The sequence below is a fragment of the Lactuca sativa genome, chromosome 4 (assembly GCF_002870075.4).
Source record: "Lactuca sativa cultivar Salinas chromosome 4, Lsat_Salinas_v11, whole genome shotgun sequence".
Taxonomy (NCBI): domain Eukaryota; kingdom Viridiplantae; phylum Streptophyta; class Magnoliopsida; order Asterales; family Asteraceae; genus Lactuca; species Lactuca sativa.
The window spans coordinates 47,550,819-47,622,907 of NC_056626.2; the positions used below are offsets into that span (position 1 = coordinate 47,550,819).

General features: G+C 33.0%; 3 protein-coding genes and 2 long non-coding RNA genes across 5 annotated transcripts; 3 read left to right on the plus strand and 2 right to left on the minus strand.

Moving 5' to 3' along the window:
- Nucleotides 1-13,722: 13,722 nt before the first annotated feature.
- LOC111914619 (basic leucine zipper 24) lies at nucleotides 13,723-14,733 on the plus strand. Its single transcript, XM_042900942.2, has one exon. It carries the CDS (start codon nucleotides 14,148-14,150, stop codon nucleotides 14,589-14,591), a length of 444 nt encoding a protein of 147 aa, XP_042756876.1. The 5' UTR covers nucleotides 13,723-14,147; the 3' UTR covers nucleotides 14,592-14,733.
- A 9,109-nt stretch (nucleotides 14,734-23,842) lies between these two features.
- On the minus strand, nucleotides 23,843-28,864 carry LOC111914742 (uncharacterized). Its single transcript, XR_002857913.3, has 3 exons — nucleotides 28,556-28,864; nucleotides 28,345-28,425; nucleotides 23,843-26,308 (listed from the first exon to the last, which is right to left on the minus strand). It is a non-coding gene; the product is annotated as an uncharacterized LOC111914742 (long non-coding RNA).
- Nucleotides 28,865-40,532: 11,668 nt separating this feature from the next.
- Nucleotides 40,533-41,831, plus strand: LOC111914620 (F-box protein FBW2). The gene is made up of 2 exons (XM_042901592.1): nucleotides 40,533-40,897; nucleotides 41,330-41,831. The coding sequence occupies exons 1-2, from the start codon at nucleotides 40,533-40,535 to the stop codon at nucleotides 41,829-41,831; spliced, it is 867 nt and encodes a 288-aa protein (XP_042757526.1).
- Nucleotides 41,832-42,299: 468 nt separating this feature from the next.
- Nucleotides 42,300-44,679, minus strand: LOC111914743 (protein IQ-DOMAIN 11). The gene is made up of 5 exons (XM_023910458.3): nucleotides 44,304-44,679; nucleotides 43,982-44,218; nucleotides 43,448-43,654; nucleotides 43,062-43,193; nucleotides 42,300-42,975 (listed from the first exon to the last, which is right to left on the minus strand). The coding sequence occupies exons 1-5, from the start codon at nucleotides 44,373-44,375 to the stop codon at nucleotides 42,412-42,414; spliced, it is 1,212 nt and encodes a 403-aa protein (XP_023766226.1). The 5' UTR covers nucleotides 44,376-44,679; the 3' UTR covers nucleotides 42,300-42,411.
- An 823-nt stretch (nucleotides 44,680-45,502) lies between these two features.
- Nucleotides 45,503-46,967, plus strand: LOC111914603 (uncharacterized). Its single transcript, XR_002857864.3, has 3 exons — nucleotides 45,503-45,811; nucleotides 46,033-46,197; nucleotides 46,784-46,967. It is a non-coding gene; the product is annotated as an uncharacterized LOC111914603 (long non-coding RNA).
- The last annotated feature ends 25,122 nt before the right edge of the window (nucleotides 46,968-72,089 follow it).

Sequence of the window (72,089 nt, forward strand, 5' to 3'; positions counted from 1 at the left end):
TCCATTGTCGAGGATTGACGACCTATTCGATCAGTTGCAAGGTTCGAGCTACTTCTCAAAGATCGATCTTACGTCGGGATATCATCAGCTGAAAGTGAGAGAGAAGGATATTGAGAAGACTGCATTCAGGACGAGATATGGACACTACGAGTTCTTGGTTATGTCGTTTGGACTAACCAATGCTCCAGCAGCATTCATGGATTCGATGAATAGGGTTTGTAAACCATTCCTCGATAAATCCGTGATAGTGTTCATCGACGACATTCTGATCTACTCAAAAAGCCAAGAGGAGCATGGCAAGCATCTACGGGAAGTGTTGGAAGTGTTAAAGAAGGAGAAGCTTTACGCTAAGTTCTCCAAATATGATTTTTGGATCCGAGAAGTCCAATTCTTGGGTCATGTGGTTAACCAAGAAGGGATAATGGTTGACCCAGCAAAAATCGAAGCTGTAATGAAGTGGGAACGTACAAAGAGTCCCACGGAGATCCAAAGCTTTCTAGGATTAGCCGGATATTATCGACGATTTATCCTAGAAAGCTTCGAATCTCCGTGGGACTCTTTGGACGTTCCCACTTCATTACAGCCTCGATCTTTGCGAGGTCAACCATTATTCCCTCCTGGTTAACAACATGACCCAAGAATTGGACTTCCCGTATCCAAAAGTCGCATTTGGAGAACTTTGCAAAAAGCTTCTCCTTCTTCAACACTTCTAATACTTCCCGTAGATGCTTGCCATGCTCCTCTTGGCTTTTCGAGTAGATGAGAATGTCGTCGATGAACACTATCACGGATTTATCGAGGAATGGTTTACAAACCCTATTCATCAAATCCATGAATGCTGCGGGAGCATTGGTTAGCCCGAATGACATAACCAAGAACTCGTAGTGTCCATATCTCGTTCTGAATGCAGTCTTCTCAATATCCTGCTTTCTCACCTTTAGCTGATGATATCCTGACCTAAGATCGATCTTTGAGAAGTAGCTCGAACCTTGCAGCTGATCGAATAGGTCATCAATCCTTGGCAATGGATACTTGTTCTTCACCGTTGCCTTATTCAGCTCTCGGTAGTCTATACACATTCTCATACTTCCGTCCTTCTTCTTCACGAATAACACCGGAGCTCCCCAGGGTGATGAGCTAGGTCGAATAAAACCGTTGTCCAACAGCTCCTGAAGTTGCGTCATGAGCTCCTTCATCTCCGTCGGTGCTAATCGGTAAGGTGCCTTTGCTATCGGTGTTGTTCTTGGTAACAAGTCTATACGAAACTCCACTTGCCTATCAGGTGGTAATCCGGGAAGATCTTCGGGAAAGACTTCCGGATAATCACACACAACCGGTATATTCTGCACCTCTTTCTTCTCCTTCTTGGCATCGATTACGAATGCCAAGTATGATGCACATCCTTTGGACAAACATTTCCTGGCTTTCATCAGGGAGATGATTCCAGAATTCACTCTGCGTTTGTCCCCATACACCATAAATGATTCTTTTCCAGGTGGGTTTACCTTTACTATCTTCTTTCGGCATTGAATCTCAGCATCGTTGGCGTTAAGCCAATCCATACCCAAAACGATGTCGAAACCGTTTAACTCTATGGGTAATAGCTCTTCGTGGAATTCGTTTCCGTTTAGGTCAATGACGATGTTCCTAATATGATTACTAACAGGTACGAATTTGCCACTGGCAACTTCTACAATCAGGGCATTATCTAGTTTTTCTACAGGCAATGCTAATTTCCCACCAAATTTATGCGACACAAAGGAGTAGTTGGCTCCGGAATCAAATAGTATATTTGCAGGCAAACCATTTACAAGAAAGGTACCTGAAGCGACGTCTGCTGCCTCCTTTGCAGCCTCGAGCGTCATCTGGAAGGCTCTTGCCTTCGGCTTCGGTGGTATGTTGGGTCTTCCTGTCTCCTTCTTCTTCGGGCAGTCCTTCAAAATGTGCCCTTCTTCATTGCACCCATAACAGGCTTTCTGGTTGAGGGTGCATTCATTGGCATAGTGCCCAGGCTTTCCGCACTTGTAACAAGTGACCCCTCCGTCACACTTCCCAGAGTGCTTCTTCTTGCACTTGTCACAACACTTCGCTTCTGATCCTCCTCCCCTCGAACCAGACTTCGAGAATCTACTCTTCTTGTTGGACTTCGAGGATCCATTGAACTTCCGTTTCTCACCAACCTCAGCCCTCTCCAGACCTCTTTACTTTTGTTGGGTCTCCACGTTCTTAGCTGCTCGAACAGCTGATTTCAGAGTGGTTGCCATCTTGACTGTTGGGCCAAAGTCAGCCGGCAGTCCGTTTGCGAATTTCTCAATTTTGGAAAGTTCGGTTGGCACTAGGTATGGAAACAACTTCATCTTTTCCGTAAATACAGCAACATAGTCATCGATGCTCATTCTCCCCCTCTTCAAATTTTGGAACTCATTGTTCAGATCAATCGGGTCTATCTCTGAACAGTACTGCGCCTTCAGTTGTTCCAAGAACTCATCCATGACATTTTCAGAGCTTCTCCCCGTGGCATTGTATCTGCCAATTGCTTCCACCAGCTCAAGACTCCAGTTTTCAATTGTCTCACAGCGAAGACAGTCTTCTGCTTCTCGCTGCAGTCGCAGCTCTCAAACACCATCTCCATCTCGGAGATCCAGTCCATAATCTCAACAGGCTTTGGGCTTCCTGAGAGACTTGGTGGTTTCGCACCCAAGAAATTTTTGTACATCCGCCCATCCTTGTTGTTTCTCCCTTCTGGGCCATCCTTTTGCTCACCTTGAGTCCTTACTTGACTCACTTGGCGGCTATAGTTCCCTTCCTCAGATGGCTCGGGAACTGGCTCCGTCGGTTCAACATGTATGGTAGGTTCGTCCCTATTTTCATGGAGCATCCGTCTCATTGCTTCCCTTTGTTCAGCTAGCATAGCCTGAATCATGGCTTGAACTCCAGCCATGGTGACTGGCTCAGGTGCAACTTCTTCAACAACAGGTATTTGCTGAACCACTAGGGGTTGGTTCCTACCTCCATTTGCGTTCACGTTTCCGCTACGGGTCCTTGCCATCTTGATCTATACACCGAATAAGGTGAATTTAGATCTTTATTTAGGATAGACGTTTTAAATCGTCCTTATCACTCCGAAACGTTTACATGCTAGTTCTAATATCGTAGTCGTACGTTTAGAATCCTAAACTCATAAGGTTTCCAGATCCGGTCGGCAACAGACCATAGATCCGAACAATTAACAGCATATTATGCACAAAGCATTTAGCACATAAAAGCATTTTAGGCACAATTCCTAAAATAAGCTAGTGCTCACACCTCACAATCATCGCTTAGCATTCTAAGTTTAAGTCTAGAAATCCTACAAATTCCTAGTTCGCTTAAACTAATGCTCTGATACCAACTGTGACATCCCCAAAATCACGGCCAGAAAAGACCGGTTTGTTTATGCTTTGTTTAAAAATCAGAGTTACATTTTAAATGAAAGTGTTGCGGAATTTGTCCCAAAACAAAAATATGATAAAGATTTATCAAAAGCATTTCCATAGAAATGTATTTCATTAAAAAACTCGGGATGTCATGTTCGTACAGATCAAAAGCATAAACAGTACAATATAAGCCTTACTACATTATTTCATATCTACAGGCCTATATCCGTAATCCCTCGTCCAAAACATCACACCTATGCTCATGCGCCACTACCTGTAATACATAAAACTGAGTGGGTCAGGCTTGGGAGCCTGGTGAGCACATAGGGTTTTCAACCCACAATAAATAAGTTTATTAATTTCATCCATCAACAATAACCCGATTACCCGTTCCCGTTATCCTCACTTTACGTCCCTAAACACCTATCATAAGGGACCTAGCCTAAGGATCATCATCGGGACGGACACTACTGCTAAGGGGATTCCTCAGCAATAAATGTCCTAAAGGCAACCATGTGGGGGATGGAGTACACCGGTGAACATATCGTTCACAAACACCTACAGGTTGCGAGCCTGCTAGTGTTCCACTGGACTGTCTAGAAGAGTCCGTGGTCGTCATCCATACTCCGCTAGATGACAGAATCAACAACATCAACATCGAGGCCTCTCATCATTTTATCACACATCACCTATTGCATCTACCCATGTTTTACCCCAACATCTTCGTAGATATAAAATACATATACAGTTTAAATCATTGAAAACATGTATAACAACGTTCATGTAGCATAGATAGCAAGTATTCAGATAATATGCACACATAGCACGTAATTTATATAAAATACTTCATATCTATGTGTAAGTTGAAAGTAACTATGCACTCACTTGTTAAGGTGATGATTCCAAAATCGGGCAGCGCTTGCTTCTAACGATTCTATTTTCCTTCGACGAAACCTAGCATTATTATCGCTAAATTTTAGTCTAATATTTACCGTGACCAACTATTAGTCTTAGTATTATTATTATTATATAAGCGTTAAACAATATTTTCCAACCACTATGTACAGACAGGGGCCAGACATAAAACACCGGAGGGCAGGACCATTTTGGCATATAGCACTTCTGAAATCCAACAACCCTATGCGGCCATTTAAACCAGATTCCCCGTACCGCGAGTAGTTAAAAAAAAAATATTATAACGACACTTATATAAGTTATAATAATAGCTCAAATATTTATTATAAGTTCATAATAACAATACTAATTTTAAATATAAGCTATATTAAAATAAGGTAAGCATAACTTACTTACAAAGGGGTTTTAGTTAGGAGTCGGGCTCTGCAGGGGCAGAACTTCGTCGCTGAATCTTTCTAAGAAAGATTCGTGCAGCGCTTCAGCGCTCACCTTACTATACTAAACTACAGAAAGAGAAGTCGAATCACGAGGGACCGAAATGCTCGGGGGATAAGGAGAGAAAGACTCTTGAATCAAGAGAATGGTGCAAAAATATGAGAGCCCAAGGCTCTTATTTATACTAATTGAATTTTCAAAAACTACCCTCCATAATTACTTAATGACCTTTTAGTTATATAAACAACTAAACACCCCTCTATAATACTATTATAAATGGATTTAATGATATTTGTACTAAACTAATGTCGAAAGAACTCAACATTAGTCTTATAATGACCGCATCGTCGATACCTTTCTAATGATATATACATATGTATATATATATATATATATATATATATATATATATATATATATATATATATATGTGTGTGTGTACGTATACATGATTTATACTTTATTTTAATACGTAAATATGCTATTATTATTTGTAACTCGTTCATACGAACTCCGTTTTTGACGTTCTTTATATCCACGCGTAGGTGAAGACGTACTCTACAACTTTCGTTTAGACTCCGTCGGCTAATTTTGATTTTATTTTTAAAGTTATATTTTTAACAAGCCGGGACAGGATTGGTCTGTTTAAAATCTCATAACTTCTTCATACGAAGTCAGATTTGAGCGTTCTTTTTATCGATGTTCTTAGTTTAACATATTCTACGACTTTCGTTTAGATCACTAAGGCTAAATCTCGCTCTATCGTAAATTCACTATTCACGCTTCCCGGTATCGTGCCGGTTCTGTCGTGAAACTTCGACGGGTCATAACTTCTTCGTTATAACTCGGATTTCGGCGTTCCTTATATGCACGGAAACCTTGAGACATATTCTATAACTTTTTGTAGAGATATCGGGATTATCTCACACTTTAATTTTGACGCTCATTTTTATTCTTTATTAATTATACATTTATAATTAAATAATAAACACATATAATTCACATAATACTCAAATATTTCATCTTTATTACTTCAAAAAGAGTTACAAGAGTTGACCTAGACTATTACATTGACAAAAATGCTTAGCCCTGAAACCCGGACGTTACAATTCTCTCCCCCTTAGGATGATTCTGTCCCGGAATCATGCATCAGCAAACAGATGTGGATAGCGACTCATCATGTCATCCTCTGTTTCCCAAGTGAGATTCGGCCCATTCGAATGTTTCCATCAGACTAGCACCAAGTCGACCATCTTGCGTCGTAACTTCTTAGTCTTACGGTCAACAATTGCCTCAGGCTCTTCGATCAACCTTTTATTTTCATCCATCCTTAACTCTGAGATTGGAATTATGTCGGGAACATCTCCCGTGAATTTCCTCAAATAACACACATGGAAGGTGTTATGAATACCATTGAGTTCTTCGGGCAATTCCAGCTTGTAAGCTTGGTTCCCTATCTTCTGAAGAACTTTGAACGGTCCAATAAACCTTGGACTCAAATTTCCTCGTTTCCCAAATCGTATAAGTCCCTTCCACGGTGAGACTTTAAGCAAAACGGAATCCCCAACTTCGAAAGTTATCGGTCGTCTTTTCTTGTCAGCATAGCTCTTCTGACGATCCTGGGCTGCTAACATCCTTTCCCTAATCACCTTCAACTTCTCAGCAGTCTCATGGACTATCTCGGGGCCCATAAACTTCTTCTCTCCGGCTTCAAGCCAACAAGACGGCGTACGACACTTCTGCCCATACAAGGCTTGATAAGGAGCCATCTTGATGCTCGAGTGAAAACTATTGTTGTAGGAAAATTCTACCAGAGGTAAGTGCTCGTCCCAATTCCCTTGGAATTCGAGGGTACATGCTCTCAGCATATCTTCCAGCGTCTGAATCGTTCTTTCGCTCTGACCATCAGTTTGCGGATGATAAGCAGTACTCAAACACAACTTTGTACCTAACTCCTCTTGTAGACTCCTCCAAAACCTTGACGTGAAACGACTATCACGATCTGATACAATCGTAAGAGGGACACCGTGAAGTCTTACAATTTCCTTCACGTAAGCATTTGCGAGCTTATCCATAGACCACTTCTCGTTGGCTGCTATGAAGTGTGCACTCTTGGTGAAACGATCCACGACTACCCAAATCATGTCGTGACCGTTCTTCGTCCTGGGCAGTTTAGTCACAAAATCCATGGTGATGTCTTCCCATTTACCCATGGGTACAGGTAAAGGTTCCAAACTCCCATACGATTTCTGATGTTGTGCCTTAACCCTCGCACATGTTACGCACTCGGCCACATACTTCGCAACATCGAGCTTCATCGTCGGCCACTAGTAGTAGGGTTTTAAGTCCTTATACATTTTAGTGCTACCGGGATGAATTGAGTACATGGTCTTATGTGCTTCTTCCATCAGAAGATCTCTTATTCCTCCCGTCTTAGGTACCCAAATTTGATTTTGGAATACCTTCAGTCCTCGACTACCCAAGACAAATGCACGTGAATGAAACATTAAATGACAACAACTATCTAGATTGGGTTCAATAAATGGAGAACTTTCTGTTCGCAAAAAACAAGATAGGGTTTGTTGATGGAACCCTTCAAAAGCCAAAGAAAACTCATGCTAACTACATGGCATGGCTTCGATGTGATGCCATGATAAAAGGGTGGTTAACTACAGGCATGGAAAAGGAGATCAGGTCTAGCATCAAGTATGCTATCACAGCCAAAGACATGTGGAACAACCTTCGTGGACGCTTTGGCAAAGAGAGCGCACCTAGGGCGTATGAGTTAAAGTAACTTCTTACTACCACTAAACAAGATGGAATATTCGTCTCTGGATATTATACCAAAATGAGGACACTCTGGGATGAGATAAGCCTCGTCTAGTCCATGGCAAGGTGTTCTTGCACCGGTTATACCTACGAAATCAGCAAGAAACTCACAAAACTGAGAGACAAGGAAAGATTATATAAGTTCTTACTCGGGCTCGACAACAAATTCTCCACAATTAGAACCTAAGTATTGGCAATGAAACATGTCCCTACCTTGGGAGAAGCATACCACCGTGTGGTTGAGGACGGACAACAACGGGCTGTTTCGAGCAGAGAGAAAACCACCAGTGAAACAACAACATTTCAAGCTTACACGAAACACAATGTGAGCAGTTGGTCACAAGCCAAAATAGGTCCTAGAAGCAGCAAGAAAGGAGGAAACGACAAGGTTGAGCACTGTGATATTTGTGGGAAGAACGGGCACAATCGCAACAGATGTTTTAAGTGTGTAGGATACCCATAATGGTGGCTTAGAAAGGGAAAATCATAAAAGGGAAGAACTATAGTTGCATTCGTTGAAACGACACAAGACATGGCTAGTGGCAAGCGCGATGTTGACAAACAAATCCCTATAGATGGTCTAATCAATGAGCAATTTAAACAATTCGCCAACTTGTTTGCTGCGAAAAACTCTCAAAACGATGATGTTGTTCAACCAATGGCAAACATGACAAGTAGATTCAGTGAAGGTAATGAATGGGTTGTGGACTCGGGTTGCACCGAGCACATAACCCACACTCTTATCCATTTTTGCAATAATCTTGACACATCTTGGTTGTTACCTGTGACTATACCAAATGGCGACTCCATTCATTTGAAGGGAAAAGGAACTTGTACCTTACCCAATGAAACTAAAATTAGTGATGGTTTATATGTTCCAAACATCATGTGTAATATTTTATTACTTAGCAGGTTAACGAAGGGCCTTGAATGCGCTATAACATTCTTTCCGGATTTTTTTTGTTATACATGACTTGAGTTCAAAGAGGTTGATTAGAACGGGTAGTTGCAAACAAGGTTTATATCGGATGAATGGTGAGAAGAATGTAAGAAGAGCATTAGCAACCACGGGTGAAGTGTGGCACAAACGTTTGAGACATGCCTCACATGGCAAACTTTCACAATTAGATTTCTTTTCTTCAAAACCAAACAATGTGATTTGTGATTCTTGTGCAAGGGCAAACTTTACTAGACTGCCATTTCCTACTAGTTCAATCAAATCAAATGAATGTTTTGACCTTTTACATTATGATATATGGGGGAAATATCGAACTCCTTCCCTTACTCGAGCTAATTATTTTCCTAAGATTATTGATGATTTTAGTCGTTCTGTATGGGCCTTTCTTTTATGACACAAATCTGAAGCAAGTGATTGCTTGATTAGTTTTTTCAAGATGGTCAAAACTCAATTTAATAAAAATATAAAGCGGATCAGGCGTGACAATGGAGGGGAGTTCACATCAAACCACATGGTAAACTTCTATGCAGATTAGGGAATACTTCTCGAGACCACCTGCCCTCATACCCCTTAACAAAACAAGGTAGTTGAGCGAACACCGACATCTTCTCGAGATGGCAAGAGCTTTACGATTTGAAGCAAAGTTGCCCTCTAATTTTTGGGGTGAATGTATCTTGACAACAACCCACAACATAAATAGTCTCCCTTCTGTAACACCCATAAAAATCATGAAAATTTTAAACTTTTAAAACCAACCCAAAGTCATAAATTGTTTACAACATAGTTTTCAAAACATGTTCCATATCAGAGTTTTCCCAAAACATAAATCAAAACGCGAGGATGTGTACGATCACGCCTTCGCCTTCCCGTGATCGTCTGAAGTACTTGAAACATAACCCAAAACTGTAAGCCCAAAGCTTAGTGAGTTCCCTCAAAGTACCAATACATAAACAAATAACCCATATGCAGTAACAAAATGCAATGAGTCCACAACTAAAAGATTAGATTACCCCTGAGCCCACACTATAAGTCTGGTCTGCCCTCGGGGCCCACAACTTTAGTTTGGCTTGCTCCCCAACTAGATCATCCCTTGGACTCAATACCACCAAGCCCTTAGTACGAGTCTAGCATGCCCTACCTAGCCCTCAACTTGTATCTAGAATGCTCATGAGCCCTTAATATGATTTTGACATACCTACCCGACCCTTAGCTCATATTTGGATTGCTCCAGAGTTTGTTGGCTACCACACGGAACAATACAACCTCAACCCAACCCACACAATATGTCGACATATAACTGATATTAACATGTACAAATAATCATATAGACAGTATCACATGTAGTCTTACCGATTTACCAAACTAGCATATCAAAACTAACATGCATATCTATTCCATACTCAGAATATCAATGAATATAAGGTTATCAAACCAATGAGCTGGCCTTGGTGCCTTCGAACTGTAAATACAGAGACGAAAACTCACCTCACAAACTGAACAATGCTTTCCTACACGGAGAACTTAACGAAGATGTCTACATGAGAGTCCCACACGGTTTTGAGAAAGGAAAAGAGAATAAGGTTTTTCGCCTTAGAAAATCTCTTTACGGTCTCAAACAAGCTTCAAGAAATTGGTATAAAAAATTCACTTATTCCCTATATATGATCGATTTTAAACAATCTCAAGCAGACTACTCCTTGTTCATTTTCAAAACCCAAAAGTCCTTTGTGGTGGCACTTATATACGTGGACGATGTAATACTTGTGGGGAACGATATGAAAAAGATTCAAGAAACGAAAACATTCTTGAATGAATGATTTAGCATTAAGGACATGGGTCCCCTAAAGTACTTCCTTGGCATCGAGGTCACATGTACACAAGACGGTCTTGTTCTTAACCAAAGAAAATACATTCTCGATATCCTCAATGATAGCGGAATGATGGGATGCCGACCTAGCGCATTTCCCATGGAACAAAATACCAAACTTGGGAAAAATGATGAAGATGTATGGATTGATGTCGGTAATATAGAAGACTCATTGGACGATTATTATACTTACAAGCAACCAGGCCCAACATCACCTATTCGGTCAATGTTTTGAGCCATTTTGTGGCAGATCCTCGAGAAAGTCACATGGAAGCTGCCATACGAGTGCTAAGGTATCTAAAGGGTACATCGGGTCAAGGGATACTCCTTCCAAAGAAGGGTGGAGGGAATTTGGTAGCATATACTGATTCAGATTGGCATGGGTGTCCTGACACAAGGAGATCGAGAATTTGCTACTTATTACTTTTGGGAGGTGCCCCGATATCATGGAAGTCGAAGAAGCAATATGTTGTATCTCGCTCCTTCGCAGAAGCCGAATACCGGGCTATGGCTGCTACAGTTAGTGAAGTTATATGGCTACGGTGGCTCCTAAAGGACTTAGACTTTAAACAAGGTGTTCCGACTCTGCTGTTCTGTGATAACTTAGCCGTGAAACACATTGCTAATAATCCAGTTTTCCACGAACGTACCTAACACGTGGAAATAGATTGCTATTTTGTCTGGGAACACGTCGAATCCAAGGAGACGCAGCCTCTTCACATCAACTCTAAATCTCAAGTTGCAAACTTTTTCACCAAAGCTTTGGGAGGAAAACAACCGCAATTGATGCTTGACAAATTCAACATTTGCAACCTTCATGCTCCAACTTGAGGGGAGAGTTTTGGAATGTTTTCATTCACGATCCATTTCTTTTTAGACTCCTTGATTATTTCATTATTTGTTGCATTCCCTTGTTTATAGGTTTAATCACACGATCTCGTTTTGTGCCCCCTGCCTCTTTCTGTATTGTAAGCATGAACGGAAATACATGAAAAATTCCTCCATCCGAATTTTCTGAATCACACCACTAATGAATCATAATGTCGAAACTTGCTCATTTTATCCATTCCTTCTTAAACTGGAGTCATAAGATTTTGCCTCACAACGATTACAAATGATTTGATTGTTCCGTATCTCCCGATCGTTTGTGGCCATGTCAGAATTCATCTTTGGTTTGCCACAACCTGTCGATTTTCACCTTTTTTGTCCCCATATATCCGTGTACATGAAACACAAATACACAATCATTTCATGTGTGAAGTGTATCAATGTGTCAAAGTTCAGACACATGGCATCTTTGGTCCCTTAAGTCTGGTTACAAGTTTGCCATGTTCCAAAAGTTGGTTTTAAAAGAAAATTAATAAAGAAAGGGATTAAATAATAGTTCCAAATGGAGGTGCCAAAGTCAAGTAAATTAGAAGTTAATTGGCCAAACATATCTTTACCACCTAATCTGCTAACATGATTAGATAGTGGTAATCATGACAAAATATTGTAAGATATACATAATAGTGAATTAGTTATATGATATGCATTTGCTTAAAAGCTTGGTTTTGCTGGTTTTTAGTAGATAATTTGAATCATATAATAGTCAAAAAATGATGATAGTTATCAACAATGGTGGGGATTCGACATTGCATCGATTATTGTCACACTATTGGGCTTTTTATGGTTGCAATTGAGCCACAAGAAAGGTCTAATGCCTTTAATCATAGAAGCTTAGTGCTCACAAAAAACCAAATTCGACTCGCATAAATTTTTCAAATTTGAACCCTCACAATTTCTACAAGTATAGAATATTTATGGCATATTTGGTTGTTGTACTTTATTTCTTAAAGTTTTATAAACAAATAAGGATATTTTGAATGTGTTGTAAAGGTTAATCTTTGTAGCGTTTGATTCTAACATCATTTTTTTAGTAAGAGATAAGTGAAAAAGAAATAAAAAAGATATTTTGTTAGGATAAATATAGAATTACGAAAAATAATTTTTGGATGGTTCTAAAAAAGTCTCGAGGCTTTTATTATATAGTTTTCCGTGCTAAAATAAACCTTAATAACAAGTTATATTAAGCATTTATTAATAAATCTAGTTCAATCAAATATAATACTCCTATTTTAGTATTTGTATTATTTTCCAACTTTATTAATACATATTTTGTCAAGTTCTCTTGAATAACAAGATATATTTTTCTAAATTTATATTATCTTTTTAGTTTTCTAATCCAATTATTTTTTAAATTTATATTATTTTTTAGTTTTCTAAATATATCTTGAATAACAAGATATATTTGTATTAGTTGATCTTTTGTTGTTAATAACTTTATTTTATTATTTTTTAGCGGCTAATTTCAATTAAAAGTTAAATTTATCAAATTAGTTAATTTCATTATGTCTAGATGAAAGGTCTAATTAGTGGTTTGGTCTAGGCTTTCCATGTAATAGGTTCTTTTGGTCATTTGATAGCTTGTAGTATTTTGTTTGGAGTTTACGGTCACTGTAATAAGTTTACGGCCGTAAGCTGTTTACGACCGTAAACCCAAGGCCGACCCATCATAGTATATATAGAGGTGTGCTAGGTCTTTTTGTGGTTGTTGATGCCTCAATATTTTCGGCTGCTGTAAACTGCAAGTTGTACCAGACGTGATTCTAATAGAAAAACGTATGCAAGCTTGTTTGTTCTTAATTCTACTTGTTCTTTATTGCTAATTGATTGTATTTACTGTTTGATCACTGATAAGATCCGTTTTATGACCTTACAAGATTTAAACTATTTAAACTAAGGACATGCAATCTAAAAGGCTACCACCTCAACCAAATAGACTAGTCTTGACAACTTTATTTTTTATTTTATATTACTAAGTTTTGACTTTACATTAACTTTTAGTTGGGTATTATTATTTTATTTGTATTAGTAAACCAACTTGTATGTATTTCTTTAACAACTTGTATTTTTAGTTGGGTGTTAGTGTTTTATTTCTTTGTTCCAACCCCACAAATAACCATTTTGATTCTCGCTACAAATATGTCAAAGATTTGGACATAATTAGAATTTTACGGATTATTCGCAACGATAAAATATGACAATTTGTATGTATTTCTTTGTTATTTTAAAAATTATTTCATACACACAAGTTAAGTACTAACTCAATTTTAATATAAAATATACCGCCGAAATTTTATAAATGAACATAAAACACTTATATATTTTATAGTTCTTTTATACTCATAATTATATGCTTTTATTAACTTGTAGCACTATAAAAACGATAAAAACTGATTAGAAACATGTACAAAACATGGATGTGTTGATATTTCAATCTCTTGATTCTTCTTAGCATTGGGAAAATAGTGGGGGGGGCATATTCTCTCTCCAAATCCACTTCTTTATAAATTACTATAAGTCTTCTAGCGACGATTCACCTTGTTGTGGGTGCTTTTCCTAGTAATATTTTACATTTGAAGGAGCTTCTGATTTTGACAAATGATCAATACTGTAATGTAATTATTCTGTTCTTGGTGGTTTATAATTTATATTATGATCTACCTTTCTCCAAGAATTTATGCTCTTCAAAAAGTGATAAGTATTGGTGAATATGTTCACTGGGAACTCTAATTTCAACTAAAGAGGTTTCAAGAATCATTTTTCTCTAGGAATTGAAGTTTAAGTGTTGGGAATTTGGATTCTTGCGTATACCTTAAACTTCAGATTGAGTAGCGGAATCGACATGGAAGATGGAGAGACAGAGTTCTCAGACCATCACACAGGCAATTCGTCGAACACCTGCAGTACACCACCGAAGCTTGAAACTTCACTTCTCGAAGGCACCATGAAGAAGAGAAGAACGATTACAAAAACTCACACAGATGATCATGCTTCGGTGAAACCCGCGAAGTCATCGGGAAATCGAGTTGCGGTTAGGAAGTATCGAGAGAAGAAGAAAGCGCAGAACGCTTATTTAGAGGAAGAAGTTAAGAAACTACGGGTTGCGAACCGAGGATTGATTCGGAAACTGCAGATTCAGGCTGCTCTTGAAGCAGAGGCTGTGAGACTTAGAAGATTGTTGCTGAATTTAAAAGCTCAGATTGGTTACGAACTGAGTGTGTCTCCATTTTATAAGCAGAACTGTAATGGCAGCTCCGATGGTTGCAGTGGTCGTGATGAACAGTAAGTCAACTGTCTACGGATGAACACCATGGTTAACTGGTTTGTGTATTGTAAGAATGTAAATCTACTTTTTTTTGTTTGTTGAATATAATAGTTATTTTGATTTAAGATTGAAATACGATGATCATGAAAATGGTTAGGTCAAAGCATGTCTCTGTTATCAATTTTCTGATGAGAAAGTCGCGAAGACAAGGACTTGAATAGAAAAATATCCAAATTGAATGCTTCAACCATATCCAACACTCACTAAATTTTATACATTCTTCCAAATCTTCCAAATGGATTAAAGTCACTGCGAAGGCTAAAAATACGGGTTCAAGTCGCGGCAAGCCAATGCGTTCACAAGATCCACCGTTTGATTCCCTCCGAACTCCAAACTCCAAAGACAGGAGTATAAGTTAACCTCATTTTATTTATCTTTTTATTTTTTATTTTTTTATTTTATTTATTATTATTATTATTTTTTTTACCCTCACCGCAGTTTCAATTTTCAAACACGATATAACTAAGTGCTCCTACAAATTCCAACTCAATTTCTTACAATGATTTCAGCCTCTCGCAAAGTCCGTCATATTTTCAATATCAAACCTATCGTCAACACCAAACCTAAGAATCCGATCAAAACACCAATAAAACTAAGAGTGACAATGAGTTGGGTTGGGTCATAAACGGATTGACTTGTTTAATTAAACGGGTTGAAAATCACTAAGCAATTCAACATGTTGAAGTAAACGGGTTAAGAATTCCTAACTCAACCCAACTTTTTAGTAAATGGGTTGAAATCAGGTTGACTAGTTTATTGTTTTTTCAACTTAACCTATTTGCCAAAAAGATTAAATATGGATTGACCCGTTTAAATTTTCACAAAAAATAAAACCCTTGAAAATCAAATAATCCATCAAATAAAATTACATACAACTTAAAAGATATAATAATTATTCAAGTTTAAAAATAATACAACAATAACTTTATAAACCCATAACACAAACACAAAAGTTAATATTCATGTAAATAGAAGAACGAGCCGATAAAAGAATATCATTATGTTCATTCTAAGGTGACATTTGGTTGTGAGTAATCCTTTGAAATATGAGGGAATTGGAATCTAAATTCAACTTTTTTTTCCTCACTCTCCTGGTACTTTTCAAAACCCATGAAATATTTCACCTTCCCATACTTCTCATATTACTATTTAATAAAAATGAAGCATCATTTCATTGTAATGTACCAGTTATTAATCGAGGCATCTTGTTGATTTTAAGGGCCTTATGCGAAATAAAAATGGACATAAATATCTTTTTTATATATATATAAACAAAATTCATTAATACCGCAATAAACCCATAAACGAACAATAAAAAAAAATGATAATATGATATTTAATCTATCTATATCTATCCTGCTTAATAAAAGAATAATTTATATGTCACTTGTCATTTTTTATAATTTTCAATTTTTTTCATACATCTTCTAAAAATTACATATGTCCTTTAACTGCCTCCTTAATTCTTTCTATCCCGCTGCACTTTCTTTATCTATCTCAATTTTTCAAATTTGAAATCACAAATTACATAAATCTCGGTCCCTTCCCGAAATCGAATCGATTTTGAAATAACAAAATCTTGGCAAGACCCCGACCCTCTCAGCCTCTATAAACCCTAAATGTCGGTCATATATCCGCCATACTCACAACTTCTCACTTTTGCTACAAAGACACAACACATTGATGGAACAATGGTGCTAAAGAGAGTGAAATCGGATCCAAAATAGTGAAATCGGCCAAATAATAGTCTAAAGATAGTAAAATTGTCACCTTTCTTCTTAAACCTAAGGTATCAACATTTTCTCACCTTTTGTCTATGGATTTGATCGATAGGATGTTGTGAACATTGTGGATTCTTATATGAATCATTATTGTTCATGTAGGAGTTTATGTTTGTTAGATTGCACTCAAGGTGTTTGATGGAATGCCTCAGTCAAATTGATAGTTTTCTTTTTTGTAAATGTCTTGTATTTTCTCTTAATCTTTTAAACAATTTCGTGTCATATGTAGATGGTTAGTGGTCAACCTACATTGATGGAGATTAATAGAGTTTTGATCTTGGTTATCCTATTTCTCAGGTTTAGTTCCTGCCAACATTGTGTTGAAACAAAAGACTCTGGTTTAAACATTTTGTTTATGTGAATTAAATATCTATTAGGTGAAACAATGATGAGTTTTGCAGTTTTTGGTGTTTCTTTGTTTGTATGGATCAGAATCTTTTTGATGAAAAATGCACTCCGTTTTCTTGGAATTTTACATGCATATAATGTAATGCCCTCTTCTCGGTACGTATTTTAAATTAAGTTTTTGCACTTTACTTTGGGACTCGACGAGTTGGAGGCCCAACTCGTCGAGTAGATGTGAGTTTTGGGACGCAGGTGGAAGAGTCTACTCGTCGAGTCGGAAGCCCCGACTCGACAAGTAGACCTGTCTGGATGAAACCCTAAATTTGAGGGTTTGCACCCTATTTAAACACATTAAGTGGCTTCCACTCTAGCCTCTATCACCCTCAGACCCTATTCTCGAAACCCTAATCAATTGTGAGTGTTCTTGAACTATTTGGTGCCATTTTTGTGATTTGAAGCTTGGAGAAGGAAGGAAAGACTTGGAGGTTCAAGAAGAAGGAAATAGATCCAGAGTCTTGGTTGCATTTCCAGCTTGTTTGAGGTAAAAAGCTTCAACCTTGACTTCCCATTTGTTAGATCTTCTTTAGGGCTTGAATCTTGTCATTTTTAGGGCATTTCTAAGTCACTTTCGAGTGTAGAGTGTATAGTAGAGTAATGACTTCAGATCTTGAACCTTGGAGGGTTTTGATGGCACAAAGGTGCCAACTTTATGGCCATGAGAGCCCCATGCATCCTGTAGACTTCATTTTTGGGACTTTTGAGCTTGATGACCCTTGCATGGACGTAAAGTTCGCGACTTTACGTGTTATATCGACCCTAGGAGGTCAGATCTACACTTTGGATGCAATGAGCTCAACTGAAGTCGACTGTATGGACATGGACTTTGGGGGACTAGCCGATTTGTTCTTAAAACTCGTCGATTCGGGTAATGGTTCCCCCAACCTTTCTACTTCTGAGGGATCTGGTTGAGTTTAGAAGAGGTCTCAACAAGATGAACGTGAATATGGACTTGAAGATCAAAGGACTCGACGAGTTCAAGGATGAACTCGGCAAGTTCAAGGCAATGTCCCGATTGATATGAAGATGAACTCGATGAGTCCAAGGAAGGACTCGATGAGTTCAAATGGAAAGTCTCGATTCTGTCATAAGGAGAAACTCGGCGAATTGGAGAGAAACTCGACGAGTTAGATCGCGAAGTTGAGATTCTCTGAGTTATGGAACTCGATGAGTTGGTGGACCAACTCGTCGAGTTGAGTCAACCAGAAGTTGACTTTGATCATGATGTTGACTTTGACCTTGACCATTGACCTGAGTTGACCCTTGATTAGGGTTAGGAGTATGTAATGGTAACTAAGGAAGGTTGTTATGTGTTTGAGGAGTCGATTCCGGCATCGAGGGCAGTTCAGACACTTCATGAAATTGAGGTGAGTTACCTTCCAGTAGTGGTGGGTCTACGACCATAATGTTGGCCCACTAGTATGAGTTGTATGTTAGATGATGGTCTTTGTGATAATTATCTAGGTTGTTGCTACCTGATATGTTTTATGTGCTAGCCTGATATGATGATATGTGATAGTAGTAGTAGGGGGAATAGTCCCTGAGACACAGTCGCAAGGACCTAAGGGTAGGTCGGGCACCCCAGAATTGTCTTGCAGGGTAGGTCAAGCACCCCAAAACTGCTTGACATGGGTAGTTCGGGCACCCCAGAAATGCCTGGCAGGGTAGGTCGGGCACCCCATAATTGCCCGACAGTATGTATGTTGTATGGTATGTGGTATGATGGAGGAACTCACTAGGCTTCGCGCTTACAATTTTCAGTTTCGTTTCAGGCACTTCTTCATCCAAGGGGAATGAGACAACACAGTAGCAGTGTATCAGTCACACACACAGGATTTCTGTCTTATGCGATTCTTGGGATTGTACTCTGACATTATTACTATTTTATGATATGGTTTGAGACACGTGACTTTGTTTTATGAAATGATATGAATCTAAGACGTTTTTCAGTAAATTGTTTTATAAGTTACTTAATTAAAAACAAAATTTTTGATCTTGAAAATTGAGATGTTACATATAATTAATTTCTATTACATTGAATATCTTAAGAAATTTAGATAAAGTTTCATTAGTGTTTAAAATTTGATAATTACCTCACTTTGATTTATAAGTGAAGTACAATTTAGTGGTGAACAAATACCAAACGTGTTCAGAAAAATGAGTTGTCTGGGGTTGGGGTACTTGAAGAAGTAGAAATCCACATATTCAACAAGTAATAGATGGCTATACTATTGAGAAACATGAAGAATAAATGGTTGTTGTCCAAAGCAGATGAGCTTGTGTTCACATTCAACAGGTTCTGGTGAAATCATTTTCATCTTGTGGTCATTCAATCAATGATTAATTCACAAGTAAAATAGAAGATTGCAGGTCTTTATCATGGAAAGACCTTCAATTGCTCCTCTCAAGATAATACATACATGGTTCTATTCTTTTCTTCTTCTTCATTAATTATGATGATTATATTTCTTCATAGATTTTGATTAGCATAAATATAGAATCTTAAAATTGATGTTTATTTTGTAGATTGTTACACACATTGACAAAAATGTAAGTTTTTTACACTTGATCTTCTAATCAATCGATCACATTTATATTTCATTTTTATGATGCATCATTTCTTTAAGGGCTAATGTCATAAAAACCCTCAAGTTTTTAGCGTTTTGTCGGTTTTGCCCAAAGTTGAATTTTATGTCCGTTTTTACCCTAACATTTTCCAAAAAATGTTCAGTTTTACCCTTTTACCGATGATAATAGATTACCATTATATTAACTTCGCAAAAAAAAACCCTTAAGTTTACAGTTTTTTTACGTTTTTACCCTTAAGTTTATAATTTTTTTTTACACTTTTTCCTTAAGTATCTTTTTGTCATATTATACGTATTCAAGTAGAAAAATCATATGAATATGTATATTATGAAAAAAATATACTTAGGGTAAAAGTGTACAAAAAAAATTATAAACTTAAGGGTAAAAACGCAAAAAAATGGTAAATTTAAGGGTTTTTTTGCAAATTTAATATAATTGTAACCTGAAAAATCTGTTATCACCGGTAAAAGGGTAAAACCGAACATTTTTTCGAAAATGTTTGGGTAAAAACGGACATAAATTTCAACTGTGGGCAAAACCGACAAAACCCTGAAAACTTGATGGTTTTTATGACATTAACCTTTTCTTTAAAACAATACATCGATTTTCAAGATCTTTTGGTGGAAGTTTATTACATAGTTTTGAAATTTTGGACGAAGGTATAAAAAGAGTTTTTGATTTTCTTTTAAAGATCTCTACTCAGGAATAAAATTAAAACATTTCTATAATATTTTACATGTTTTCGTTTGTTATGTCACCCTTTACACTTGAAATTACAAGGTTTTTTTTAAAGTTTTTGAATGAAATAGGTTTGATACTTTTTCAATCTTGGAAAAATCCTTTTCTTTATTTGCGTTCTTAGTGCTTATCTTACGTCTGTATGTTGTCTTAGTTTTTGTAGGACCGCAAGGATGCACTACTCTTTAGATGAACCTGACGCTTATGAATATCATAACAACCATATACCTTCCAAGTAAAATTATTATTTAGTTCATTAATCATTTATATCAGGTGAGTTTGTAATATTTCTTTTCCATTATGGCAAGTGTTTCTTTATTTAAAAATTTCATTTTGATTTATTAATTCCAATTTATATTTCAATCTTGATTATTCTATTCCATGTTTAGTTGTTGCCAACATGCCGACATTACCCTTAAACTAAAAACCATTGATTTTAGGTTGTTTGTCTTCTACAAACAAGGTTCAATTTGTAATTATTTTTCTGTATTTTTTTTCTTGGTTTATGTTATATAGATAATAACCAATTAATTTCATGTAGACCGTTCTATGCTGAATCCGTATAGAGTTTTGGTATTTTTACGACTATTTGATAATCCGTTCCCTTTTTGATCAAACTCCGAGAAGCTATTATGCATATCAACACTAATCATATGGCTTGATCAGCAAAAGAAAATGGTTGATGATTCACCTCAATCTCTTGTGTAAGCTCTTTTCTCTTTCACTTTCTGTTTACCTTTATAAACCTAAAGCTATATTTTTGAAAAAGATTTAAAGCATATTATTTTAACTAGGTAGATTTTTAAAGTAGAATGCCTTAATAAGTAGTAAACTAGAAATAGTGGTCTATTTCATGCATGTAGCCATAAAATGAATTATACCTTTGGTCAAATACAGGTGTAGATATAAGCATTTGAAACTCAATATATGACTTGTTCAATTATTGTTGCACCCACATATGTCAACTCCCCCATCTCAACGCAAAGCTAACATTAAATTGTTAATCAATAAATTGTATTTTTTTTTTTCTTTTTGAAAATCTATACCTAAAAATCAACCATATATTTGTTATCATTTTAAATCAGTCAATTTCTCATTGATAGCTTCTGAAACAAAAGCAAATAAAAAGATTTTTTGACACTAGGAAAATGTTACCTCGAATGAAATTTGGGAATTATTTTAGCCTTTTAGTCTTTAAAGAACATATGGTTTTATAAATTTTGATGTCACACGACACTTTGACACAAAATGTTGTACAACTATTCTAATGGGTCATTTTTTTAGATGTATTTTGAATCCTTAGAAGTTTGTTTTAGTTTTTTTGTTTATATTTAGATTAAAATATACTTTTGGTCCCTTGGTCTATAAAATTTGCAATTTTGGTCACTGTATTATATTGCTTTTTCAATTTTTGTTCATGGAAAAATTAACAACTTGGTAGTTAGATTAAAAGCTAAGGGAAAAAATGTAAAAAAAACCTTGAATAGGACCTAGTCAATTATATTATTGGACTTTCATGTTAATCTCAATCAAAACATTTTTCTTTCGTCTTAATAGTGATTATAGGATTTTAATGTCAGTTATAACATTTTAATGTTAATTTTTGTATTTTCTAACCTGTAAGTTAACTTTCTGTTCCTCAACAGACGTATATATTTGACTTTTTCAGTCCACATAATTTTTTCTTATTCTTTCTAATTCAAACAACTTTTATTTTTTAGAATTATGTAATTTTAATAACGCGTCTTAGCATTTAACAATTTTTTTTCAGACTAGATTATTACCCGCGTTAAACGCGGGGGAACTCATAAAAAAATACATAAAATTGTATATAGATATTGCACAATAATTATAAAAAAAATGTGGCTATTGGTGTTATTGAAATATGTATAAAATACGCTGAAATTGGTAAATATTTATAATTATTGAAGGACATTTTTTAGACAATATTTTTGTTTTATTAGTTGAACGACTTTCTTCGTCACAAATGAAATCTTAGTTGCTAATTCATGTCAATGCATGTCATTTCAACATTGTAATTTAAGTTCTTTTCATAATAAGACAATGTAGTTTAGAGAATCTACCTAAATTAAAACATAGTTTTGTTTTTTTATACCTAGATAGCAATTATTTTGTATATGAATGACATTGCTATAAATTGATAGACTTTTCAAAATATAATATTATAATTAGGAAAAACAAATGTTAGTAAGAAGCTTAGTAAACAAATCAGTGAAAGTTAATTGTTATTTATTGCAAATAAAAAAACAAATATAGAAGAAATAATGATATAATAAAATATCGGTATGCTTTATACAACTTATAAATTGTACATACAATTTCTTTTTTAATTTTTTTTTTTATCAATTTAACCTTTTTGCAATATAATATTATACCCAAAGCGACTCATTTTTTAGAATCGTATTAACTAATATATAAAAAATGAGTACAAGAAATAACAACATAAACTTAATTATTTTTGTAATATTGAATCCTACTTTAAGTTCATTCTATTTCAACAATGTACTTTCAGTTTTATTATTAAGACATTGCGAATTATAGCATTTTACGTTTACATTTTTCTACAGTGAAAATTGATTTGTATATGGATGACATTTAATAAATGGATAGATTTTCCAAAGTACAACTCTATAATAAACAAGTCAATGAAAGTGCATTGTTATTTCCTACATCCAAACCAAATCTTAAATTTTTCTACCAATTATATATATATATATATATATATATATATATATATATATATATATATATATATATATATATATTGAAAAGATTATTAATCAAATTTAAGAAAAGGGTCTTTAATTTTAGCATAAAAACCAAAACTTTTGCTAAGGAGAATAAAAACTGGAAAGTAAAAATGATATGTGATTTTCATGTACCATATTTGATGAGTTCTATAGGGATTGTTTGAATAAGAACTTGTCTCGCATCAAGATAAGTAAATCAAGATAAGTAATAACAAACTGAAACCAACTAAGAGCTTCAGTTAAGCTATGTAGCATCTTCCAACATTGATTATGTCAGATACAATGAGACTTTAAATGGTTGCCTTGTGTTTATGCTATCAAATTTGGAGTTATTAGCCACAAAATTCTTGAAATAATAGGAAAAAAATTCAATATATAAGTTATAATTAATAGGCTAACAAAAAACATAACTCATTTTTGAAATGAAGAATAATGAAACTAAAAAAGAGAAGTAAGCATACCATTACATATCATAATGACATCCAAATGATACATATGAAAGAAGTTTCACATCATGAGTTCTCAGAAAAAATTTCATTTAATATCAAACTGATGGAATTTCAATTCAGTGAAATATTGTTAAAAAGAATTACTAAAATCTCAACCAAAGCCTAAAAATCAAATATTTGACTCTACTGTATTTAATGAAAGAAACAAAGAAAAGGTAGGTTTCTCTGTAAAATTTTGTTAAACACCTAGTGGGTACTAAAGTCAAGAAACTTATAAACATTGTGCATTTTTTGACTTCTAGGAAAGCATCCGGTACATATTAGAAGTTTAAGGAAAAGGATAAATGTCGCATGGAATTTGGATGATGCTTCTTGCACTTGATCAACATACAAATTGAAAACAACCCTTATAATGTAATTTACTCATTTCAATAATTATACATATTTACTTAGAGCAACTTCATCAAAATTGCCCCCTGCCACAACAAAAGAGCAAACCGTGTAAAATTGGAAATTAAAGAAAAATAATATAAACTCTTGAGTATAAACTATAAAAAACTTCAAAAACAAACAAAAATCAATGATAATTGCAATAAATTACTATTTTGCATTTAACCATAAGTATGTTGCTATGTTTGTACGAAGAGGTGTTTTCATTGTACTCATTTTAATTTAATTGTTATAATATCCAAGCCAATTCAACATAATAATTCAGAAAAACGACTCTTTAGCAACATATAGGGCATGAAAATTCAACCAAAAGGAGTAATTAAAATAAATTCAACCATAACAATTCAACATATGAGGTGGTTGTAAAGTGTAATACTAAATTCCCAATTTAAACAAAGAAATAATGTCCCGTAATTAAAGAGGCCTAAAGCTTCAACATAACCACAATAATTGCATGTGAAGTTGCATAAAAATATATAAAACTAGGCGAATGGCCGCACGTTGCGCAGAAACATTTATATAGTTGAAGTTTTTACAAATATATGATTTTTTAAATATAACACTAACGTTCTTGTTAAATTTGATATAATAATTTGTAGATTAATTTGATATAATATATTGATTATTTTGAATTATATGATAATATATAAATTATTATAACGTCATAATTCCAATTGTTTGAATGACTTTTACTCACGAGTTACACATCAATAAAATTAAATATTATATATGGTTTAATATTATTTATAGTTGTTATTTTTAACTAATTTTTTAAAATTTATTTTCTTAATGTTTTAATTTCTATCATTATAATTATTTAAAACATCAAACATTATTTTTTGATTTTAAAGGTAACTATATAATCATTTATAGAGAGTTATTTTTAACTATTGTTATTATAAGTTATTTTAAGCTACTTAGTTGAAAATTTTTAACGATTATATAAACATATTTAGTTAAACTGATATTACAATTTAGTTTTTGCATTTATCACTATAATTTATCACTTTTAACTATTTACAAAATGTTATTTGGTTTTTTAATGGAACTGAAATTTATATTTAAGGTGACACTACAATGTTATATTTAAATTAACAATTTAAGTATTTTGTCCAAACTATTCAAAAGTTGCAGCTTTAAACTGATAATGGTTTACATGCAACAACATTTTAAATCTAATAAGTTAAGTATAATATGTTAAAATTTAAAGACATAACTTTATAAATAAAAGTAAATATATTATTTTAAAATTGAAATTTAGTCTATTTATGATTACACTTTATGTTTGATATTGATTTTACCTTATTAACCAACTTACAATCATTATTAGAAAGACTCTACAATTTATCACTTTTAACTATTTATAAAATAATCTTTGGGTTGTTTAAGTTAAATCAAATTTATATTTAAGTTGAGCCTATAATGTTATATTTTAATTTATAATTTAAGTATTTTATACAAATTGTTCAAAAATTATACCTTTAAAATGATAATGGTTTACATCCAACAATATATTAAAACTAATAAATTAAGTATAATATGTTAAAAGTTAAAAAACATAATTTTATAAGTAGAATTAAAGATATTATTTTAATATTGAAATTTAGTTTATATATGAATACACTTTAGAATTTATATTTGTTTAACCTAATTACCAAATTATAATTATTATTATAAAGAAATTGAAAAGTCATGGGAGTTTCAAATGAATGTGGTGAAATGAAAAAAGAATGGGGGTTTCAAATTCATGAGATTCAAGAAAAAATGCTAGCTTTATAAGTATGTATGATCTTAATCTTAATATTAATAAAGAAGAAATCAAAAGGTTCTATTAAGCATTTCGTCGAGGAAATAGTTGGCGAACCTTGAAATTCTATATAAGAACATCACATGATGATATAAGTGAAGTCAATTCCTTTAAAAGGAAATGATTGTTGGGGCTAAAGCTTCAACCAAGCCACACTAATTACATGTGATAAAAGATGAATATCATAAAGAATCGAGAATAGGGTGGTGGACGAGGGAATAACTTTATAAACCTTTTCTTGTATTTCTACCTAGGGCCGGTCCAAACGGTGGGCAACCCGGGCGACCGCCCAGGGCCTACGACTTCAGGGGGCCCAAAATTTATGGACTATGTAGTTTATATATATATATATATATATATATATATATATATATATATATATATATATATATATATATATTACCGAAATGATTTTTAGGACCTAAAGTTGATTGAAACTCAATTTAGCTCAAAATATAAACAATTTAGTTTGCTTTTTATTTCTAATTGAGAACGTCTATATTGAAGAGTAATGATAATTTTTTGAATCTTTATTATATTTGTATTTGAGAGGCCTTTTTTTTCTTTTCCCCCCGGGCCCCATATATGTTTGGACTGGCCCTGTTTCTACCACTTGTAACAAAGTGAATGGAAGAGGATGTACAAGAACTTTAAACGAATTTTAGCATGATTGTTGTCTTGTATCCCATACCTACAATTAGAAAATAAAAATATGTAGAATAAAAAAAGATATTACCATTAGTAACGTTACAAACATCATTAAAAAAATACATGAATCTAGAAAAATGCATCTAATGATGTGACATCTAATAGAAAATAAAAGTACTTCTACTCAAGCATATTTAGAATGGATCTACACAACAACATTTTAGCTTCTGAGTTTAAGGATGAAATGTGACATCTAATAGAAAATAAAGAATTTTTGAATGTAAAGGAACTTTTGAAAATATCTTTTATGGGACATTAAAGCAAAGAATGGACAATGGAATACATATACGATTTAAAAATATTTCATTGAAAACATACACACGGGTAGAAATAGGTTGCATTCAAAATAATTTGAAACATCAAAATCAACAAAAGCTTAATAAAAATGTATTTTGATGATAGTAATAATCTGGTCAAAAGGGGAAAGTTCACACACAGATAGTTAATACCCATGATCAGATTATACCATCAAATAGAGAAAGTGTCTTTTGGCGTAAAATCAATGTATCATGCTATTGTTGGCTTAAAATGAAAATAGCAACTATTGTTGGTTTAAAAATAAATATAGCATGTTATTTTTTTTCTTTAAAAAAGAAAGTGTCATGCTACTTTTGGCTTAAAAATGAGAGTAGCATGCTATTTTTGCTCCACAAATGAAATTAGTGTGCTATTTTTGTTTAAAAAATAAAAATAGAATGTTATTTTTTGTCCTAACTAACGAAAGTAACGTGCTATATTTACTTTGAAATGAAAGTACCATGCTTTATTTACATTACAAATGAAAATAGCATGTTATTTCTTCCATTGGACCAAATAAGTTTCATCAATGGACTTAAATATTTAAAATAGAAAAAATTGGATAATATCCTTAAATTCAACTGACCATAGGGATAGAAAATGGTACTTACTAAAAAATCAAATTAGCATACGTGAGGATATTACAATCAAATGAATTTATATGTATAGAATCATGTATAAATATTATAGAAGTTAATCATTGATAAAAAAAATGTTGAACATAGTTATTTGTGTAGCACATTGAAACAGTTTGTCAATACACATATCATTTTTATTAAAAAGTAATTTATAAATTAATTATAAATAATAAAAATGCACTTTTCATCCTAAAAGTTCCAAAAGCACATCAAAGCTAATTTGAACTTGGAAAAACTAGTTTCCCAATTCATTATCTTTTCAATACATACAAAATTATCCAATTTATAAATAAAACCTCCGGTTCTAAAAATCTCAAAAAGCACATTACATTGTTATTGCCCTTATAACTTCAAACCAAAATTCTTCTATCTTTTGGTCCTTTAATATGAAAATTTTCATTTTTATTATCATTTTATTCAAATAAATCATTTTTCTAGAAATTTCATGAATATTTTGAATTCAATTTTCATGTATTTTTTATTTATGGCCAAAATACCCTTAGCCTTCAAAAACTCCAACACCATCCCAAGGCTTTTACAATATTTTCAAGTATGACATAAACTATAAAGAGAAATAGAGAAACAATTGTCCATCCCATGTACCAAATTTCAAAGAAAAACTTGTAAAATAAATGATAAGAACTTGCAAAATTATTTTTCTTATATCTGATTCACATTTGACTGTAAGCAATAAAAGTAAACCAAAGTTTTCATTTCCATGTAAATGAACGGAAATTGCAACCTTTAAAAGTGCAGAAAAAAAAAAGTTTTCATGAGAATCATGAAACTAAAAACACCAACAACAGGAGATGCAATTTGAAGGACCCTACTGCATCCTGTAATTTCAAAACAAAGGCCTTCATAATCCAACCTCTCCCCAGCATGTTCAAGTTTCTTTAAATGACCATTATTTTCCTCTTTGTGTGAGAATATATTTATTTATAAAATAATTCAAGACCAAATTTAAAACTACTTCAAATATACCAACTGAAATTTTTGTAGTTTCAAAGTAAATCATTCTTTAAATGGACACCATCTCATGAAAATAAAAAATAAAAATGGAGTTGGGAATGCTTGCTTTCACCTGTTATAACATACTAATGCCCTCAATAAGAAGAATCTTGCAAGGCTATGTATAATCTGGTAATATCGACAACACAGGCACCTTCAAAACAGAGAAAATGTATTTAAAGAAAACGATAAATAAATCTAGAGCAGAGAATCTACTGGAATGTCAAAAAATTACAAAAAACCAGGATCGTAAAGAAATTACATGAAGGCTTCATAGTTCTAACCTGACATCATCTTAAAACCTTCTTAATCGATCAAAGAAAAGCAAGAATATTCGGTGACCAAAGCATTTGTGTGTGTGTGTGTGAGAGAGAGAGAGAGAGAGAGAGAGAGAGAGATTGTGGTACTCATTAAATATTAAATAGTCTCTTTCCATTAAATCCAAATTAAAGAATAACTTGTAAAATAAATGATAAGAACATAATACTGAAAAGGGTTTTCTGAGAGAGAGCGCCTGGACAAAAGCAATTCACGATTTTGGATAAAACCATAACTGAAAACAATTATTTGCTACAAGATTCGTCCTTAAACTGACGGTGTTAAAAATGTCCATTAAAATTGAAATAACATGACTAACCTGCTATCGCATCAACCTTTTCAATAATAGCTACCAAACGTTAAAGTACAAGAGATAGATAGATAATGGCGAAGGTGATGGGAATGAAAGGTATATATCAGATTTGAGTGATAAGAGACGGAGAATTAGGTTAAGAAATGAACGGACAAAGAAAATTTATAAGTGACTACAAAATCACTTGACATAACTGATCTGTGCATACAATCGTGGCCAAATCCTTGGCAGGAAGGTTTGTAGTGTTTGATCTTCACAAACAGAGGACAATTGACAATTTCATTCACCATTAATATATATTTCATAATTGAAATCTAAGACTATTTTAAGTGCAAACTGATTAAAGGAAAGCAATGTAAAAAAAGAAAACGGATGAAAATTATTATTCTAAGGTGTCCATTTGATCTAAGGGTAGAAAACTATAAACGAAACATAATCAAAGGCTCTGATTATTTAAAATAATGTTATAAAGTTTCTCTTTTAATATATATTAAGATACCATCCTACTAATGAAAGAATTTTATTTAAAACAAGATAGTAATAGTTTTTGACAAGGTTATAAAAATCGTTCGACGGTCGACTGGTGTTAAAAGGATTAATTCGGGGATCATAGATTATTAATAAAATATTAAAATTAATTAAATATTAATATATCTTAAGAAAAACAAGTACTTCAAAATTAGAAAATAAGAAAATTTGTAATTTGGAAATTTGAAAATACAAAAATATGAACATTTTGGTATAATATTTGAAATTTTGAAAATTTGAAAATTTTGGAGTAAAAAAAAGTTGATTTTTTGAATTTTTTTTTGACCTTTTTTGACTTTGCTTTGACTTTTTTTTACTTTTGTTGACCGATTAATCCCACCAAAGCCGATTAATTCTAAATTTCCGATTAATGCCCTAATCCTCGACGGTTGGAGGACGTCAAACGATTAATCGCCGATTAATCCCGATTTCTGTAGCCATGGTTTTGAGTTAGAATTGTGAATTGATTATGACCAGTGGCAGACATATATGGAGCAAATGGGGGTCCCAGGCTACTGCTCTAATTTTGTCCACAAGTGTAATTTTTTTTTTTATATATTTTATATAAGTGCACATCTGTCCAAAAAAATTATAGGTGCAACTCTAATCTATCTTTAAGGCTAGGTAAGCCCACAACCAAGTTAGCTCACAACCCACTTAAACCCAATACCCAATTCTTAAGTTATGGGTGTAGTCATAAGAACAATCGTACAAAGCAGGAAAAAAAAGAGCTCATCTCTGCCTCTATGTGAAGCTGTGACGGAACCATCAATAGGAAGAGAAAAAATTCCAAAAAATGTGTATTCGCAAATTACTTTAAAAAAAATTATGTTATTATATTTGTACGAATTTTTTTGTGCCACTGCTAGTAAAAATGTCTGCGTTCGCCACTGATTATGACATCTTTAGGTTTTTTGTATTTTGAAAGGGAAGTGATTTGTAAGCAACAATTTGTGCATTATAAAGTTGTAAAATACAATATTTTAAAGCACAAATTGTTGTGTACGAAAAAAAACTGTTGTGTACGAATCAGTTCCCATTTTAAAACATCTTTACTCGATATATTTTAATAAAACAAGATAGTTTCCACAAAATATTTTATTGTACTGAAATTTTCCGCAAACAAAAATAATATGGTTTTAAAAGTGTACAGAAAGTTTTTTTATTTTTATTTTTTATTTTTATTTTTTTTTTTCTGAAAAATCGGGAATGACACACTTACACAACTCATCAACTTCCAACAAACTAACTATTATTAATTTGATTTTTAGTAATTTAATTTTCAATATAAAATATATCTAAGTTATAGATTTCTTCATATTTATTTGAAACCAACACCTTTCTTCAACTTCCAATTAGCTAACCATCATTAAGTTGATTTTAATTCATTAAACTCGTTTTTATTTTTAAATTTAGTGATAACTTGTCAATTTTCAACATAAAGTATACTTATAATTATTAATTTAAGACAAATAAACTTAAAAGAGGTTTAGAGACTCAAAAATTTTAATACATGGTTAAATATAAAACCTAAATAAAAATGTCAAATTAATTGAAACGTTAAAAATGAAAATTTTCCAAATACGATAACATTAATTAAAGAAATAAAAACTGAAAACTAAATTATGTTTTTTTTAAAACAATGTTAATATTTGAATTTCGAAACGATAATCATGATCGCAACCAAAAAAGTAAACAAAATAATTTATTTTTAAATTAATTAACAATAATAGTAGTTAAAAATAATATTTATTCAAAACATATATTTTACAACTTGAATATATATATATATATATATATATATATATATATATATATATATATATATATATATATATATATATATATATATATATATATATATAGGGGAGAGTTCAATTGAAAAAAAAATAGCCACTCAATTATTTTTGCCGCAAAAGCCTCATTCGTACCAGCGGAAATGGGAAAAGAATAGACATGTGTTTTCCAACAAAATATATTTCCTTAAACTATGTTAATCATTACCTTAATATATACAAAAACATAGTCTTTTTCGTTTTTTTTTTTTTTTTTAATTTTTAAGAAGATATTTTTATCGAAAAATTATTTTAAATATACCAAAATTCATGATATTTTATTCTCCACAAATAGACATCCATATTGATATAGTTTTAAAATAAAATATTTTTTTTTATATTTTCAGTTATCGTTATTCATAAGTGAATAAAAATGAATCAAGTTTTTTCTACAGTACATTCGTTATTCACTTATGAATAAAAACTATGAATAATTTTTTTTTACATTTTAAGTATCATTCATATATGAATATAGCATATACTAAACATAGTATATTCATATTTAAATATTAGACGATTCATTCACTTGTGAATATTACATAGTATATTCACTTGTGAATATTAGATGATATATTCACTTATGAATATTAGATAATATTTTCATATCTGAATATTACATAGTATTACATGATATATCACATGTGAATAATACATAGTATATTCACCATGTGAATAATACATAGTATATTCACTTGTGAATATTAGATGATATATTCACCTATGAATATTACACAGTATATTCACATATAAATATTACAATGTGTTTTCACAAATATATATAATTTTTATATGTTATTCACATATGAATAATATACAGACTTGCATATTCGTTTTTTGGTTTTAATAATCATATAGCGATTCAAGCGAGAAAACATATTCATATATGAATATAACGTGGTAATTTAGTTTATGCATTTCATCAAACAGTTGGAGTGCATACAAGTTAACTATTTTAAAAATGTTAAAAACATCATGTTATCAATTCCAAATCATCATATACTTCCGATTTCGACTTCAGATGTGACACCTATGTCTGATCGATTTCTCATTTTGATTTTGATTTCCGAAAATCCGATTGGAAACCTGTGAGTACCGATTCTGAGTCCTTCAATGTCGACCGTGACTGCGAGTCAAGAACTCCGATTCTAATTTCATGAACATCGAAGAAATTCCGATTCCAACTGATTTCATTTGCGAATCTGGGAAATTCCAGTTCTAAACTTTAACAAATCGATGAAATTGATGAATTTGGGTTGTGAATTTTTCTTGAACGACGAACCTCCCATCTACGAATATTGATTATTGATTAACACTGGATGACATTGATGATGGTTTAGTTGAAGAAATTTGGATGATTGTTGAAGGTTGGAGGAGAAATTTTGAGGATGAACGAACTGTTATCGAATTCACTATAGTTACGTATTTGACATTGAAGGTTATTAACATATTTACAAGTTTGCCACCGTGTCTTTTTATGTTTAGATAAATGAGTGGCTGAGAATGATTCCCCCATTCTCAACCTTTTTTATTTTCTCAATTGAACCCACCTCTAATATATTAATATATATATATATATATATATATATATATATATATATATATATATATATATATATATATATATATATATATATATATATGGGAAAAGTGAATATACCCTTAAATGTATATAAACTTAGGTACCCAAACTTACAATATACTATGTCGTTTTGTATCATATATACATTATAATTGTCCAATGTTTTTATAATTCAATTTCTAATTTGATTTACTTTCAATATTTTTATAAATTTCACATTTATCTTCCTGTTACGCAATTTTCATTTTTAATTATAATATATATTACCAGTAGGTGTTCGACCAAAAGATGTGATGTAAGAGGAAAATAATAATGAAATTTCGAAAATCTTGAAAGTAAATCAAGTTAGGGTTGAAGTTTAAGAGCATTATAATAAATATATCAAACAAAACGACATATTATGATGGGTTTGGGTATCTAGGCTTATATACCCTTAAGGATATATTCAGTTTTTCCAATATATATATATATATATATATATATATATATATATATATATATATATATACTATTGAGATGATAAGAATAAATAAGATTTATCTAAATTAATTAACTTTAATAATGGTTAAAAAACAATATAAATCAAAATTAAAATTAATTTTTTTTTCTTGCATAACCAGCAGAGAATGAAGATTAAGATGATGTAGTTTTACTATATCTTTATTTCATTGTATATTTAAAATATTTTATATCAACTTATTTGTAAAATTATTTTTCCATAATTCATGAAAATGAAATGCTTTTTTATAACATATATTTATCAATATTTTAACTATACAATAATATTTTGCATAACGTGCGAGTATTCACTTAATCTTTTTTTTTTATTTTTTTTTTTATTTTAGAATAGCAACATCATATTAAAAAACAAAACCTCTAGCAAGGAGCTAGAGAAAAGAACAAATTAAGACCGGATTGAATTTTGTAACCACATCATCCGGTTAATCCGAGCCTTAGAATTCCGAAACGAAAATCAACGAAAAGAAAGATCCACGACAAAATCAAAAAGCCTATCTTTTCTAGGTTTATTGCTTCTAAAAAGTACAGAATTATGAAACGTCCAAAGCACCCATATGACCATCATGAACACCGACTCAACAATCGGGTGTTCCATATGAACCGTCAGTCTAGAATCCATCCAATCCATCACATCACTGATAGATGAAAAACAGGAAGGTCCAAATGAAGCCAAATGCCCATCCCGACTCCAAACCTGATCAGCAACCGAACACTGCAGCAACAAATGATTCACACTTTCTTAAGAATTATGACACACGGGACACAATAAGGAATCTATCACCACCCCCCTTTCCACTAGTTTAACTCTAACCAGAATGCGATCCAAAAGCACACGCCATAAAAATGTTAATTTTAATAGGAACAAAACTGTTCCACCTAACAGGCATACTACCCATAGGAAGCGACATATTATCAACCTGATTCCATGCTGATTTAGCAGTGAAAATATCCGACGGTTCAAGCTCCCAAGACCACTTATCCAGCATCTCCCCTAAGCGAGTAGGATTTAAAGTCTCCAAAAGATCATCATATTGGGTCAATTCAGCCCCTCCTCTAATCCCCCGATGCCAATGAAAGTCCCCCCCCCCCCCCCCCCCGAATCCCTATAGTCACTTACCCGAGCATCTTGATTAACGACCAAAGAAAAAAGCCTCCCGAACCGCTCCCTGAGAGGAATATCCAAGCACCAAACATCCTTCCAGAACCTCGTTTGAGTCCCATCCCCCACCACTTTATATATGGAATTAGAAGGAAAACAACCATTATCATGGAGATGATTAATGGATCCTACAATCTTTTGCCAAACACCCCTTCCAGTTCCTATTCTCGAATCATCCGAAAAACCACCAATTTCCCCATGACAAAAATTGACAATTTTAACCCAAAGAGCTCCCTTGTCATTGAGAAACCGACACTTCTATTTATAAAGAAGACCGAGGTTAAAAGCATCCAAACTACCAACCCCAATACCTCCATGAGCATATGAGTTCAAAATCAACTTCCAATTAACCCAATGAATACGGTGTTGACCCTCATCCACTCACCAAAAAAAACCGAGCCTGCAGAGCCTCCAGAGAGTGACATACAATCGCTGGAAGACGAAACAAAGAGAAGAAGTAAATACCCAAACTCCCTAGAACCGATTTAATAAGGTTCAGACAACCTCCAATGGACAACAACTTGACCTTTCAAGAAGATAACCTCTTCTTAAAACTGTCTATAATAAGCTGCCAACCTTTAAGACGAACCATAGATTCTCCAACCGGGATACCAAGATAAACAAAGGGAAGAGTTCCAACCGAACACCCGGTAAAAGAAGCTAAAGAAGCAATCTCCACCTGGTTAACCCCTACCCCATAAAGATTTGATTTAATAAGATTGAGGTTTAGGCCCGACACCAAATAAAAACACCTCAGAATACGAATCAAGTTCTGGATATTAGAGACATCCCACTCCCCTAGAAAAATCGTGTCATCTGCATAAAACAAATGAGAAATACGGACCTCATCCGAACCCAATGGAGCACCCCGAAACACCCCTTTCAGGGCAGGCTCAACGAGTTTGGGGGCTCTAAGCGAACCAAAAATTTGGGGCCCTTTGACATTTATAATACTTAATGTTAAAAAACCCTCCTCCTTTATCCGGGCTTGGGGGCTTTAAGCTTCTTCTTGTATTTTTCGTTTCCTTTTTGAAGCATCGGATTCGTATTTTCTCTTTGACATGATTATTAATTATTTGATTAATAAGAACTATAAGTATATAAGATATGGATTAGGATTATGCCGCCCCTAAGATAATGGAAAGCTCAGAAACAATGGAATCTGTCAATCTGAAATCAGTGAACAATGGAGTTAGCCAATCTGGAATCAGTGAACAATGAAATCTTCCAATCTGGAATAAAAATCAGAAATTTGAAAAGATTAACAACTTTGATCAATCATGCCATTTGGAGAAATCCAAAAACAATTAAAATATAAATATAACTTAATAATAAAACATTGTGTTTTAATCAAAAGAAATTATATAACATTATGTCAAACAAGAATCTCATTTAAATACAAATTATATATCTTAAACTTTTTAGGTAATTGAGTTAACGGTATGTGACACCAAAAATATAAATTCACAACTTTTTATATTTTGTATGCTATATTTCTAATGAAATAAATTATATACATATCTAATTGAAATCTCACATGGAATTCCACATTAATCTGTGTCAATAATCAGAACCAAACATTGTTAAATACCATCAAATGTTAATTTATTATGAAAAAACAATCATTCATTAGATTGCAAATAAGGTTATAAGGTTAATTTATTAAGAAAAAAGAATCATTCATATATAGTCTGCCAAAGTGCCAATGTCAAAGAGTCAAAATTCTATGCTGCAATCAAATGGTCCATGGATTAATAACTTACAATCAAAATTCAAAAATCTATGGTTGTTTAAACCACTAAACTGTAAATGTAGGGATGTAAGATTTGATGACCATAATCTTTAAAAATGTAAAATCTTTTCTAACCCAATTTATATCTTGAATCCTTATAGCTATTTATACAATACGGGACGATTCTGTGTAACATTTCATTCAAAAGAAAACGGTTGGAGGGACTGTGACTCTTGTGGGAAGGTGAGTAAAATTCCGAATTTGCCCCTTCGATTTCTTCTTAACTCAATGGTAGTTTTTAATTAGGAAACATGTATTTTTGAATATGCAAATCAATATTTATTCATTTACATTTTGCAGCTTGTTCATTGTGGATGTATTATGTGATTGTAATGTCCATCATTCCATTGTCAAAACTAAAAAAAAACAGTTTAACACTAATTGAGAATTGAGATTCAGAGATAATACCGTTTCTTTGTTTCAGTGAGAGCAGATTAGAATTGAGAAAAATAGTGGCAGTCCAGAATTATCCAGATCGCCACTCTCCAAATCATCAACATCAACAGAAACCGAGTTTGCGATAATGAAGATTGAAGAAGCAAGAAGAACCGAGGAGTGAAGAGTGAAGACAACACAATAGCAAATCAGTGATCGTTTGCTTGATTGCTTCCCTGAACGGTTGAACCCTCAACCCTTGAATGCTTGAATGAGACAATGAGTTGAATCGCAGAATCAATTAGAGAAGCTGAGAACGGAGGAAAAGAATAGAAGTTGAATCGTCGGGTGAGTGGGATGTGTATTGATTCGATCTTGCAGCCTGATTTTTTGGAAACGATAAGCTTATTGAAATTAAACGGGGCCCCTTACAATTGGGGGCCCTAAGCCCTATCTTAACTCATTACACTATAAGGCCGGGTCTGCACCCCTTCAGCAACCGCATCCTCTAAGGCAATATGAAGCGCATAGCTATAATGAATAAACAAGGAGAAATGGGATCTCCTTGTCTGAGAACTCTGAAAAGCTGAAACTCATCAATAGGGCTCCCATTAATCAACACTGCAGATCTAGCATTAGAGCACAAGCCACGAATCCAGGCTCTCCATTTCTCACCAAAACTGAGAAACCCCATGACCTTATCCAAATACTCCCAGCTCACAGAATCATAAGCTTTTTCAAAATCAAATTTAAACATCATAAGCTTTTTCTTTTTCTTTTTGAACCACCCCACTAGCTCATTAACCATCAACGGGCCATCAAGAATTTGGCGGGACTGGAGAAAGCCGATTGCTCAGACCCAATAATATCATGAAGAACAGAGGCTAACCTATTAGTAAACAACTTTGCAGTAATCTTAAATTGCAACCCAATAAGACTAACAGGCCGATAATCCTTGATACAAAGCGAATGACTGGTTTTGGGGATCAAGGTAATAAAGGATGAATTACACCCTTTCGGAAAGATCGGTTTGGAAAAAAAAACTCTTGCACAAAAGCAATAACATCATCAGCAAGGATCTCCCAAAAATATCTGAGAAAACGTAAAGTAAAACCATCCGGACCAGGGGCACGATCAACACCACAATCCCAAACTGCATTTTTAATCTCTTCAGCCGTGAACCCCACCTCAATAGAAAAAGCAACCCTCGGATCCAAAGACTTGAATCTAGGGCTTCGACGATCGAAACTAACACCAAGAAAAGGTTGAAACTTACTAGCATAAAAATCAAAAAAAGCCTTCTTAATACTAGCAGGCTCCGAAATCCACTCCCCATCAATAGTAACCCTCTAATCATCAACTGGCTTCTGCGTTTTTTCAATAATGCATGAAAGAACGCAAAATTCTCATCTCCCTCCACAACCCAAGTAGATTTAACCTTTTGAGCAACATCCAGAGATCTGACTTTTTCCAAATTCGTCAAATCTCCAAGAATTCCTCTTCTTTCCCGAATTAGGTCATCACTTGCATCTCCATCATCGATAAAATTATCAATCTCTACCAATCGCCCCAACAACTGATTTGAAGAAACATACGCGGTCGACTTAGTCTCTACATTCCAAGACCGAATCCTAACTTTAATAAATTTAAGTTTGTTTTTGAAAGCAACAAACTTACTCCAAGACGATTCAATAACAAAATCAGCCACAACTCCTTTAACCGCATCTGCAAAACCCTCCAAAGAAAGCCAAGAATTGAAGAATTTAAATGGAGAAGGCCCAAAATCAACCATATTAGAGTGAAGCAAGATAGGACAATGATCTGACCATTTCCTATCCAACACCGAGACCTGAAGATGATCAAAACAATCATAAACCGCATCCGAGACCAATAACCGATCAAGCTTACTAAGTTTAGCACCTGTGGCATGAACTCTAGTATTCACTTAATCTTAAATAGTTACATGAATTGCGAGACTCTCCTAACATTCTTAAAAACAAAGTTTGTCATCAACTCTTCATAATTATTACACTTCAATATAAGTTATCTTTGTCAATTCATTAGACTTTTCTTGTGACATTATGGATTGTAAATAAAACTTTATAATTTTTTAATTTATTAGTTATCTGATGAAAATTATAGCAGTCTTTTGTGGTTGTCATTATGACCCATTTGAGCTATAAGAAATTAGGAGTAAATAACTTTATTAATTTATTATGATTTAATAAATTAATTAGAAATTATTTTAAAATTAATTAAATAGTTTTAATTAATCAAAGGTCTTGAATATTAAATAATCAAAAGATTAACTAATTGAAATATTTCAGAATCCTTAAAGGACAAGGGATTTTCGAAAATTAGATGCATCACACATCGACCTGGAGTTGATTTTGGGATAATGATCTAAGACCTATAAATATGATGTTAGGGATCATATTTCATTGCTCCTTTGGATTGGATTTTCGCCATCTTCTCTTCTCCATACCGTATAGGTTGTTGTAATAAAATAAACCTAGATCTATTAGGATGTATGTACACATAGAGTTTTTTTGGATAATTTCCTAATTTATTAGTAATTAAAACTAGTTGACGCCCACCGCTTTCATTGCTTCACAAGTTACTCAATCAAAACTCACGTAAGTACATTAAAATTAAACATATGTATACATCTATGTAAAAAAATTAGCCCCTTGATGACATGGGCATTGTACGGTCGTCCATGTCGCAAATCTTTAGAAACACCCATGTAACCATGTTAGTAAGACATTAAAAGAAAAGAAAGAAAAATAAGAATGCAGTGAAACATCACTACACGATGACGCTGGCTTAACAATTCACCCTACCATGTTTTTTCATGTAGTGAAATGTCCACCTCACCTCACCCCACCACACCATGCGAAAACCACAAATATTCCATATCATTTAAACTTTCCTAGAAGAAGTGAGGAATTTGGTTTCCTTTTCCACTCACGTGCATGGCATACAGAAATTGATTAGCAAATTATTAAATTTGATAAATCTGTACTATTTAATGCAAGAATCTCAAAATTTAAACATTGCATTTGTTAAGAATAAAACGTTAAAGGATGATATAACACTCAACATGAAGATAAATCTATGTAATCAATAGCTTTTATGTAGAAAATATATGTAGTAAACAAAATATTACGTATCTGGTGTGTACGGTGAAATCCGTACGGGGCATGCGTACATTACCGCTCCACGTTCTACTCTTCGTAAAGAAAAGGGCAAGTTACATATATACGCCCTCAATTTATAGTGAAGTCATATGTTTAGTCCATCGTATATATATTTTTTTGTCTTCGACTTGTACGTTCCTATATTACTAGTCATTAAGCCTAAAATAACTTGTAATCTTATTTGGAAAATGGATTATTCTCAAGACATGAACCCCCTTATAAGGATATTTTAGCCTCTTTAAACATATAATAAATGGATGTGTAGTATTTAAGAACTCGATTTACATTTTTTATTAGCCTTGTGGAACTCTATTTATTTGTATGTACTTAGAAATTATTTTAAAATATAATGACTAAAACTATAAAAATGGGATTCAAATTAAAATTTTCCCTTAAGTTGAACTCTAGCTTACATTAAAAACACTTATAAAGAAATTGTATCGATTTTATATATCACCGACTCGAACTTGAGCTTGATTTACAAATATCCCTAATGACTTGAATGCCTAAAAATGATAACGATGTACTATATGCGTAAAATTATTATAAACTAGGGACCAAATCTGTATTTTACTAGAGGAAATCAGTTGACTCCAATGATAATAAATTAACAAAATCCTTCCTTCTTTGTCAACATTTTAGAATGAGAAAGGGGAAAGAACATGATGGTGGTTTCCGGCGAGAAAAAGGTGTTGACCGACTGGTGGTGGAGGAGAGTGGGAGGTGGGAGGAATTGAACCCTGAGATACTTGCATTGATCTTTGTAAGGGTATTACCCGTAGACGAGATGGTGAGGAACGTGCCATTGGTCTGTAAGCCATGGATGGAGGTGGTAGAAGGGCCATGTTGCTGGCGGGATATCGATGTGGCGGAATGGTGTCAACGGCACAATGAGAGTCGTGTAGTTGACCTAGCGGTTAGGAAGCTTGTATATTGGAGCAATTGTACATTTCAACTACTCTCCGTCTATCGATTGGGAAACATTGGCTTTGACTTTGTTGCCAAACAGTACGTAATGAGTATACATATGTTTCTGATATTAAACGCGTGTTTGACAAAAGTAATTGGAAACTGGAAGATATAGTTCATTTCTGTAAAAGTGTTTTTTAAAAATTGTTGTTAGACTTAAAATGCGTAAAATTAGATAAATATCAAAAGTTAAAACTCTCAAAGGCTAATTGACGTAATTTTTCGATTATGAATTTTTTGTTTAAAATATAAGCTAAAATCTTCTATACTGCTGAACGAAAGAGTTTTTTTTTTTTTTTTTTTTTTTTTTTTTTTTTTTTTTTTTCCTTAAAAGCTAAAAGCTCTATGCCAACGCACCCATATTCATTCACTGAATTACATCGATACATTCCCATTAATTAATTATAGTATATGAAGAGGGTTTTATATAAACTAATAAAGACATATTCTTTTGTTTTTGTTTATCTACAGTGCAAGGTGTTTGACTGTGTTGCAAATACCAATGAGCGAGATCACTGATGATATGGTGGTAAATCATGTCAAATCACTGCCAAATCTACGAGTGTTGGATATAAGCGATTGTTACAATATCACAGTCAAAGGTCTAGAAGCTTTTGGAAACCAATGTAAGTCTTTGGTTTCCCTGAAAAGGAACATGTCTCCACAACGAAATTGGCCCAATTTTGCGGAGCCAAATCCTCCGGTTGATGATTCTGAGGCAAATGTGATAGCAAATTCCATGTTGAATTTACAGCATCTTGAACTTTGTTATGGCTGTTTTGGTGAAGGTGGTCTCTCTGAAATCCTTACAAAATGTAAGTCACTCACATGTTTGGATATTCAAGGAAGTTGGAATGTGAAGTTGGAAGGTGATATTGAGGAGAGGTTACAAAGGATTGAATATTTCAAGAGCCCTTGCGCCTATATAGACTATATCGATGAGTTCTATGATAGTGGTGAAGATTCACTTTAGTCTTGTTTTATGTATTTGATGGGAGTTTATTTTGTTTAAACCAACATTTTTAATACTCCCTAGTTGCAAATATCAAGTTAACATATACTTTAATAAAAATAATTACACACTTGAAATACCCTAAATTAAACAAAAGTTTTGAATTCATTTAATGCTATGTATGGCATGCTACATATAATTTATAAGTTAGCTTATTTTTGACAATGTTTTAAAACCTGAGTCGACCCGGCCGGTCGAACCGTGACTCGGTGAAGAGAATGAGTCAACCATCTCTCATATACTTAAAAAAATAATGATTATTTAGTAGTTTATTTAACGAAGTGTAATATGTATTTTGACTTATAATAATACCAACCATAGCCTAACTCCATGAAGTAGAAAGGAAACATCTCTAAATACACAAAATAGGTAAAAGTGAAACACGAAAGGCTCTTGGATAATGCTTGAATTAATAACTAACAACATAGATGATCAAATTATAATAATTTCATTTAAATTTATAACGATTACAACAAACAGTTGCAGGAAGGATGAAAATATTATGGTTTATGCATTACCTGGTAAGATATAATATATATAATCATCTGAACTGATTGGGGTGATCCCAATTTGGCACTGAGCTTTCTGAATTATAGCTGAGATTTTTTGATGTTCTAATCGATTTCACATGACCAGGAACCCCTTTCAAGCTTGGTGATCTCTGTGAGAATCCAGCACGACCATTATTAGCATTATTCCAAATTCGACTACTGCTTGCGTCACTATTGATTGAAGATATAGGCGATAAAAGCTTATGTTTATATGGAGAATTAGTTGCAGACCACGTGTCAACACTTATGGGTCTTAGCCTTGGTGAGCTCAATGATCTGGATTTCGCTCTTGCAGATTCTGTTGCAGCCATGTAAGTTGGACACACAGGAGATCCGGATCCCATCATGGACATCGAATGTTCTTCTCCAATTGAACGTTGTTTCCTGTGATGTGGTGTTCTTAGGTTTCGTAATTTGACTTTTTGACTTTCAAATTCTTCTTTCTTTCCTATATTTTGAAGATCTTCTCTTTTCGCCAATTGGGTATCCACCCAGTGTTCTAACCAGTACCTCCATTTTCCATTTACTTTGCTTTGTTCAGATTCTGAAGACATCTGAGAATAAAAAAATCAGAAATCAATTTTTGACTTTTGAGGTCTAATTGAGATTATAAACATGAAACACACACACACACACGTACTCTGTGGTTAAATGTGTACTCTTTAATCCTTTCACGCTTCATAGCTGCTTCTCTTTTACTGAACAACATGGCATTTTCCTCTTCTTTTGTTAGAATGCTGTCATCCCACCTCTTTTGACTATTCACATCCATCTATACATAATTTCATATTCATTGAAAACCAAAATTTATCAACAAGTTAAAAAAATCACACTTTCCATTGTTTGTTGCACTACACTTGTCTAATATAACAACTGTGTAGCGATGGAAATTGTGGGTACTGTGAGTACCAATGTGCCTGATACGGTATCCAGTATATACCGTATCAGGCACAATGTGTATGCATCAGACACATTAGACATAATGTGCCTGATAATGCGTACATATGTCAGGTTGAACCAACCAACCTTTATATCTTTTCCTCGATTGTCTTGATAATTATTATGAGAAGTGCAATCCAAGACTTGGATTCGCTTGGCACATGCTTGTGAGTGAATATTTACAACTGACTGCAAACGCTTTAAAGTTGTGACAGCCTGACGTCTGACTAGATGCCCACGGATAATAGCTTGAAGCCTTACAAGTCCCTTCAATGCCCTTAAAGCTTTTCTTGCCTATAACATCACCCAAAACCCATTACAATAGTAGAAAATTGCTTTCCATTGTGAGGTATTCGTAGACTTTTTAGGTCAAGATTTTGACTTTTGGAATGGCTCATTTGCAAGTCTTTTTAACCCAAGTAGTATCTGATCTGATTTCTGAAAACGTGAGGTCGATATTTCTCCAAACTTTAAAATATTCATACTAATTTGGATCTTGAAAGTTAGTGACTTTGACCTTTAAAGTCAAAGAAGATTTGTTTAATATGAAATTATGAATACAAATTACAAAGTACATCAATTTCGTTAAAAAATGCTAATTTGGGAGAAAAAAATACTTACAAGAAGTCCACGAAATGCTGTCTGAATCTTGATGGCTGCATCACTTTCCCTTTCATTGTCACCATACCATGATGACGTGGATTGAATATTATCATGTGTTTCTTTTTTCTGTTCATCAACTTCTTGAGTCACAGGGTTCACTCTTTCTTCTTCTGATTTTGGTCGCTCTAAAGGTGCTGATTGGGAGGTTAACCTCTTCAGTTTATGCCTCCCGAATACCCATATCCTCTTCTTTTCCTGAAAGTACAACAACCTCAGCGTAATTTACAAGTAAACAAACATGGGTTTTGATATTTCTGATCAAACACACACACACACACACCTTTGCTCTGTTTTGACATGTTTCTGAGAGGAAGAACCGCTTGAGGAAACTGAGCCATCTCCTTTTTGCCATTTTGGAACATCAGATTTTGACAAGGAGTCTACAAATTTATGAAGTTTAAAAAAGCTTTTCAAGTGGGTAGATTTGATTTTGATCACAGGATAAATTAGGGTTCTTGGGATTTGGGATGTACATTGATTTCAGATGCAACATTCCTTTGGAGTGAAGTGGAGGAAAGAAGGTAAAGAATGTTTGCCAGAAAACCCATGTTGCAAAGTCCAGTTATATATTCTTTTGACTAAGGTCATTATAGTAAGGTACTTCTACTTCTTTCTACCCCATTTGCAAAAGAAAAAAAAATGAATTTCTGCATATAGAAATGTAATTATTTTGTAGAAATATATTTTAGGATTTGTAATATTGTTAAATATCTACACATGGGTTTGGGAGACAAAAGCTGAAATAACAAAAAGGAATGGTGGTGGTGGAAGGCAGAACACTGTGAATTATAGCATATGTTCAGCTTTGATGGGTCCATTACATGTTCGGATGTTTATTTGGCACACATTATCAACACATTTAACTAATTGGTAACGATGGAACGTTATGTACAAAATAGAATATATTTCAATTAAAATTTAAACAATTATGTCAATAGTGAATGCTAAAATGTTATTGATAAAAGTTATATCTCATTGATATGCTAAAATGTTATTGGTAAAAGTGGTACAACGTATAATTAAAGTTTCCTCTCCATTATTTAATTCATATAGAGTATAGACTATCACTCACGCTTCTTCTTCTTCTTCTTCTTCTTCTCTAATTATTTATTTATTTATTTATTTATTTCTGTCATATTTACTTTAGTAAATTTTTAATATTGCCCTAATTTACATGAATTTTAAGTGTTTCACATTACACATAAACATACGGATGACATTTTTTAAAATTTAAACGTTACATCTCTTAAAGTAAAATCTTAAAATTTATCAATTAATGGAGAATGTGACAGGGACACTCAAGGAAATGATCGAGTACTGTGTGAAAGACTCCATGTGTTCATTATTGAACGAACAAGGAAATTGGGCCCCATATATATATATATATATATATATATATATATATATATATATATATATATATATATATATATATATATATATATATATATATATATATTCAAATGTTTTTAGCAACTATTGTGTGCCTAAATGCATCAATGAGAATTCAAAAAAATAATAAATAATTAAATAAAGCATTTAAGGGTATTTTGGATATTTTCTACTTTTAATTATGGAAATCATTTATTTGAAATCTTACAATTAAGGAAATAAGGTAAATATATTTGACCTACTCGTGTGTGGTAGAACACGTCTCTGATTTGCTCAACAGTTGTAGCCGCCTCCGACTTCATCCACTGCATCGGATTCGTCCACCATTCACCGGTGAAGTCATAACCAGCCGATCACTGTCCACCAATACTTCCACCTCCCGCCTCCATCAGTGTCGTGAGTTCCTCCACCAACACCGATGAAATCGATTTTCTGTTTTCTCAAAATTTTATTTTTTTAGATTCTATCAGTTATTGAAATCGATTTCTTTTTTCGTAAAAATTGATTTGTTGAAATCAATTTTATTGATTCTCTTCTCATTTGTGAAATCCATTGATTATTTGAAATCGATTTTTTTAAGTAATACTTTCTAATTGATTTGGAATATGAATTTGTAGGATACAAAATTGTTCATCGTGGGTGTTTTTTCTTCAACAACCATCGTCCCTTCATTACCATCCCCACAGAAGTCGACCTCGACCCCAAAAAAGCTTCAATCGCTGAAACAAAAGCTCACCTGTCATCCTCTCAATCTCGTATGTAGTCTCTATTTCGACCATCTAGTAAGTCGATTCAAAGGGTTGAAAAAAACATCATCTTTCTTTTACAATTTCTCACTAGTTTAAAGCCTTTGTTTTTGCGATTTTTGGGTTCTAATCAATTTTTTTTGTTGAATTTAAATTATATATTTTAACTCTTCTGATAGATTTCAGTCATACCATTTATTTGTTGATAATAATATAAGTTTCTCAGGAAGTGTTTTTAGTTATCCAAGTCCTTTTTTTCTGAACACCAAGTGTTCGACTAAATGCCTAAATGGAGATTTACTTTGTAATTTGTCACTTGTCCATTAAAAACTCTTTTCTATGGTCCTAAGTGAATTGTTACTGAGTTTAGATAGTTCTTATATTTTGAGTAATGGTTTTCTTTTTACCTTTTCAAATAGTTGTTTACCTTTCAATTATGTTTGGTTTAATTATCAATTTATGTTTGTGTAAAGTACACTAATCTTGTTTGGTTCAATTCTCGCATCATATGGATATATAATTTCAATAAGCCTAATTAAAAGAATGATCATGAAATTAATTTATGTTATCTCGTCTCATAAAAATTGAGTAAGTAATTGTGTTGTTGATTTGTAACTTACAGGTAAACCATTGAAGGAGCACAAGCAAAAAAAGTATGGGCAATATTCTGCTAGAATGTATATTATGTAGTCTTCCATATGTTATGTATATACTGATGGGGTTGATTTCATATGTCAACACAGTGAATTAATTTTGTTTGATTTCATATACCAACATAGTAAAGGCTTAATATCATATGCCAATATAGATTGGTGAAAGTTACTCATATTGTTCTAGAAAATTGTTTAAAAAGGTAAGTAATTTGTTTGTGTATTATTTTGGTTCATTCTGTGATTTTGAATTCCAATTTCTATTCCCCCTTGTTATTGTGTATTTGGAATCTAAAATTATATTAGCAGTAAATACGATACTTTTGAATGTATTCTAGGTATTCTGTCAGAATATATTCTGCCAGAATAAAATCTATGTATTCTACCAAAATATAGTCTATGTATTCTACCAGATTATATAAAGTGATAGTTAATTCCAAGCAACATGTTTTTAACCATTATTAGTTTTTGTTGTATTTGTGATAGGAATTCCTGGAAGAATGTGTTGAAGACCTAATAGGAATAACTTAAAGAATGAATAAAGTTTGAACATACTCACATTTTAATAATGTTATTATTTTTTAAGAATTTTATTCATTTTTGTTAATATTCTTTTAGAATATGTATAATTATATTAAAATGTATAAGACTTTTAGTCTGTAAGAATATGTATGAATTTGTATTTAAGTTTGGATGTATAAGAATATATTAGAATGTTGTTATTTTCCAACCTCAGATTCAAGAACTTTGTTATTCTTCAATAATATTCTTATAGAATAAAATTCTTAAAGAGCATCATTCTAACTAAAAAAATATTCTGACATAATAAAATCGGTTATGTTTACAAATTATGTTAGAATTAAACTTGAATTAATTAAAAAAATTCATATTTTTAAAATTAGGAGAATTAATTATCCATAAATATCCGAAAATTTCCTTTTATAATTATAGTTAATTGTCCAAAATACCATTTTGATAAAATTTGTATGATTATATGGTACATGCTACCACATTGTAATATCATACACTCTCAAATCATGTCCATTGATGAATTCTATCCGTTGGTCCAGATTTATGCATTTTGGCACATAATAGTTAGTAAAAACAAAATAACCTAACCTTATATATATATATATATATATATATATATATATATATATATATATAGAGAGAGAGAGAGAACAATGATCATTTGTGAACTTATAGTTTCCCGAGAACCTGAGAACTAAAAGTGGAGCGTTAGATCAATTATTTGTATGGTTTAGATGATTAGTGGCAAAATTTGTAAATATTAATAAGTTTAGTGGCATATCAGGTTTATTAAAAATAATCATGAGGGTAAACTCGATAGAAAAATGTTTTATCCCCAAAACCATCGTCGTCCTCACCAACCCCTTACTCTCTCACCTTGATATTCCCCCAAATTCAGACTTTCTTTCTCTAATCTCTTGATTGCCTATTTCTTTCACAACTTCATCGTTAATTGTTTGATGAAATCAAACGCCACCGTCTGAAATCTATGGCCACGTCCAATAATCGTCACGCCATCGATCGATTACCTTCTTCATCGTCTCTCTTCTGTCTCCATTGACATCCCCTGTTTCCAATCAAATATTTAGGAGGTGTCAACGCCCGGAAAAGCATCGACGAGAGATCAAGGGAGAAAGCAACGATAACACATCTCTTTCTCCTTCCTTCCTGCCGCCATCGCCTCACCTTCTGATGGTGTTGTGTTCACATACGTTCTTCTTTGACATCTCCTTACTGCCTCCAGATCGAGAGCATCTCAATTTATCTCCCGAATATTCGTATCCTTTATTTGATCTGAGATCCAAAGAACCCAAATTCCTGCATTTGAAAAGCTCTAATGGAATCTCACCAGTTAACATGTTGCCATGGAGCGACCAGTTTGTCATATTCTTAAGTTCACCGATCGAACTCGGGTAGGGATGTGCCTTTGGACCGAATACCCGAACCGAAACCGAAACCCGGACCGGACCGACCTGAATTAAGACCGAATAAGTTATTTGGGTTGGTTCTCGGGTATCTATTTTTGCCCAATTCGGGTTTCGGGTTATTCGGTCCGGGTTACCCGAATAAAGGTTTAATCGGGCCAAAAAGACCGACCCGGAAAATAAATAGTCACTTGAACCGAATAACCCAAATAAACCGAAATGACTCGAATAACCTAAATAAAACAAAATGGCCCGAATAACCCAAATAAGGAAATTCTATATTTGGTTCAAGAAAAAAAATATTAATTTAATATTTGTTTTTCCTTGAACTAGATATAGAATTTCCTTATTTGGGTTATTCGAGCAATTTCGGTTTATTTGGATTATTCGGGCAATTTCGGTTTATTTGGGTTATTCGGTTTAAAAGCATAATGTAAATGTTTATTTGGGTTATTTTGGTCCTTTCGGGTTAGTAACCGAACCGAAACCCGTATTACCCAAACCTAACCGGTACCGTATTAGTATAATCGGTTCAGGTTTTGGTTCCCACTTTTCATCCAATTCGAGTTTCGGGTTATTCGAGTTCGGTTCGGGTCGGTTCCGACCCGAAGCACAACCCTAAACTCAGGATATTTCCTTCGAAGAGATTGTTATCCAATTGCAACCTTTGAATCCTAGACGCCATTCCGATTGTCTCCGGAATACGACCTTGAAGCAAGTTATTCTTGAGTGAGATCTCCATTATCGTTTTCGATTCTATAAGTCCCTAATCTGCCCGTGTATCAGTCAGATCCGTTTGATGGTGCGGAATCCCAATCAAACGGATGATGTTAGATAAAAATAGAAGAGAAGGAGAAGAAGAATATTATGAATCTTGAATGTATTGATGATATGAATGAAATTACTTACACAAGATTCACACACACAAACGTTCCTTTCTCTCTGGCCGTAAACTCTCTAGGGTTCATCAATCTCTACTCCTCACCCTAACACCTCTATTTATACATGTTGGATATGGGCCGGAAACAAAAGGGTTGTAAATGAGTTTACGGCCGTAAGGTGTTTACGGCCGTAAACTCAGCCGTAAACAAGACCAAAAACTCCACAATTATTACACAAAAATATCATTGCCCAGAAAAGCAAAGTATAAACCATATTTTGACCTAACAATCTCCCCCTTGGTTTATAGCTTTCTTTTCTTAATTGACCCAACAAGCTCCCCCTAAAAAGTAGCTGGCTTTCTTGATAATCTTCATTGGGAACTTGGCTTCAGCATTAATCTTCAAATTCTTCACGACTTCAAGATGAGCTTGATGAATCTTCAATAAATGACTTCATCTTGAGCAGTTGGGAATTTCTTCAGAATTTGACATTGAACGCACGTTGGGTGAGGAGGCTTGACGTACCGATTCTTGAAAAAATAGCGCTTTCAGCTTGAGAATCTTCAGAGAGAACATCAGAGAGAACTAAATCTTCTGAATCACTTCAGCAGGTACAACGATAGCAGCAGACTGATTGAGGAGGCTTGAATGCAATCCGTCACATAATCTTCAATTGCAGCTTCACCTTGCTTCTGGGGTTGAAAGATTGAATGTCGAAAGAATAATCTTCATTTCTTGCTCCTTCGAATGAGAATTCTTCAATGCTCACGGACGAAGCCTTTGGCTCAGAAATCTTCAACACAAACTCCATGAGTCTTATCTATACCTAAAATCACTTTTCAAGACAAAACAAAACTAAAAGAAAACTTAGCACACGAATTAAAATAGAAACAAAAATATTTTTGGATTTTTGATTTTTTTGCTTTTTCTTTGATTTTGAATTTTGAATTTTTTTTTTTATTTTCATTATTTTTAATTTTTAATTCTCCCCTAATATTTAAATTAAAAAAAAACTATGACAAATTTAACAAAAATAAAAATGATATCTAACTTTAAGAGAGATTTGGGATCAAAGTTTTTAGACAACCTTTATCCACTTGTCGGTCCCTTCCATAATCACATCTTTGTCTGGTCGATCGTCAGTATTGTGGTCCACTTAAACACGAAAAATTTGTGACCGATTTAGGACACACTATTTGTTACAAGACAAAGTGAACTTAAGTTCCTAAAAATTATATCTGATCCTAATTCCTTAGATACTATATCTTAAGGACCATTCATCTAACGACGACCAGGGATATTGTTGTCCACCTAAATTGAGCAGCGAGATCTACAGACAATCTGTATGAGTTCAATTTTAAGTGTACTGGAACGTGTTTCCCGCTTCCTGATATGCCCCAGCCATCAAGAACTTCCAGAGTACTCCTTACACCGGGTGAGCAGATAACCATTCAGAGAGAGAAGAGATTCAGAATTCTATTGCTAACTACTTCAGAGGGGTTGAGAAGAAGAAGGTTGCATATGCTGTGTACCAGATCGGATTAGAAGTCGCGCAAAGGAGACAGCATATGGCTAACAGATGAGAAGTATTTCACACACACACACACACACACACACACATATATATATATATATATATATATATCCTGCAGAGAAATATAGTTGCATATGTTGTGTACCAGGTCGGATTGGAAGTCGCGCAAAGGAGACAACATATGAATAACAGACGGAAAGAAAGAAAATGATATTCTACAGACCTAATTTATCGGAATTTACCAGTCGCCCCATCCAACCGGAATTAAGGACAGAATCCGCACATCGAGGAAAAGTTAAACCACAGTTCCAAGTACGGTTTCAATTAATGTGACGAGTAGATTCCCATATATATCTCCCTGCTCAACCTATCCGAGCGTCGTATTGTCAGGCTGAACGTATCTAACTAGGTCAAGATTTGTCAAGTCTATAAATTTCCTAAGTTCAACTCTGTCTAGTCATGTCCATTTAAAATTTTTCGTGCCTACCGACACATCAAACCAGAGCATAGACCCTTCAACTTTGGGTACGTTATGCAGACTCAGGTTGCCTGTTATCACTAGATAATATCACTTCCCAAAACATCTCCCTCAAGCACATTTCATAACCAACATTTTTTTTGATTTTCTGATTTTCTAATGTTTTTGGATTTTTTTAAAAATTTTCTAATTTTTGTTTTGTTTTTATTTCTCCCCCTAAATTTGTGCATAGGAGAGAAACGAAAGTTAATGCGCAAATTTAAACTATCCTAAAACAAAAATTAGTCTTTAAAGTGAATCAGCTTAAGAAAAACTCAGGAGTATAGAGAAGAAAACTCAAACCGTAAGTCACCGATTGAATTTGCATCCAGAAGGTCTGAGAATAGAACGCGTAATCTCAGATCAGATCCGAAAATTCTTCATGTCATTAAGCACAAACCCCGTAAGTGATCACTTCTTTTCTTCCATTCCCGCAAAGGACACATACTCTCAAACAAAGGTCTGAATGTTGTACAGTTGAGAGATGTCCCCTATAATGTGCCTGGAACAGCCACTACCAACAAACCGAAGTTTGATGATATGCCTCCATAGCTGCTCCGACATAGAGCAGGATTAGTTGGTCTTTGGAACCCAATCCATTTTGAAACTGGGTCAACCTTGTCATCAACGCACAATACTTTCTCCCCTGACATATCATGTTTACCACAAACAGAAGACGATGAAATATTAGAGTCATTAGTTGATTTGGGAGATTGAGCCTTTGGTACCCATTGGTAGTTGGGTTTAACCCATTTCTTTTTCGATCCGATGGGTGCCTCGGCACTTGATTTGGAACTTGAAGTCGGCCGTTGAGATGACTTTGATTTTGGCTTCACAGGAGCATCTCTTGGATTGGACTTCTTGGCCGACATTCCCTTCTTGCCCTTGAGATTTTGATTCTTGGCCTTGTGGGTTTGATTCTTGGCCTTCTGTGCGTTCCAATCATCATTGTCTGAACGTGACCTGGAAGGGTTTCTTTTGAAGTCTCTCCCACTTGGCGCGTTTTTCCATCCTTGTGCGTAGTAGGGAACATACGCGCGATTAGGAAAATTTCTGGCAATGTGTCCAGGTGTTCCACAGTGAAAACATGTCTTTTTCTTCACTGGGGAGTTGTCTCTTCCTACCCCTGGTGGCATATCCTTGACTTGTCTCTTGCTTTTCCCACACGCACAGTTGCAACAAGCACTCTGTTTAGCTTGAAATGGTGGCCTGTATTTACCAACGGGAGGTTGATTAGAAGCAACAAATTCAGAATTCAAGGGGTCGTTGGTTTGTTCAGAAGAACTCTCCTTGTTCACATCCTCTGCTACTTTACCTGCACATGTAACAGAAGCATCAGTATTTTCAACATTAATAACCCCTCCTGACACAAATCCAGCTGGTTTTCCGTATTTAAGATGTGCCTCCCTGTCAATTTCTTTCTTTGTCATGGGGATGGATGTGTAGTTATGATTATAAGGAGGAGGTACACTATCATACCCTAGACCCTTGTTTTGATTCCTTTTAAACTGCATGCTTTGGTCTATCATATTTGCAACCACCTCACTTGAGAAATCATATTTTCTAACATCAAGTTTGGCAGTTTCAAACTTTCCTTTCAAAGATTCAACTTCAGCCACTAGCTCAGCATTTTGTTTGACTACATAATCATAGTTTTCACATTTGTTACTATAGTGTTCCTGAAGTTTCCTAAAGTCCTTGGTTTTTTGCTTCTAACTCAGCCTTCAGGGGTTTCTGTCCTTTCCTGAGTTGATATCCTTCATATCTCAGGTCCTCAACTTCTATTTTAAATATATCAATTTGTTCCCGAAGAAATTTAATCGTGTCTTCACATGATTGAGAACATGAAACTTCACATGAATGAGAACATGACACTTCATTGACCAGAAGGTTTACAGAACTCTTTAAAGCATCAAGCTCTTCAATTACTTCAGCAATACTAAGACGATTGAGATCTTTTGTCTTCTTGATGACAGCTACATTCATATCCCACGATTTTGGAAGTGAATTCAATAGCTTTTTGTTTATCTCAGACTTAGTCAAGAAGATCCCGACTATATTCATCTCAGTAGTGAGTGTAGTAAACCGCTGCAACTGAGTTTCGAGGGTTTCTCCAGGGATAAAATCGAAAAAGTTGAAATTTTGTCTTAACGTCTCCTGACGACTCTCTTTCATGTTTTCAAATTCCCTCGTAGACCTTAAAATCGATTAAAAACACAACTAGAAGCTAAAATAAAGCTTAAAAGTCAAATTTTTAAAAAGTGAAACTCAAAAGTCAAACTTGAAAGTCAAACCGAAAAGTTAAATTTGAAATTTTAAAAGTGAAACGAAAAATTCAAAGTTTAAAGTCAAATGTCAAACTTGAAAGTCAAAGTCAAAATTTAAAGTCAAAAGTTAAAAATAAAAGATATATATATATATATATATATATATAATATATATATATATATATATAATTTTATTTATTAATTTTAATTTAATTTATATATTTTTATTTATTTATTATTATTATTTTAATTTTGGATGAAAAAAGGAATTTAAAGTTAAAAGAAATTGAGTTTTTGGGTTAAAAGTGTCAAATTTTCGAAAGTAGGTGCAAAAAAGACGGGTTATATTTTAATTTTCGAAGGAATGGAACAAAGAATCAGTTAGTTGAGTTGGAACCGGAATCGTTCCATGGAATCGGAACCGGAATCGTTCCATGGAAAAGCAAAGTATAAACCATATTTTGACCTAACAGATTCCCAGAGCGGAACCGGAATCGTTCCATGGAATCGTTTCTTTGACAATTCCAATGTAATCAGTTCCAGATCTCCCAAATACGAAGGTATTTCTCTGTGTAATTTGTTTCCAAATAACACCAAATCTGTGAGGAACTTGCAATTCCTGAACAGAGCCATTCAAATATGCTAATTTGCAAAGGGAAATAGTTGTTTCTATCATTTTAATCCACCATGCCTACAGTTAGTGTTGGAAGGGACCTTCTTTTCGAAGCCCTTGGACGTACTTATAGTGAGTTTAACTCTAAATTTATTATATTATCTTAAATTTCTATCAGTTCCCTTTAATCTTATTTTTTTTTTTCAATTATTTATTGTCAGCACAAGATGAGTTCGAAGAATTATGCTTCGACTTTGGAATTGAGCTCGATGATGTGGTAACTATCTGCATATTCTTATCCATTTGTATGTATGTAAGATGTGCTTGATTTATCTAGTTTCATGTATATGCCAGACAACTGAGAAAGCAATCATAAGAAAAGAGAAACACCAAAAAGAAGATGAAGACATTGGTAGTGATGAAGAAATAATCTACAAAATTGATATCTCTGCCAATAGGTACTTTCCTAAAATTCATCTGTGTTGTTTATTTAAAAAAAAAGTTAATGAAGAAAAAGATGTATTTTAAATGATTTTAAAAAACAAAGTTATCACTGTAGTATTAAACAAAGCCATTGGCAAGAGTAAGGTATGGTTATATTTTTTCTTTATGTTATATTTTAAATATAATGAATATTTCTATTTTGTAATAATAATTATTTATGCAGGTGTTAGAATTGCTTGAAATAATCCAGTTTAGGTCTCCAGATACAACAATGAAGCATTCCAAATTTCTTTCTCTCACAAAATTTGGACTGGTGGTACAATCCAACTTTTACTTTTTACATCCAAAACATATTTTTATTATAATAAAATTATGTTTATTTGAATAAATTCCTTTTTTGTAGGCTGATGATATTATAAATGTTGTATTATTATGAAACAAAAATCCAAGATTTTTTTAAAAATAAAACTTGGATTTTGTATTTTCAGTTGGAGTTGTAAGAACCATTTTCAAAAATATTGTAGCAAATCATGCCTGTAAAGTAAGCTTTTCCCCGGTTTCAATATAAATTTAGAAAATTACCTAGTTTCAATCATGTGATTTACAAATAAATCACATGTAATTCACATATCAATTACATGTAATTCACATATGAATTACATTTGATTCACATGTAAATCACATATAAATTACATGTGATTCACATGTAAATCACATATGAATTACATGTGATTCACTTGTAAATCACATGTAATTCACATGTGATTCACATATAAATCACATGTAATTCACATATGAATCACATGTAATTCACAAGTAAATCACATAGGAAATATGAAATACATGTGATTCACATATAAAGCACATGTGACTTACATATAAATGTAATTCACAAATGAATCAAATATGAATTACATGTGATTCATATATAAATCGCATGTGATTCACATATAAATCACATGTAATTCACATATGAATCACATGTAATTCATATATAAGTCACGAGTGAATCACATATGAATTACGTATATATGCACACATGCATTTTGTGTGAGTGTTCTTTGTTTTTACTTCTTGTGAATTTCACATTTGAATCTTAAAAGATACAATCACATATGAATTTCTCATTATATAATCGTATATGAATCTTACATGATATATACATATGTATTTTTGTGAGTGTTCTTGCATTAATCATTTTTTTTAATTTTCTTGTAGATTTGAAAGAATTTGTGGAAATTTTTGAAGATATAAAAAGTGAAATCGAATAAAATATGTAAATCTTGATATGAAGAAATAATAACACTGTGAATCTTTGTAGTTTTTTTTTTAATTTTTTATATTTTATTTTGTATTTAATAAAATACTTGTACTATTATGTTTATAGATTAATTAATAAAAATAAGATTTTTTTATGATTTACTTATGAATACTATAGTATAAGAAATATGCATATGTAGTGATGATTAATAAAATTGGAGTTTTTTTTTTTTGAATAAATTACAGCTTTTTATTACAAAAAATGTAGTTTTTTTTTTTTTTTTAAAACAAATGCAGTTTTTTTTATATATATAAAAATTGTAGTTTTTTTTTTGAAAAAATGTAGTTTTTTTTTTACAAAAATTGTAGTTTTTTTTAATTCATTTTTTTATAAAAAAATTGTAGTTTTTTTTTTTGAAAAAATTACAGTTCTTTTTTTGAAAAACAATGAGTTTTTCTTAAAGAATTGCAGTTTTTTTTAATAAATTGCAGTTTTTTTTAATTATTTTTTTAAATTTTTTTTAATAATTAATGTTTTCTGAAAAAATTAAAAATCTCCATTTTAAAAAAAATCAAAAATTATTTTTTTAAAAAAATATCTTTAATTTCTTTATTATGTTAATTTTGTTCAATAACACAAAAAAATAAACATATGAGATCGGTAAGATTACGATCATGCCCTTAATGAGTTAATTATGATCTAACGCTCCACCTTTAGTTCTCAGGTTCTCGGAAAAACTATGAGTTCTCAACCGATCTCACCCCTATAGGTTTAGGTTATATGGAACACAAAAAACCCTAAAAATCATAAAAATGCAAAAAAAATACTTAGAGATCACAAAACTTTTTTTTTTTTTAAATCGAACCTTTTAACACAAAATCGTCGAAAATTTTTTGAAAAAAAAAAATTATAAAAAAAATTTATTTTTTTTTTCAGCGAAATTTTAAAAAAAGTTGCAAGTTTTTGATGTGTAAAGTCAATTTTTTTTGTGATGTCTAGGTATTTTTTTAATCTATTTTTATGATTGTTAGGGTTTGTTTTGTTTTCCATATAACCTTTCCATATATATATATATATATATATATATATATATATATATATATATAAAGAGAGAGAGAGAGAGAGAGAGAGAGAGAGAGATATGACTCCTTTTTCAATGAGGCCTATGAGGACTAATCATGGCCATCCATCTAAAAAACTGAATGTTGTGATTTTTTTATTTAATTGTATTTTTAATAAAAAAGCGGTGATATTTTTGAAATTTTGTCAACTTTTTGCCATTTTCCGTCAAGGGGTAATTGTTTTGAAGGCTCAATCATCATTTGCAAAAAGGAAACCTTCGTTACCGTATTATTTCACCCCCCACCCCCACCATTTTCTTCATTCTTTCACCGTATCAAATTCTCAGTTTCAAGCATCGATCCTATAATCAAAGTCGTAATACTCTTTCAATCATCGTGTTTAATCTTCGCAGTTCTCCAGTTGATCTTATTTGAAGCAGGTACTCTTTTGTTTTTTAGTTTTTTTGTTATTAAGTTCGTGTTTGATTTCTTTGTGTATAATCAAAGTCCTTATTCTTAGTTTTTGCTATATTGTTGTTCAGATTCATCGATTATTTGTCATTGATTTAGTTTTTTCGTTTTTTAGTTATTATGAAACCCTAGTTTTTTTCTTTTTTGCTATATCTTTTGTATTCGTCTTTCTCTGTGTTTTTTGGTTCGATTTTTTGTTAATCGAAGTGTTTTAAGTTCCATTTATTGATTGTCGTTGCTGAAATTGTTAGATTATGTGATATTGTCACCTTTTGATATCGTTGTTTTGTTAATTGAACCATTTATACTTTATTTCATGTATTCGTCTTTCTCTGTTTGCTTTGTTTCATTTTTTTTGTTAATGGAAGTATTTGAAGTTCAATTTATTGTTTATCATTTATGAAGTTGTTAGATTACTTGTTATTGTGACTTTTTGATATTGTTTTTTTGTTTATGTAAACATAATTTTATCAAATTTGCATGTTTATCTGTTCGTTTTTAATATCAGTTGTTAGTTTGTTATGTTTGTATTTGTTTTATGTTGTCTACTTTCTATGTTTGTATGGCTTGGTTTTCATATATTGATTATTGTTTATAGTTTATATGTATAAAGTGTGTTTTTATTATTTGTTTTCTTTTCATATATTGATTCTTTGTTTCTAACATAATTCAGAAAAAGGTAGTTGTTATCTATATACGTTTAAAGGATTCATATTTGTTTGTTTTAGTAGTCATAAATAAAATTGTAGATGTTTATTTTGTTATCCAAGGTAAGCTAAGTTATTATTCATGTTAGAAATTATCTTTTATAATCATTGTAATGATAAGAATCTTTTACAACAATTGTTTTTTTTATTTCTTAATATTTGTTTCTGTCATACCCCAAAACCAGAACGGCAGAAATGTTCGGGGGTGGATGACGTCATTTTAGTATCACAAGTCATGCATCATAGTAATCAAAGTAATAAACAACCATTTATTAGAAAGAAAGTGTTTACAAAGTATGTGGTTCACATAACATAGACTAAAAAGTAAATAACAAAAAGACATGAAGTTATTATGCTCCATCTTCTGAATCCCAGAGAGCATACCTGTCTACTGATCTCCTGAGAATACAAGTTATTTTGAAAGAGTTGATCAGCATTTAAGCTGGTGAGTTCATAATATTTTAGTGATGTAAGTAAGTTGTAAGTTCTTTTAGAAAAGTTCGTCTGTTCCTCCAGAAAATCCTATATTTCCTGCTTTGATGAAAGATAAGTAAAAATGACTCTACATTCCTTTCTATGAGTACTAAATGGATACAAGTTATATAAAACTCAGAGTAAACAAACAATCAGTTGTGTGTATCCGCCCTAAGCCCACAACCAAACAAGAAACAGGAAATGAGGCGGAAGGCACACATCCCATTGGTTGTTAGATCTTCGTTGTATATAACCCTGGTGTATTCACTTGGTACTCACGGAGTTAACTGTAATAGTTCCTTTATATTTGATGAAAACATTCTTTAAGAAAACCCTTATTTCTTTTAGTAAAACTGGTAACCTCAATGGTTCCTTCTATAATTACTTAGTTTATACTAGCTATATATAAACCATCATCGAACAAATAGTTAATTGTGTGAATCTGCCCTAAGCCCACAACTAAACAAGGAACAGAAAATGAGGCGGAAAGCACACATTCAACTACCTATCGAGTATTAATTATATATAACCCTAATGTATAAACTAAGGTATTATAGTATTAACCACCTAAGGTCCTTTAAGTTATACTGGTTTAATAAAATGGATTAAACCCTTTACTGGTAAGTTTCTAGTTTTGTCTACCAAACGTTCTTTTTGAAAAGTATGTTTTGTACTAGAAATAGTGTATTGAATTTGTATCCTATGACATGGCCCATACCTGGTACCCCTTATGATTACTTGGTGTATACGGAACATATATATATAGCTAAGATCGGATAGATAGTAGGCTGGGTGAATCTGCTCTAAGCCCACAAGCAAACAAGGAATAGGAAATGAAGAAGAAAGCACACGTCCTACTACCTGTCGGATCCGATTAATATATATTCCTGATGTATAAGCTAAGGAATCATAAGGTTAGCATTATAGGCCCCTTTCTACTGAATGTACTAGACTCGACCGTTCTGTTTGTCGTTGAATAGTTGTAAGTTTTCCCTAGTTTATAACTATCTTAACTCGAAAATAGTTTGCATTAACTTTCAAGTGGAACTGTCACAATATGAAAGTAATGGGAAAGTGTAAGTACTCAGTTGTCTTTTGAATTGACATCATGACGTACTGATTACCTTAAAATAAGTTTGTTTTATTAAGGTCATAATGTGAAGAGTAGTACCCATACTATACGCTCTCCCTGCAAAAGATTTTGGTTACCAAACGCGACTTCAGCAAACGAATTGCTAAGCCATGTAAATCTCACATTAAAGTTATATGATCATGTATACCCAATATGTTATCACCTTTTGTTTAGAACAATGAGTTAGTGATTATTGGTGTAATTAGATCCTGTGTTGTTATATGCTATAGCACTTAGTATGTTCGTTCTGTTATAGTATCTTAGTATGTTCTTTCTGTTATCGTGTATTGTATCTTCCTTCCTGATTCTCTTTATAGTATGTTCTAGCATCTAGTATGAACTGAACCCCTAAACTATATCTATTATAGTTTACTAGTATGTTTACTTGAACTGTTACTGAACAGACTCAATTATTTACTAAGTTATGATTGTACTTTAAAACGGAGTTTTGTAAATTATAAAGTAACATAACTTAAAAAGAGTTTTTGAAATGTTTTGATCACTTATAAAAGACATAAGTAATCTTTTGAAAGATGTTTATAACAAACATTTACACAATTATCATTGTGTTCAACTTGTATCCCCCCCCCCCTAAAAGCATTTAAAACAGTTTAAAAGATTGATTATAGGGGTATGAACTCACCTTATGTGGGTGATTCAAACGAATATGCACGTAAGGATGAGAAGTTCCACGAATGAAGTCCCAAGACACAAACGAGTCCTAAATGACATATAATGGCACATATTGGCATGAATATAGTGTTTAGAAGCAACCACGTGCAAGGAAACACTTTTAGGGACTAGGAAACACTTGGACCAAGTGTTAGAATCACATGTGATTCATCTAAAGGGAGTGTACGGCCACAAAATGGAGTGTGCGGCCATGACTGTACGGACAGGGAGTGTACGGCCGTACACTCATGGTAACAAGTGCAAAAATGTGTGTTTGAATGGTAGGGAAGCTTGTGGGACTATTGTTCATCAAATCTTGAAGTTAGATTTGCATTTTGAAGGCCCTTTAGGGGTGTTTTGAGGGGTGTACGACCACACATGGGTGTACGGCCGTACACTCCTTATGATCTTGAGTTTGGTCGATTTTCAGGTGTTAATCAAGTGTTACTAACATGAACTAAGCATAGGGAAGGAGGACTTACGATTTGGAGGCTCAAAAGGGTTCATAATCACCAAGAACAAGTTTGTGTTCTTGGTGAAATGGATGAAGATTTGAAGATCTAGACAAAAGATGATTTCCATGGATGAAATCAAAGGGTGTTACAAGGAGAAGGATAACAACGAATCAAAATGGAAGAAAGGCTTACATTCTTGAAGATCGGGTGAAAAGCTTGATGATAGTTGAGAGAAAAATCGAGTTCTTGGCTTGGAAACTGAAGAAATGACTTAGGAATGAAGGGATATCACACTTATGGAGGGGGTGTACGGCCAACATGGGTGTACGGCCGCACACACATGTGCACGGCCGCACACACATGTGCATGTCCGTACACTCATGTGTACGACCGTACACTCCCTCACATGGAGTGTTTGGCTTGATTTGAACACGAAGAACTTACGCAACTCGATCCTATACCCAATGCTTAAATGTACTGAGCTTTGAAACCTTAAACAGACTGTAAACAAGGCTAAAAGATAGCAGAAACGAGTCTGACACACTGTTGGATTGAATGGCTGGACTTTACAAAGCAGAAATTTTCGGGTTGTTACAGTTTTCATATTTCTAATTCCTTTTTAACATCATTTTCTTATGTGTTTTATTCATATGTAGTTGAATCAAAGAAAAAGAAAGAGATTAGCTCTTTAAAAATATGCAAAAGACAATATTTTTGATCTTTCTTCTAATACAAAGGCTTCATTAAGGTCCAAGTCTTTTGTAGATATTTCATCTTCTTCCAAAGGACCTTCGTCAATCAAAGTTCTAAGAGTTAATAAGGTTTCCAAAGTCATTAGAAGTCCAAATGAAGATGATGATTTTGTTTTTGTTCCTGTTTTCGGTCAAGTAAATGGTAAGAAGACTGAAATTGTATATAGGTATCCTCCAGGATTAATATCTAGTATATACAGAAGCCTTAATGATAATCAGAAAGATGCTGTTAAGGATATAGGGTTTGGATTTGTTGAAGACTGTGGTAGAAAATTTTCAAGGGAAATCAGTTCGTGGGTTCTTGAGAGATATGATGAAAAGAGAAATGTTCTTTGTATCAACAATAAGGATATTCATATTACTAGGAGAGGTTTACATGACATATATGGACTTCCAATGGGTGATATTTCTATGAATGAAAATTCATTCTTGGATTGCTATTATTAAAAACTAGAGGAATCATTTTTCTATTTCTAGGATTAGGCTTCCTAATCTCAGAGAGCTTTTAGAAAAAAGCATTGATTCAAGTTTCATGTTTTTATTGAATTTTGTGGTTGCGTATGTGACCATCATGGTCGATAGTCCATCTATAGGTACATGCAACCAGAATTTTTTAGAAAATTTTGATGAAGAAGTGTCCATTAAAGATCTTGATTGGTGCGGCTTTGTAATTGATTGTTTAAATTAGAGCAAAAAGTTGTTGAAATTTGAATCAGATTCAGTTCATGTCAAGAATCCTCAATACACTGGTCCTGTTGCGTTTTTAGTGGTAAGCTTAAATTTTATATTTTTTTGAATTATTTTTTCTCAATTTAATTATTAATTATATTTGGTTTTCATGCTATGTAGTTATTGTATCTTCATTGCACAAAGTCATCTTCAGAGTCATTTGAATGAGTATATCCTGCATCATCTTATTAGTCTCCAATTAAAGTTAAAGATAAACTGAAAGAAGCGTTTAGTGATGGAAGTTATGAAAAAGTTGAAGTCATTCAAACATATGAAGAGTTTGTTGATGATGCAATAGTTAAAGATTTAGAAACAGAAACAAGTTTATATTTTTTTCAATTTTATGAAATATTTTTATTTTTATAATCTTATTTAATTGTTAATATTTTGTAACGCTTGTTTCAGGTATCAAATTATCATTCGAATTTTAGGGTTTTAGAATGGAACTTGACGAGTTTGGAAGCTCCAACTCGTCGAGTAGAGTTTATTTATGGGACACGGAAATTGGGACCTACTCGACGAGTTGGAAGGCCTAACTCGACGAGTAGGCGTTGTAAAGGGAAACCCTAATTTTTAGAGTTTGCACCCTATATAATCTCCTTAAAACCCTGAGGCTGACCTTCCATCAGCTTCCAAACCCTAAGAACACATGTGCTAAACCCTAATCTCCATTTTCTATCATATTGTGAGCTAGAGTGACTTTTGGAGCTTAAGAAGAAGAATATAGTGAGAAGAAGGAGAAGATCCAGCAAATAAAGCCCTCACTCTTGAGCTTGACCATCTTGTGGACTATTGTAAGCATCCAAGATTTGATTTTTATCTTTGAGTATATAATCTCCTTAAAACCCTAAGGTCGACCTTCCATCAGCCTTCGAACCCTAAGAACATATGTGCTAAACCCTAATCTCCATTTTCTCTCATATTATGAGCTAGAGTGACTTTTGGAGCTTAAGAAGAAGAAGATAGTGAGAAGAAGGAGAAGATCCATCAAATAAACCCCTCACTTTTGAGCTTGATCATCTTATGGACTATTGTAAGCATCCAAGATTCGATTTTTACCTTTGAGTATGGCTAGATCTTGAGTTTACTCTTCATTTCCTATCATTCTTGTTGATTGCATGCATGGGGTTCATAAAGTTTGCAACTTTATGAATCTCCATGGCAAAATGACCCCATAGTGGGCTAGATCTAGCTTTTGGTCAAGCATGGATGCCATGCACGGGTTTTAGGGTATATTTACCCTCTTTGGTCATTTTGACCTGAAAACATACATTGGACATGCATGTCCATAAGTCTCCATCTTTGGAATGTTTTGAGGATTAGAAACTCCTCAGGAAAGGAGGGATTCCAGATCCCTAGAGTCTTGAACCATATATATATATATAAGTTCAGGTTCATTTGACACCATACTAATTTTGTGAGACCATGAGACGCAATCTACAAATAATTTTAAAATGCAAAATAAAAGGAAAAAATCCGATTTTTTTTTAATTATTATTTTCGTCACTTTTTTTACCTAAAAAATAAAAAAAATATAAAAAAATTACCGTTTTTTTTAAAATACGTGAAATATTCTAGTAGAATACTATACTGTAAATATTCTAATGTGATTTTTAGAATGTTAGAATATTCTACTTGATTTGTCAAATATGTAAAAATAGTATAATATTCTACTAGAATATGTAAAAACGGTATTATTTTTATTATTTTTATTTTTTGGTATTTTTTTAATTTTATTTTTGGAAAATATAAATGACGAAAATAATATTTTAAAAAAATTCAAAAAATTTCAATTATTTTGCATTTAAAAAATGTTTTTTTATCTACAAAATGAGCGACTAGGATTGTGTTTCACGGTCTCACAAAATTAGGTCGTCTCACATGAACCTAACTATATATATATATATATATATATATATATATATATATATATATATATATATATATAGAGAGAGAGAGAGAGAGAGAGAGAGAGAGAGAGAGAGAAGGGTTATTTGGAAAACAAAAAAACTCTAAGAAAAACCCTAAAAATCATAAAAATGCATAAAAAAAATACTTAGAGATCACAAAACTTTTTTTTTGAATTTTTTTTTGAAAAAATCGGAGCTTTTTATACAAAATCGGTGAAAAAAAATTTGAAATTTTTTTTTACAAAAAAAAATTGATTTTTTATTTTTTTTTTCAGTGAATTTTAACAAAAACCTGCGATTTTTTATAAAGAAAAAATTCAAAATTTTTTTTGTGATCTCTATGTATTTTTTTTGTACATTTTTATGATTTTTAGGGTTTTTTTTTTGTTTTCCATAGAACCTAGACACACACACACACACACACACACACACACACACATATATATATATATATATATATATATATATATATATATATATATATATATATATATATATATAAGGTTAGGTTATTTTGTTTCTAGTAACTATTGTGTGCCAGAATGCACAGATTTGTACCATCGGATGGAATATAATCAAATTTCATGATCGGAGGGTCTATGATAGTACAATAGGGTAACATGTACCGTATAATCACACAAATTTTAGCATAAGGGCATTGTAGTCAACTGAGACAAATTTAAAAAAGGAAAAATCGAGATTTATGGGATAATAATGATTTTGATCTAAAAAATCTGATTTTGTTTCAAATTAATTCAATTTCAAACGTAATTTGTAAACATAAACCAATTTTATTCTATCAGAATGTTATTTTGTTAGAATGATATTCTGTAATTCGGTCAGAATGGTATACAACTATGAAAATAATATTATAAAAACATATTATCAACACCAATAATTTTTAATGAATACAAATTTTATATAAGGGGAAGTTTAATAGTTTAGAATAGGTAATTACATTCATTCTTGAAATCTCTTGCAAAAAATATATCGGCATTCTTCAAAGAATCCTCATTCACTTTCTTGTTTCGTTTCTAGATGTCTTGTGTATGTTTGACCTCTAAGTCACTTCAAAATATGCTAGCATTCTATGAGATTGACATTTTTTGAGATTGACATTCTGTAAGAATTGTATTGCATGAGAATAATTTTATACAAAGAGTCTTTCGCATTAGGTCTTCAAGCCATTTTACAAGCAATTTCTATCACAAATTCATTGCCAAATATTTTATAGCGATACACTTGTAACAATTGCATATTAAACATATAACTAATTAACTACAATTCTATCAGAATACATCAATAATATTCTTATAGAATAAACTATTCTTGCAGAATGGTTTTGAATATTCTTAAAGAATTTCTATTATCAATAATATACCCAAGGAACAAAACATTGAGTCCTACCAATAAAACACTTAGCATCTGAAAAATAAATACGACACAAGCAACCACATTATGATAAAAGGGATGCGGGTTTAGAATAAAAAGAATGATGTATATTCTAACTTCACAGAATTGGTTATGGTAATTCACTGCTTAAGTTGACAAGGAATTCAAGATCAAAAAGCAATTGGATGTAAAATCTATTTTCAGGATTGAGGTAAATAATTTCTACAGTTAAGCACAAGTTAATACATCACATAAACAATATTTTGTTTTCTAGTTACAAATACCTAGATTTCAACTATGCATTTTATCGAACACGTGGTGTGCTTCTTCAGTTTCTTCAAAAAAAAAATTAATGAGAGTCTTACAAATTCAGTTTCTTGAATTCAAGAAACAAACCCAAACAACCATGAGTTATATCCTATCCATTATCATAAATTTTTTCAGGAAAACCCAAACATCATAATTTACATGGATTCAAATCAAAATAAGACGAAGAAGAAGATCACATGTTAGCCATGGATGCTCACGATAACTTCCTCTTCCTTCGATCAGTCAAGAATCGAGACACTTATCCCCCCTCAAGCTTGTTGTTTTGCTGCTTCCTTTCTCCCTTCTGTGTCAATGGCCAACAACCCCATTTTCGTGTTATTCCTTTCCTGACAAACAAAGAAAAACAAACACTTCCCAATTTCAGTCTTTTGTTGTCATTCTCTCCCCTTAGTTGTTGGATTATCGGATTAGAGAAAGAAGAACAGGAGGCTGCCAAAGCATACCTCCATCCACGTACCTGTAATCGCCGAGATTTCCTCCCCGTTCGTTCCTCACTTCTCACTCGCGTTCACGGACCCCACAGCAGCGCCACTACTCCTCCGCATCCCCTTCTTCAGCCTCATGGAGCCCTAGAGTCCACCATCGATTGCGAGACGAGAGTATGTGCTCCCTTTGGGATCTGTCGATTGTAGAAGAAGCAGAAGCGGCGATGGTGATGGTGTTGATGTCGATGATGAACGTGTTCGGCCACAGACATAACTAGGTCAAATATATTTACTTTATTTCCTTAATTGAATGATTTCAATTAAATGATTTCCTTAATTAAAAGTACAAAAAGTCTAAAATACCCTTTAATGATTTATTATTTTTTGAATTCTCATTGGTGCATTTAGGCACACAATAGTTGCTAGAAACATTTGAACATAGCTCTCTCTCTCTCTCTCTCTCTCTCTCTATATATATATATATATATATATATATATATATATATATATATTCTATTCTATTCAAAGTAATTATTGTGTTATTATATGCATAAATGTGGGCCAATCAAATTTACTTATTTTAAGAAAGTGATTAATATATATTATTGAATTAAATATAATTGAAAATATCATCTTAATTAATTACAAGGGTAATTTAGTCAATTAAAATAGATTTAATAAAGGAAAATTGCATTTTTAAGGGATCATAGATTCTATTAATTTAAAAAATCCGATTTTACGTATTATAATTTTTTTAATTCGAACATTCTGACAAAATATGTTTATGAGTATATTAAAAAATAAAAATATTCTTGAACCATAAATAATAAAAATATTCTTGAACCATAAATAATAAAAATATTATTGAACCTATTTCTTGATCATGAATTTAAAAACTTCTTGTAGAATAACAAATCTTTGAACAATCAATTGAAGAATAAAAAAAATACATTATTTCTTATAGAATAGGGGTAACAATTGTTAAGAATTACATCAAAATCTATCAACGACTAATACATTCTAAAAGAATAATGTGGTCTGTTTCAATTTTGTGGTCCGTTCTTCAAGTATCAACTTCTATGATTCCAACAGAATTAGAATTCGTGATTCCATTCCAACATAATTGGAATTCGTGATTACATTCCAATAGAATTGGAATCACATCAATATCAACCATTGAATCATCTACAAAAACAAACTTGATACCTTTTCAGAATTCAACCTTGTCAAGATCCTACACTGTCCACATAAATGAAGTGTTAAATCAAAAAGAATGAAACAAATTAAAGAAACTAGAGATGAATGAAGGGCTGTATTCTTGTTGTAGTTGTAATGTATGAAAACAAGAACTTGAACAAAAATCAAAATCTTGGAACTTCAACTGTATGTATGGTAAAGCTTTCAACTTATGAGAAATTGAATTAATCTTAATGGATTCATGAAAAACCTGCCATGGTAGGTTACCCACGTAGATCTTGAAAGAAGTCCCCACCACTCGTTTTTCTGGTTGTGAACCTCTTGGTGCAGCCTTATTTACAGTAAGAGCCCTTCCACTCAAATCCTGTTTTTGTTCATAACAAATATTACAGATTAATGTGAATATGTAGTAATTAAGATGGGTAGACGGAGAAGAGGATTAAGTTTACATAGCCATTGAACTTCTCCACAACTTTCTCAGCTTCTTCTACTGTGCTCATTATCATAAACCCAAATCCTCTACTGTGCTCATTATTTTTATTCTAAAAAAAATACAATTTAACATGCACTAATCTCAAGAAACTCTCTAACCTGATCATACCTTATGCAAACCAGGTGGTAGATCACAAATCATCAAGAAAGTCGAAGACGATCCTTCAACAAGAACCATCGGTTAATACTTGATCCACCTTCACTCACCACCAATTGTATTGTAATTTAGTGTGTTGCAACAAAATTATCAAAAGAAAAAACTAAAAATTAATAACATACCTAGTAAAATCACCGCACAGGAACACTTGATTGCCACCATGAGACCAAATAAACTGTGTATGAACCATTCTTCCGCAAAATTTACCTCACTCTAACACTGTAAACGTATGCTTTGGTGTATGAGAATATCAATTGATCAACTGAGTTTACAAAACACATATCGAAAAACTGAATACCGGAAGGAACCAATAAGAGAAAAATAAAATTGGGGAAGAAATAAGGGTTAAGAAAAAACAAATCTTTATGTAGATCCTGGTGGCAAAACTTAAAGATATACATTACATGCATATACATAGAACAATTGTGCGTATCTATATTTATATGTAGAAATTAGGGGAGAGCGACTCAAGTAAGAACATAATCGCTTGGATTTCTCAGAGCCGTAGAAAACAGCCGCCGAGAAATAGTACATAAACCATCGACGTAGCCTCGATCTGTCTCTCTTCCGCTTCTACTCCTTTCTCAGCTGACTCAATTCCTTCCTTCGCGATCTCCAACGCTTCTTCCTCTGCCTTCTTTAGCTTCTTCCCCAAATAGCCCTGTGTCCTCTGCCATCGACGGTATTTCCATTGTCGTAATTGCCATTGTTGACGTCATAAGAAACAATAGATGTCTCCGGCTCTGGCCATCGGATCGAATCGATGGAGGCGCGGCTTTAGGGCATTGTGCCTTATAGGAGAAGACAGGGGTTATCATGGCGCCACAACTTCACTTAATTCCTGGAGGTTGGAGCAATCTTGGGATTTGGGGATTGATAATGTTGACTGTGTACGAGTGTACGAGCAAGAATCTATCTAGGGTTTTAAAGCGGTAAATGTAAACGATTTTGCTTAAATTAAAGGGTTTATGATTTGGATAATTAATTACTAAAATTAATTAAAAGCTAAGATTACAATTTTACCCCTATCTAAGTTTTTAAATTGATTGGTCCACAATTATGTATACAATAACACAATAATTAGTTTAAACAAATCAACCTCTATATATATATATATATATATATATATATATATATATATATATATATATATATATATATATATATATATATATATATATATATATATATATATATATATATATATATATATAACCACATTGTCAGCTATTGAGGACCCTAAGTAGATTGTCCATTTTTATTATGCTTTCAAACTTATTTTTTATTTTGTCGGATGTTATTAATTCCTTAATTATATCCTACGTTTTGCTTGTTTTTCAAGACATGAATGTATAAAGTAGTTTGGATTGTATAACTTAATCTGTTAGATATCCTAATTAGAGAAAAGTAATGTTTTAAATTTGGTTAATTTTGGCTGTAAAATAACTAATACTATTATTTGTTAAAACTATAGAATAAACTTAAGGAAACAAACCCAACCATTATGTTATATTTCCATGCAAATAACTGTAATAAAAGTTGCTCTCGTTGTTATATTTCAGTGTTGTTTTTGTGTATTTAACAAGTAGAATGGCTAGTTTGTGACATGTACAAAAAGATTAATAAAAAATCGTGGTCTCACTTCCTTAAAAGTATTGATAGCCTGATTGTTACAATGACTCAACGTATCATGGAATAAGTGATCTGTTGGATTATTTCCTAGCTAGCAAATAGCGGGACAACTGGAGGTGTTGTATGTATATGGAATAATTTGTAAAATAATTCATGAATTAGTCGTTTTATGAGAATAAGATACCAATTATTTAAAAAATATATACACAAAAATCAACCACAACTAAACTTATTTCCCCCTTTCATACTCAACGAAATTAAATTGAAAATAAATGTAAGACGGTAGAAAGGGCAACCATTAAATTCAAGGTACCTTTTTGTCTATTTACAAGAAAGGTCATACTCATATACCTCTTCACCGATTACATAAGAATTTACATGCAAAAGAATTTTAAAATATACAATTAAGTTAATTATTAATTTATACAAGAGATTGTTTATTTGTTTTAACTTTTAACTAAAAACCATTTTGTTTGATGATTCTCAAATAAACACATGCTCAAATAATATGAACTAAAATCATGCATTCCTTAAACATGAAACAACAAATCTAGCATTAGAAAACATGCCAATTGACCACAATTTACGTTGTAACGTCCCGTTCCTTGTACGCATTTAATTCATTTAAGTATTCATTTTGTAAGAGCTACTCGACGAGTTGGTAGCCCTAACTCGTCGAGTAGATGTCAGTTTGGACGCAGGGTTTAAGTGAACTGTTCGACGAGTCGAGAGTCTGGACTCGACGAGTAGGGCCGTCAAGTGGAAACCCTAATCCTTAGGCTTTGCACCCTATTTAAGCATCATATCTAGCCTCCACCCTAGCGTCCATCACCTTCACATCCTACTCTCGAAACCCTAACCAGCCCTTGAGTGTTATTGAGCTTTTTCTTGCCTTTTGTGTGATTTGAAGCTAGAAGAAGGAAGGAAACCCTTGGTGATTCAAGAAGAGGCTGTAGATCCGGAACTTGTGTTGCATTTCAGACCCTTTGGAGGTATAAAGCTTATGCCTTGGCTTCTTTTCACTTAGATCTTCTTCTAGGCTTGCATGTTGTCACTTTTGGACCATTTCCAAGGTCATTTCCGAGATTTGAACTCTTGGTGATGAAAGGACTTCAAATCTGGGCACTCTTGAGCTCTAGAAGCTCAAATTTGCCACCTTTATTCAGCCATGGCCCTATTCCATGATGTAGACCTCCATTTTTGCTTGGGATTGGTGTTTTAGCTTCATAACACCATGCATGCACGTAAAGTTAGCAACTTTACGTGTAATGTTGGATTAAGGAGTCCAAATATATGAGTTGGAAGCGTTGAAATTGATTAGAGTTGACTGTATGGATATGTCATATGGGGGACTCGATGAGTTGCTCATGCGACTCGGCGAGTCGAGTCGTGGTTCCCCAACCTTTTCTGATTTTGAGTGAACCCATTGAGTTTAGGAAGTGATTCAGCTAGATGGATGTGATTAAGACTAGGAAACTGAAGAACTTGCCGAGTCTATGAAGGGACTCGATGAGTTGACTCGTTTTGTCCCGATTATGTACAAGATGGAACTCGACGAGTCTGTGAAGGGACTCGACGAGTTAACTCAGTTATCACGAAACTAGATAGTATAGAACTAAACGAGTTAGGAGATAACTCGACGAGTTGGGTTGACTGGGAGTTGACCTTAGCTTTGACTTTGAATAGAGCATTGCCTTTGACCAAGGGTAAATTGGTCATTTTATCCTGAGAAGGATTATCAGATTTTGACTAAGTATTATTGTGATTTTTATAGTCGAGGAGTCGTTAGAACAACTACCAAATATTCCCCACCACGAG

Coding starts and splice junctions, on each gene's coding strand:
- LOC111914620 (XM_042901592.1), top strand. CDS start 40,533: ATGAGAAAGGGGAAAGAACATGATGGTGGTTTCCGGCGAGAAAAAGGT. Junction 40,898..41,329: donor TTTGACTTTGTTGCCAAACA/GTACGTAATGAG, acceptor GTTTATCTACAG/TGCAAGGTGTTTGACTGTGT.
- LOC111914743 (XM_023910458.3), bottom strand. CDS start 44,375: ATGGCAAAAAGGAGATGGCTCAGTTTCCTCAAGCGGTTCTTCCTCTCA. Junction 43,655..43,981: donor CAGCATTTCGTGGACTTCTT/GTAAGTATTTTT, acceptor GTGATGTTATAG/GCAAGAAAAGCTTTAAGGGC. Junction 42,976..43,061: donor AGTACACATTTAACCACAGA/GTACGTGTGTGT, acceptor TTTTATTCTCAG/ATGTCTTCAGAATCTGAACA.
- LOC111914619 (XM_042900942.2), top strand. CDS start 14,148: ATGGAAGATGGAGAGACAGAGTTCTCAGACCATCACACAGGCAATTCG.